The 72,089-nt window shown below is 41.7% G+C and overlaps 1 protein-coding gene across 1 annotated transcript; it reads right to left on the reverse strand.

Annotated features, from left to right (window-relative positions):
• Window positions 1-27,111: 27,111 nt before the first annotated feature.
• LOC115466826 (lysozyme C, milk isozyme-like) lies at window positions 27,112-56,078 on the reverse strand. The gene is made up of 5 exons (XM_030198372.1): window positions 55,989-56,078; window positions 52,965-53,112; window positions 42,349-42,492; window positions 36,523-36,601; window positions 27,112-27,335 (listed from the first exon to the last, which is right to left on the reverse strand). Exons 2-5 carry the CDS (start codon window positions 53,095-53,097, stop codon window positions 27,281-27,283), a joined length of 411 nt encoding a protein of 136 aa, XP_030054232.1. The 5' UTR covers window positions 53,098-53,112; window positions 55,989-56,078; the 3' UTR covers window positions 27,112-27,280.
• Between the last annotated feature and the right edge of the window lie 16,011 nt (window positions 56,079-72,089).

A 72,089-nucleotide genomic window follows, 5' to 3' on the forward strand; every position in this document is an offset into this window, starting at 1 on the left:
GTTCTATAAAACAGATGAAGATGTGATTACATGTGCCCCAATGAAAGGATAGTTTAATTCAACTTCCATTTAATTTCAATATATTCCATCATCTTTATAACACCATGCTTCCCAAGGCAGATTACAACAACATTTAAGATGAACCCATCAGGAAGCAGGATATCCTCACTGACATTTGGCCATCTGTATTGTATACAATGTATTTATTTAGTTTTTAGTGTAGAAAAATGAGCACAAAATATGGAGTTTAAAATTGCAATTTCTAGCAGCTATAATAATTTTTAAGCTGTTTTAGTGATATTCAATTGTTATTTTATTATATTTATATCTACATATGGGAAGCTTTCAAATAAATTTAAAAGCTGTCCAATAAGTAAAAAAAACAAAACAAAATCCTCCACCTTTTAAGGCACTGCCTATCCAATTGAAACAGCTTTGGACTTGTTACAGATGGTCCAACAATAAAAAAAAAATGACAATGTGGATGCAGCAGCTCATAGGGTTCCTTGCTTTGTTTTGAGTAAATGGGGATGACAGCTGTGCTGGGAAGGGGAAACTCAGATTATCCAAATTGGCTTCCTTGCTTACAATGGACTAGACAGGCTCACTTCCACTCCTGTTTATTAAATATCCTTGGGCTCTGCAGACAGAGTTGTTCCAGCCCATGCCACCTTGAACAGGGTGCCTTGTGTCAACCTCTGTACCAACACTAGTCTCTTCAGTGTGCCAAGATTGGTTGGGAAATACTCCAAAATAGACACATAAAATGACTGAGTATTCCTAGTAGTACCAAGCTAAATGTTTACTTTAGAGAAAACCTTGCTCTCACTCTGACACTGAACTCTTCAGTGAGTTTCATAAGAACATAAGCATTGCCATACTGGGACAGACCGAAGGTGCATCAAGCCCAATATCCTGTTTCCAGCAGAGGCCAATCTGGGTCACAAGTACCTGGCAAGATCCCAGAACAGTAAAACAGATTTTATGCTGCTTATCCTAGAAATAACAAAAAATACACAGAGTGTGTAGATGCGAGTATAATACTTGCGAGGGCTATAATGATTATCTAAGGTGAGGTGGAGTCTCATACATTCAACACGGTGTTATTTATTTCACTCATAAGGTGAATCGCTTACTCGTTTGTTTACTTAATCATTGACTCAGCCTCCACCGCCCTTAATCCAAATACAAAAATAGTATCAATCTTATGTCTTATGCAATACTCTCAATACGATAATGCACATAGCACTTATCTTATGCAGGTTGGTGCGCTCTTAAACCCCGACAGGTCCCTGTTTCGTATTAACTTTCTCAAGGGGGAGTGCCACCAAATCTGTCAAAAAAAGAAGAGAGTAAAGTCGCATATAATCTAATAAAACCCACTCATCCCCCCATTACTCTTAGCATTCACTAAATATAGCTCATGGCTTACCTGATTCCTGCCCCAAGCGTCTATGTGTGCTTATTCATGTTGTCAGACTAAAATGGCGGCAGCGTTCTTTTATTACCACCAACAGGAAACAGCTGTTTAAATCCCGCCTAGTCTGAACATGTCAAAGGTTAAAAAAATAAATAAATAAAAAATAAAAAATCAGAAATCAAAAATCAAAATCATCATCAAAAAAACCTAGAAATAAGCAGTAGATTTTCCTAAGTCCATCTTAATAGTGGCTTACAGACTTTTAGGAAATTATCCAAACCTTTTTAAAACCCTGCTAAGCTAGTTACTTTTACCATGTTCTCTGGCAACAAATTCCAGAGTTTAATTACACGCTCAGTGAAAAAAATATTTTCTCTGGTTTGTTTTAAATTTACTACTTTGTAGCTTCATTGCGTGCCCCCTAGTCCTAATATTTTTGGAAAGAGTAAACAAGCAATTCATGTCTACCCATTCCAGTCCACTCAGTATTTTATAGACCTACTACTACTACTATTAGCATTTATATAGAACTACCAAACGCACGCAGCACTGAACATTTGAATAGAGAGACAGTCCCTGCTCAAAGAGCTTACAATCTAGGTAAAACAGACAGACAAGACATTAAGGGCAAGGGAATTACAGGGTAAAGAGGAACAGGGAGGAGGACAAATGGGTAGTGGTTAGGAGCCAAAGGCAGCAGTGAAAAGGTGAGCATTCAGCATAGATTTAAAAACAGGTAGAGATGGAGCTAGACATATGGGCTCGGGAAGCCGGTTCCAGGCATAAGGTGCAGCAAGATAAAAGGAGCGAAGTCTGGAGTTAGCGGTGGAGGAGAAGGGGACGACAAGAAAGACTTGCTCAGGGAGTGGAGTTCACGGGGAGGAATGTAGGGAGAAATGAGAGAGGAGAGGTAGTGAGGGGTCATAGAGTGGATGCATTTAAAGGTCAGTAAGAGAAGTTTGAACTGTATATGGAAGCGTACAGGGAGCCAATGAAGTGACTTGAGAAGTGGGCTAGTGTGGGCATAACGATTCTGGAGGAAAATAAGTCAAGCTGCAGAATTTTGGACAGATTGGAGAGGAGAAAGATGATTGAGTGGAAGACCAGTGAGAAGTAAATTGCAATAGTCCAAGCATAGGCGGTCGGTGGCCCAACTGTTTGGGGAGGCTAAAGGGGGCGGGGTTAGGGGTAGGGCCAGGGGTGGAGCTTAAATCCATAATTGTCTGACAACACACAGTAAAAATAAATAAAAATAAAAGTCACAATTAATACCTTTTATTAAATTTAGATATTAGATATGTATCATATGTCAAAGAATAAAGTGGTTGCTCAAAGCATATTCTAAGCACAATCGCTCAACTGCAAAACGCTATGCACAACTTTGTGCAAAAACACACTCAGAATCTTACTGTACCATAAATATTGCACTGGACAGAACCTAATACACCAATATACTACCCATACGGAAAATGCAGACCGTCAACAATATGAAACAAGGGATCATAATATCACAATTCTCATGTAGAGCCACAAAACAGCTACTTTAAGCTCGTCTCCAAAGTGTAGCAGGGTGGAAATGAAAACGGTAATGGAATTCAAACATGCGTGGGATAAACATAAAGGAATCCTGTTCAGAAGGAATGGATCCTCAGGAGCTTAGCCGAGATTGGGTGGCAGAGCCAGTGGTGGGAGGCGGGGCTGGTGGTTGTGAGGCGGGGATAAACTTATATGGTCTGTGCCAGAGCCGGTGTTGGGAGGCGGGACTGGTGGTTGGGAGGCGGGAATAGTGCTGGGCAGACTTATACGGTCTGTGCCAGAGGCGGGGCTGGTGGTTGGGAGGCGGGAATAGTGCTGGGCAGACTTATACGGTCTGTGCCCTGAAGAGCACAGGTACAAATCAAAGTAGGGTATACACAAAAAGTAGCACATATGAGTTTATCTTGTTGGGCAGACTGGATGGACCGTGCAGGTCTTTTTCTGCCGTCATCTACTATGTTACTATATAAAACACCCTAATTCATGTGGGATAAAATGCCATAAATAAGTAAATAAATATAAACTTTTAATGTTGAGCACCTGATTCTCAAAGTGGACATATTTTAAACACTATAATGAAAATAAAATGATGTTTTCTACCTTTGTTGTCTGGTGATGTTTTCTGATCATGCTGGCCCAGTATCCGATTCTGCTGCTATCTGTCCTCAGTGCAGATCAGGAAGTCATCCTCGTTAAATATCTCCCTGGAACCCAAGACACCTCCAGCCAACCCCCCTTGCTCTCCCAGCAGTAAGGTAAACAAACCATAAACCAATTTCTACAACTGCTAGAGGGCTTTCACTGCAGCTCTTGCTGTGAGGATGGAGGTAAATCAACAATTTAAACCCCTCAGAGCACAGCAGGGGAGGCTTAGCCTCTCCAAGCCTCTTATACTGGGCACCTATGAGTCCAAGCGAGAAGTGACAAGTGTGTGAATAAGGGTTTTGGTGGCATGTTCAGAAAGGAAGGGGCGAATTTTGTTAATGTTGAAGATAAAGAAGCAACAGGTTTTGACTATTTGTTGAATATGAGCAGAGAAGGAGAGAGAAGAGTCGAAGATGACACCAAGGTTGCGAGCCGAGGAGACAGGGAGGATATAAGAGCCATTAACAGAGATAGAGAATGGGGGAAGAGGGGAGGAGGGTTTAGGGGGAAAAATGAGAAGTTCCATTTTAGCCATGTTTAATTTATTTTAGTTACATTTGTACCCCGTGCTTTCCCACTCATGGCAGGTTCAATGCAGCTTACATATACAGGTACTTATTTGTACCTGGGGCAATGGAGGGTTAAGTTACTTGCCCAGAGTCACAAGGAGCTGTGCCTGAAGTGGGAATTGAACTCAGTTCCTCAGGACCAGAGCCCACCACCCTAACCACTAGGCCACTCCTCCACTCCATGTAGAACAGAGATAGCCCCTCTTCAAATTTTTCAAAAATTAACCTGAAATCCTAAGAAGTTAGACTCTGCATGCAGCACAATAGCCTTCCCATCCAGCACAGCTTAGGATCTAGCTAGGGCAGACTTAATCAGCATAAACTAACATATTCTACAATCTGAGTTGGACAGACGAACAGGAGTTACTGAAGTAGGAATGAGAGATAGGAGATTGGTGATGGTTAGGAATTGAAAGCAGGCATCTAGCCCTCCTGTCCTGTGAGTTGCTGTGTTGGGGGTGGAAAAGGGTGGGTCAGATGCAGCACTAAACAGCAGTCTCTGACAAAACAAGGGTACAGGCTCTGCTGTGCTGTCTCTGAGCCCTGTCTGGGCTGGATTCCAGCTCCTGGTTTCACTCTCAATCCCAATGTGTTGAAGGGGTGGCTGCAGAGAATACTATGCTGCTGCTTAGCTCCTGAGCTCAGCCAGGCATAGTGAGTGCCTGTGCTGGAGCCTCCTCAGGCTTTCCTTCTTGCCCTGAAGCCGCTTGTCACCGGGGGGGGGGGGGGGCAGGGGGCAGAGGTTAGCTGAGCTCCCACAAGTTATTTCGGAGCCAGATTCAGTTGGAGCAGTGACATCCTCTGACAAACACAAGGAGGATATTTCTCTGCTTGGGAGGGGGAAGGGGATGGGATGCTTTGGAGCCAGATTGAGATGAGCTGCAGAGATTAGATACTGAAAAACAAAAGCCTCAGGCTTGCTTGCTTGCAAAGCGCCCTTGAAGGCAGGCGCCCCCCTGCAGTGCTTACCCTGCTTACCGGGTTTGACCGGCCCTGCGATAGTTGGAGGGACAGGTAGGGTCAAGTGAGGGTTTTTTTAAGGAGTGGAGTGACAATAGCATGTTTGAAGGTCGTAGGAACAGTTGCAGTGGAGAGTGAAAGATTAAGGATGTGACAGATGACAGGGATGATAGTAGGAGAGATAGTGTTAAGTAGGTGAGTGGGGATGGGATCAGAGGAACAGGTAGTACATTTAGAGGAGGAAAGAAGAAGGGCAGTTTCTTCAGTAGAAACTTCTGAGAAGGAGGAGAAAGAAGGAGAGTAGGGGGAGTGGACTAAGGGAGAAAGAGGTGGGGAGGGTTTGGATGAAAATTCAAGGTTAATCTCTATCATATCTCCTCTCAGTCGTCTTTTCTCCAAGCTGAAGAGCCCTAGCTGCTTTAGCCTTTCCTTGTAGGAAGTCATCAATCCTCTTTATCATTTTTGCTGCTCTTCTCTGTACCTTTTCTAATTTCACTATATCTTTTTTGAGATGCTGTGATCAGAATTGTACGCTGCAGTTGCAACATGGAGTGATACAAAGGCATTATAACATTCTCATTCTTGTTTTCCATTTCTTTCCTAATAATTCCTAACATTCTATTTGCTTTGTTAGACGCCATTGCGCAACATATCATAAATGATGACTCCTAGATCCTTTTCCTGGTCGGTGACTCCTAATGTGGATCCTTGCATCACGTAGCTATAGTTCGGGTTCCTCTCATATGCATCACTTTGCACTTGCTCACATTAAATGTCATCTGCCATATGGATGCCCACTCTCCTAGTCTTGTAAGGTCCTATTGTAATTTTTCACAATCCTCATGTGATTTAACGACTTTGAATAACATTGTGTCATCAGCAAATTTAATTACCTCACTAGTTTTTCTCATCCCTAGATCATTTATAAATACAGGGCCATGCCAACACGGTAAATGGGTAAGCACCACAGAGGGGGGCGCCGACCTCTGGAGGGCGCCTCCCAGGTCCGCTCACTTGCAAAATCTTTTACCTGAAGTTGTGATTCTCCTCTCTCCCCTTCCCTCTCCGCGTCAGGAAGTGAAAGCAGCCCAGCAGTGCTAACTGAGGTAGACACGCTCTGCTAAAGTTGCTTCAAAGAGTACAACCAGTGCTATATATGTCTTTGGTGTGGGAAGAACTCCTCATTCAGGGTGAGCTTGAACAACATTCAAATTAAGGAGAACAGGTTTGGAGGGAGGTGTGCAAGTGAGACTGGGGAGAAATAAAAAATAAGTAGTGTAATTGTTAAAATCGGTACGTGGTTCAAAGTTTTTGTTTTTTTTTCTGAGCATGTACACTGAGAGGACGGCATGACTGCAATGATGTGTGCATAATTATCAGGTAACCTGAGATATCTACAGCTAAAAGCCATTTCATTGGCTGATGGTTCAAACAGTAGGTTCAAAGAGGAAGTTTAGCTGTGAAGAGCTGGTAAGTGTTTTGTGTGTAATTACTAAATGTTTATTTCTTATATATCTCCACCATTCATGATGTATTGTAAGCCACATTGAGCCTGCAAAGAGGTGGGAAAATGTGGGATACAAATGCAATAAATAAATAAATAAATAAATAAATAAATAAATATAAAACATTCTGCTTGGATAGGAAGAGTTTGTGATATGTGAAAATACATTTTGCTTTAATTAAATTGCCAAACTTTAGAGTCAGTGCTTTTTATGTGTTTGTTTTTATATAAAACATTCTGCTTGGATAGGAAGAGTCTGTGATATGTGAAAATACATTTTGCTTTAATGAAATTGCTAAACTTTAGAGTCAGAGACTTATCAATGAGGGATACATACAGTGCTTTTCTTGTGCCGGTACGCGCCGGTACAGCGTACCGGCACCTTTTTCCTGAGGTCTGGCTCACTTGCCCGCTCCCTTCTGTTCCTGTCTTGCGCTCCAAAATCTTTTACCCGAAGTCGCGATTCTCCTCTCTCCCCTGCCCTCTCCTCCATGTCCAGCAATTCTCTCTCCCCTCCCCTGCCCTCCCCTCTCCTCTCCATGCTGGACATGGAGGGGAGGGAAGAGGAGGGCAGGGAAGAGAGAATTGCTGGACATGGATGAGAGGGGAGGGCAGGAGGCAGAGGAGACATACTGGACATGGAGGGGAGGGGAGGTCAGCGAAGAGAGATTCGCTGGACATAAAGGGCAGAGGAGAGAGGAGAATCGCTGGACATGGATGAGAGGGGAGGGCAGGGGAGAGAGGAGAATTGCTGGATATGGATGAGGGGGGAGGGCAGGGGAGAGAGGAGAATCGCTGGACATGGATGAGAGGGGAGGGCAGGGAAGAGAGATTCTCTGGACATGGATGGATAGAGGAGTTAGCGGGGGGAGAGGAGAAATGCTGGTCTTGGATGGAGGAGAGGGGAGAGAGAATTATTGCTTTATAGTAAAAGAGGCCCATTTCTGGAGCAAATGAAACGGGCACTAGCAAGGTTTTCCTCCCCAACACCCCCCCTTCTCCCTCCCTCCCTACCTACCTACCTACCTGCCGACCCCTTCGTCGTTCTGACGCCATTGCTCCGCACCTCCTGAACGCACCGTACGCCATTGCTCTGCCCTCGGTGTGTGACGCCATTGCTCCACCCTCGACGTCATCACGTTTGACGCGAGGGCGGGGCCCCGAGCCTTGGCGATTTTGGTGGCTTCACCACCACGAACCCTTCGAACCCGTCTTGAAGGAAGTGACGTCAGTGGCTTGGCTTCACTGACGTCAGTGTCTTCAGAACGTTGAGGGTGAGTTTTATTATATAGGATATGGATACAGGGGAGGGACGAGAGAGGAGAAATGCTGAACATGGATGGAGGGGATGAGAGAGGAGAAGTGCTGGACATGGATGGAGGTGAGGAAAGAAAAAAGAAGAAGATGCACATGGATGGAGATGAGGGAAAGGGAGGAGAGGAGAGGAGAAAAACTGCACATGGATGGAGAAAATAGGCAAAAGCTGGATCCACATTATACCTCCTCCAGTCAATTCCACAGAGAAGGACACAGCTTTTACTTATAGATGTAGGGCAAGAAATGAAGAAGAAAGGAGGAAAGTAAAGAAATAAATGGAAAGGAAGCCCTGGAAACGGAATTAAGAGAACAGATAGAGAGCAGCAGAATCAGAGACTCGGACCAATATGGATAGAAAAACAAAGTCATCAGACAACAAAGGTAGAAAAAAATCATTTTATTTTCATTTTAGTGTTTGGAATATGTCCACTTTGAGAATTTACATCTGCTATCTTATTTTGCAATGTACAGCAATTTGTTTTCTAAGAATATTGCTGACAATTCCTGTCAGTGTGGCAAGTGGTGAGCGATCATTTTCACGGTTAAAAATCATAAAAAATTATTTGCGACCAAGTATTTCGCAAGAAAGGCTTGTAAGCCTTGCCATCTTGTGCCATACGGGGGGGGGGGGGGGGGGGGGGGGCGCCAACTGATAGTCTGCAGGGGGGCACCAGAGACCCTAGGCATGGCCCTGTATAAATGTGTTAAAATGCTGCAGTCCTAGTATAGACCCCTGGCCAGTCCCAGCACAGACCCCTGGGGAACCCCACTATCTACTCTTCTCAGTTCAGAATACTGACCATTTAATCCTACTCTTTGTTTTTAATCTTTTAGCCAGTTTTTAATCCACAATAGGGCAATACTCTGATCTTGTCACAGAGAATATGAGGCATTTACTAACATACAAGGAGAAACTGGCAACAGAATTTGGAAAGCAGGAATATCATTCTATGCAAAATCTGGAAAACAGATTTAGAACAACAAATAGATCGAAATATGACACAGGAATGTATAACGAAAGGTGAACTTAAACTTGAAAATGATCTTTGCAGCACAGAATAGTGAACATTGGATAAGCAGGGCAATTCTATAAACCAGATTATCATATTTACATGCTTGTTATGCCTCTAAATGTTGAGAATTATGACATATATGCATGTACCTGCTCACATGCACAATATTCTGTCTAAATGCTATTCTGTAAATACCTGCATAACTTACATAGTGGGTATACACAGGGGAGTAGTTTGGATGGGACTGGAGAATACTGTAAATTATATGCATGCCTGCAACATTTGGGATGGCTGGCTGGTGTGAGCACAGATACTGGATTATACTACTATTCTATAATGAAATATAGGCGCCTTGGTTCTGTTCTAGAATAGGTTCCTACTGTGCGGCCATGGGGCACCTAAATAGAATTGATCAGAGAGAGGATGACCCAGTGCTTGAAAGTATTTTGCATTCTATTGGAAACAAATTGTGAATGAAAGTGTCACAATAAGGAACATACTTTAGACAAGTGTTTCCCAAGTCTGGTTCTGGAGTACCCCTTGCCATTCAGGCTTTTAGGATATCCACAATAAATATGCATGAATATAATGCTTATAATGGAGACAGTGTATGCAAATCAAGCTCGTGCATATTCATTGTGGATGTCCTGAAAAACTGACTGGCAAGGGGTACTCCAGGACTGAACTTGGGGAAACACTGCTTTAGACTACAAGTTTTCAAACTAGTCCTCAGGAAACACCCAGTCAGTCAGGACTTTCAGGATATCCCTGTTGAATTCAATGCACTCTACTATTTTTGGGTATCTTGATTTCAATGTAGTTACAACTATTCTATACTTAAATCATCAGTAACTATAATTTTACAATATAATCTGTATTGATATATGACATTCAAAATATTGCAATAAAATTTATATTGCATTCATTCTACATTCATCCCTATCACTTTAAAATCATTCACATTCTACTTGCACAATTGCACACAGAGAAACAGCGTACATATATTTACTATTAATCACAAAAACTTCCATATATGATCTGTTTAACAAATCCACCAGATGCCATGTCAATATTATACAGTTAATAATTATAAAACCTTTAAATAGAACTTTTTTATCCCTTAATATTACAGTATCATTTTTCCTTTCAATAATATCCAATTCAAGACAACCACTTGAGTTTTTAACACTATCCAACACTGTATATGAAATACCACATGTATCATTGTTCCGTTTGTTATACTGTGTACTTCTCTGAATCAATTAAAATCACTCCAGTTTCAAATCTGTTGCACAACTGTTGAAAATTGTATCTTGTATATAGAAATGTACCACCTCTCACAGATCAAAATGCTGCTTGTAAAATATTGGTATGCTCAAAAAAAATCACAAAGCAGTTGTACAGTGTCTGTACAGTGTCTGCAGCCTCCTGTTTTATTCTCGGGATGGCATGCGCAAAAAGTCATCATCGACTGAAAAACCCCTGAATTGATAATTTCTGTGTTTTTTATTTTGTTTTGTTTTATTTTATTTTATGTGGTTCCCTGAAGAAGACAATGAAACGGGACCGTTGGAATCAACGCGCAAGCTGGAGTCCATCACAAATAGACAAGATAAGTTATGCGGTCTAGTTGAATGTTTGACTCAGAAACTTTTGTAGCATAAAATCAACATAAAATAAAACCAAACAAAATAAAAAAAACACAGAAATTATCAATTCAGGGGTTTTTCAGTCAATGATGACTTTTTCTGCACGCCATCCCGAGAATAAAACAGGAGGCTGCAATATTTGAGACTTTTCCCCTGTTCAACGCAGACACTGTACAACTGCTTTGCATATAGAAATGGCCAGTTCTTCATTGCTCACAAGACTGTTTACTTCAATTCATTTTTATATGCAATGTTGTGAAAACCTGACACAGTTCTGTGTTTCGCCCTAAAGCGTCATCAGGAGCTTACTATAATAACATAACAATTCAGAGAAATAAATGAAAATGATGCCCTACTCTACTTTTATTTATTTATTACATTTGTATCCCACATTTTCCCACATATTTGTAGGCTCAATGTGGCTTACATCATACTGGAGGGCCTTTGCCGGCTCCAGTGAGAACAAATACAAAGTGATGTTGTGGTAGAATAAAGTTCATGTGGCACAGTCACATTTAGGGAAACGTACAGCGGAAGAGTTGAGTTATTGCAGCGGATTCTGATTCCCACTGCAGCTCCTTGTGACTCTGGGCAAGTTACTTAACCCTCCATTGCCCCAGGTACAAATAATGCTTTGAATATAGTTGCAAAAAACACAGAAAGGTATATCAAGTCCCATTCCCTTTCCTCATTCCGCACCTTGAGTATTGTGTTCAATTCTGGTCGCCGCATCTCAAGAAAGACATAGTTGAATTGGAAAAGGTGCAGCGAAGGGCGACTAAAATGATAGCGGGGATGGGACGACTTCCCTATGAAGAAAGACTAAGGAGGCTAGGGCTTTTCAGCTTGGAGAAGAGACGGCTGAGGGGAGACATGATAGAGGTATATAAAATAATGAGTGGAATGGAGCAGGTGGATGTGAAGCGTCTGTTCACGCTTTCCAAAAATACTAGGACTAGGGGGCATGCAATGAAACTACAGTGTAGTAAATTTAAAACAAATCGGAGAAAACGTTTCTTCACCCAACGCATAATTAAACTCTGGAATTTGTTGCCGGAGAACGTGGTGAAGGCAATTAGCTTGGCAGAGTTTAAAAAGGGGTTAGACGGTTTCCTAAAGGACAAGTCCATAAACCACTACTAAATGGACTTGGGAAAAATCCACAATTCCAGGAATAACATGTATAGAATGTTTGTACGTTTGGGAAGCTTGCCAGGTGCCCTTGGCCTGGATTGGCCACTGTCGTGGACAGGATGGTGGGCTCGATGGACCCTTGGTCTTTTCCCAGTGTGGCATTACTTATGTACTTATGTACACAACAACCAAGTTCTATGAGTATTATGAGCTCTCTTAAATGCTCTATGAATCAACTTAAAGGATAACCCCTTTGTGAAAACCTTTTTTTCATATCATATGCTATTATATAAAATCTGAAATACAACAAAGGCACCAAGAGCCCTCAGAAACGGGACACAGTTCTTTATTTATAAACGTCAATTTCCAATGTTGACCCAACACGGGCCATGTTTCGGTGCACAGCGCCTGCGTCAGGGGTCTGGTGTGTTCAAAGACCAAAGCTTCTTTCCTACAAAGTAGGGTGATAATCCATTCGGTTAGAGAGTATTAACTCAGTGCATCAGGATAATGAAGTCCCTTCATTCCTTGTTTAAGGAGCTTTGATGTTTCTCTTATATATACTATCTGCTACCACATTTGCTTATTTCCGATCTGACGAAGAAGGGCAACTTTCGAAAGCTAATCAAGAAATGTATTAAGTTATGTCCAATAAAAAAGGTATCATCTTATTTTCTTTTCCATGTTTTATTTTGTTTGATTTCTATTGATAACCCTTAAGGAGCAAAACAAGGAATGAAGGGACTTCATTATCCTGACGCACTGAGTTAATACTCTCTAACTGAATGGATTATTGCTCTACTTTGTAGGGAAGAAGCTTTGGTCTTTGAACACACCAGACCCCTGATGCAGGCGCTGTGCGCCAAAACACGGCCCGTGTTGGGTCAACATTGGAGATTTTGCTCCTTAAACAAGGAACGAAGGGACTTCATTATCCTGACGCACTGAGTTAATACTCTCTAACCAAATGGATTATCACCCTACTTTGAAGGGAAAAGCTATGATCTTTGAACACACCAGACCCCTGATGCAGGTGCTGTGCGCCTAAACACGGCCCGTGTCATGTCAACATTGGAAATTGGCGTTTATAAATAAATAAAGAACTGTGTCCTGTTTCTGAGGGCTCTTGGTGCCTTTGTTGTATTTTGGACATTATTTTGTATTTTGGACCTTCTCTGTACTGCTATCTGTTGTATAAAATCTGTACATTCTTTACATAATCTCCATATATATAAAAATTGTCTGGATGGACTGCTGTCCTTTAATCTCGCTGGATAATGTCTCATAATGAAAGATTTCTCTCACTGTATACTTCGATCTTCAACAAGCCTTATTTTCAAACGATCATTCTCTCTTCATGAAATACATATATTTTTATACAATGCCTCAGTGATGTTCATCGTCCACTACCCTTAAAGGCTTTATGTGGCGATGTATATACACATCCACTTCTTCATCGGCCTAGTTTTCCTTATACCGGCTATTTTTAAACTCTTGATTTTTAAAGAAACTTTAGTTTACTTATCTTAATTTTTTCGTCGGACTCGGGGGTATTACTGTCCGACATGCATGTTTTGCTTGCAAACGCAAGCTGTCTCAAGGACCTACCCCTGCAAAAAGAAAACAATCTATCAGTCTTTATTTCTTTCTAGGCGTCAGCCGTTAGCTAGCCCCCCAGAAAGAACAATATCTTCTTACCATCTCCCTAACCATTTACCCCGTAGTCTTACTAGCGCCAGCTCCACCAAATTTTTCTCAGTAAAGATGGCGGTGGCGTGTTCCAGCAATCTATTTCAACCACCCCTTCAATGATGTACCTAGCCCCGCCCCCCAAAGAACCATCTGATCCTCCTACCCTAGATCAGAGAACTCCATTCCAACTCAGCGTTTAACCCCTTAGGTGTAACAGTTTGAAGCCAGAATATAAACCATTTTTCTCTAAAGTTTAGAATTTTAGCTATTGAACCACCCTCCCTCCTCTTCTCAATAACCTCCACAATCCTCCACCTGAGATCTTCTATTTTATGATTTTCCTGCAGCCAATGCTCAACCAATGGAGCTTGCATATTTTGAGTTGTTATTCTTGATTTGTGTTCATTCAATCTAATTTTGATAGGCCTTAAACTCCTACCAATATATATAAGCTCACACGGGCATTTAATCGCATATACTACCCCACTACTGTCACAATCCGTGCTTCTACTATTTTTTATAATCTTATCTTTTGCAGGGGGAGTCCAAGTCTCACCTGTCACTGCCAGAGCACACCACTGACAGCAACCGTATGTCACCTGACCTCCTCTAGATTGAACATCTAAAGGGGAACTCCTAAACTTATTACTGCCTAAACGTTCACCTATGGATTTGCCCTTCGTATATGATATCAAAGGGAATTCTGAGAAACAGGGATACAACTGAAGAACATGCCAATGATTCCTTATAACCTGTACTATCTTCTGACTAATCTGATTAAAGGGCAAAACACATGTCAAACATTTCTCCACTTCCTTTCTCCCTTCCTGTAGTAATAGAGAACGTTGCGCAAATCGTGCTCTAGTATACACTTTCCTCACTGAGAACCCTCGGATACCCCCTAGCTAAAAATCTAGATCTCAAATCTTTAGCTTGTTGTTTAAATTCAGATAATGTGGTGCATAATCATCTAGCCCGCAAAAATTGGCTTACAGGCAGATTGTACTTTAAATGATGGGGGTGGAAGCTACCAAAATGTAGCAGGGTATTTTTAGTTACGGGTTTTCTGTATAAGGAGGTATACAATTTTCCTGCCTCCTTATAAATCCATAGATCCAAAAATTCTATGGCCATGTTACTTGTAGCCATTGTAAATGTGATATTGGTATCCAATGTGTTAAGCCATCTAACAAAATCTTCAAGAGCAGCTCTGGAACCAGTCCAAATAAAAAAGACATCGTCCAAAAATCGTTTCCATAACTTTACAGATGTAAAAAAATATGGAGGAATATATTTGGGACTCTATTTTCGCAACATATAAAGTGGCCACTGAAGGGGCTAAAGTTGCTCCCATTGCCACCCCTTGTGTCTGAAGGTAGAATGTATCATTGAACCAAAAATAGTTCTTACAGATCACCAACTCTGCCAAAGATAAAATAAACTGTGAGGAGATCCTTTGTGCTCCCACCCGGCATTCCATTATCTCTCTAATCACTTTCAAGGCCCCTTCTTGAGGAATCATCGTATAGAGTGACACAATATCCAGGGTGACTAACCACATATCATCAGTCACCATATCCACTAATTCAAGATGTCTTAAAAAGTGTGATGAATCCTTAATGTATGAAGTAATTTGTATCACTGATTGCTTCAAAAATGCATCAATAAAAATAGATAGCGGTTCTAATACTGATGATCTTCTGGAGACAATGGGTTGTCCCGGTGGAGCAAACAACCGCTTATGTATCTTCGGTATAAAGTATATTTTTGGAGTTTGGGGATCATCTTCAATCAGGAACCTGCCTTCCTTAGATGTTAACATATTTCTTTTTACTGCTTCAGATACTAGATCTTTTATTTTTCCCTGAAGTTCTTCCATCGGGTCAGTGGTCAATACTCTATATGCTGTCCGGTCACTCAGCTGTCTATTGGCCTCTTCCAAATACTGTTCTTTATCCCACACAACTGTGGCACCTCCTTTATCTGCTCTTACAATAATAATTTGATGCTCCTTTATCAGACTATCCAATGCTAGCCATTGGTTCCTCGATAAATTGCTCTTCATTCTCAAGGATCCATATTCCCTTTCAGCTCTATATAGATCCCGAGGGATCAATTCTCTAAAAGTCAGCACCACCGGTATTGACCACTGACCCGATGGAAGAACTTCAGGGAAAAATAAAAGATCTGGTATCTGAAGCGGTAAAAAGAAATATACTTTATACCGAAGATACATAAGCGGTTGTTTACTCCACCAGGACAACCCATTGTCTCCACAAGATCATCAGTATTAGAACCGCTATCTATTTTTATTGATGCATTTTTGAAGCAATCAGTGATACAAATTACTTCATACATTAAGGATTCATCACACTTTTTAAGACATCTTGAATTAGTGGATATGGTGACTGATGATATGTGGTTAGTCACCCTGGATATTGTGTCACTCTATACGATGATTCCTCAAGAAGGGGCCTTGAAAGTGATTAGAGAGATAATGGAATGCCGGGTGGGAGCACAAAGGATCTCCTCACAGTTTATTTTATCTTTGGCAGAGTTGGTGATCTGTAAGAACTATTTTTGGTTCAATGATACATTCTACCTTCAGACACAAGGGGTGGCTATAGGAGCAACTTTAGCCCCTTCAGTGGCCACTTTATATGTTGCGAAAATAGAGTCCCAAATATATTCCTCCATATCTTTTACATCTGTAAAGTTATGGAAACGATTTTTGGACGATGTCTTTTTTATTTGGACTGGTTCCAGAGCTGCTCTTGAAGATTCTGTTAGATGGCTTAACACATTGGATACCAATATCACATTTACAATGGCTACGAGTAACATGGCCATAGAATTTTTGGATCTATGGATTTATAAGGAGGCAGGAAAATTGTTTACCTCCTTATACAGAAAACCCGTAACTAAAAATACCCTGCTACATTTTGGTAGCTTCCACCCCCATCATTTAAAGTACAATCTGCCTGTAAGCCAATTTTTGCGGGCTAGACGAGTGTGCACCACATTATCTGAATTTAAACAACAAGCTAAGGATTTGAGATCTAGATTTTTAGCTAGGGGGTATCCGGGGTCCTCAGTGAGGAAAGCGTATACCAGAGTGTGATTTGCACAACGTTCTCTACTACTACAGGAAGGGAGAAAGGAAGTGGAGGAATGTTTGACATGTGTTTTGCCCTTTAATCAGATTAGTCAGAAGATGGTACAGATTATAAGGAATCATTGGCATGTTCTTCAGTTGTATACCTGTTTCTCAGAATTCCCTTTGATATCATATATCAAAGGGAGAGAGTGGTGGATGCTTGGAATGCCCTCCCGCAGGAGATAAAACGGTAACAGAATTCAAACATACGTGGGATAAACATAAAGGAATCCTGTTCAGAAGGAATGGATCCTCAGGAGCTTAAACGAGATTGGATAGCAGAGCCGGTAGTGGGAGGTGGGGCTGGAGGTTGGGAGGCGGGGATAGTGCGGGGCAGACTTATACAGTCTGTGCCAGAGCCAGTGGTGGGAGGCGGGACTGGAGGTTGTGAGGCAGGGATAGTGCTGGGCAGACTTATACGGTCTGTGCCAGAGCCGGTGGTGGGAGACAGGGATAGTGCTGGGCAGACTTATACGGTCTGTGCCAGAGCCGGTGGTGGGAGGCGGGGATAGTGCTGGGCAGACTTATACGGTCTGTGCCAGAGCCGGTGGTTGGGAGGCGGGGTTGGTGGTTGGGAGGCGGGGATAGTGCTGGGCAGACTTATACAGTCTGTGCCCTGAAGATCATAGGTACAAATCAAAGTAGGGTATACACAAAAAGTAGCTCACATGAGTTGTCTTGTTGGGCAGACTGGATGAATCGTGCAGGTCTTTTTCTGCCATCATCTACTATCTTACTATATTACTATATACGAAGGGCAAATCCATAGGTGAACGTTTAGGCAGTAATAAGTTTAGGAGTTCCCCTTTAGATGTTCAATCTAGAGGAGGTCAGTTGACATGCGGTCGCTGTCAGTGGTGTGCTCTGGCAGTGACAGGTGAGACTTGGACTCCCCCTGCAAAAGATAAGATTATAAAAAATAGTAGAAACATGGATTGTGTCAGTAGTGGGGTAGTATATGCGATTATATGCCCGTGTAAGCTTATATATATTGGTAGGAGTTTAAGGCCCATCAAAATTAGATTGAATGAACACAAATCAAGAATAACAACTCAAAATATGCAAGCTCCATTGGTTGAGCATTGGCTGCAGGAAAATCATAAAATAGAAGATCTCAGGTGGAGGATTGTGGAGGTTATTGAGAAGAGGAGGGAGGGTGGTTCAATAGCTAAAATTCTAAACTTTAGAGAAAAATGGTTTATATTCTGGCTTCAAACTGTTACACCTAAGGGGTTAAATGCTGAGTTGGAATGGAGTTCTCTGATCTAGGGTAGGAGGATCAGATGGTTCTTTGGGGGCAGGGCTAGGAACGTCATTGAAGGAGTGGTTGAAATAGATTGCTGGAACACGCCACTGCCATCTTTAATGAGAAAACTTTGGTGGAGCTGGCGCTAGTAAGACTATGGGGTAAGTGGTTAGGGAGATGGTAAGAAGATATTGTTCTTTCTGAGGGGCTAGCTAACGACTGACGCCTAGAAAGAAATAAAGACTGATAGATCGTTTTCTTTTTGCAGGGGTAGGTCCTTGAGACAGCTTGCATTTGCGAGCGAAACATGCATGTCGGACAGTAATACCCCCGAGTCCGATGAAAAAATTAAGATAAGTAAACTAAAGTTTCTTTAAAAATCAAGAGTTTAAAAATAGCCGGTATAAAGAAAACTAGGCCGATGAAGAAGTGGATTTGTATATAAATCGCCACATAAAGCCTTTAAGGGTAGTGGACGATGAACATCACTGAGGCATTGTATGAAAATATATGTATTTCATGAAGAGAGAATGATCGTTTGAAAATAAGGCTTGTTGAAGATCGAAGTATATAGTGAGAGAAGTACATTTAAATATATTAACTGGACAGTGATATATATTGTGAACGTTGATGTGGACCAGTTGAAAGTTTGGTAGAAGCGTCCATTTACTGAGTGTGGTCATAATGAAAGACAGCATTCCTATCAATAATTTTACAAAATGTTTTAGTGATAAAATGTCCCTGGTCTCTTATTATTTGAATATCCGAAAAATTAACCATTTGTCCCCTAATATGACAATCAAATTTGACATTATCATCACAGCCATTCAAGCAGTGAAACAAATCCTGAAACTGGGTAGGCGGCACTTTAGCACTCTGTTTTCATTCAAACCATGCACCCATATATTCATGCATGACAAGCTATCTGAGAAGAAAAATGGAATTTATTACGGCCAAAGCATTCTACAACAAACATATGCAAACAACATTTCACAACGACGAGCAATTACATACATGAATGCAGTTTACAATAACAAGCAATTCAATAGCAATTAAATGCCTGACTTGCCCTTCTGTCTAGAGCATTTCTTGGCAAGGGATCTTGTCTTTTGAGTCACACAGCTCCCTTTACTTCCAGCTTTACTCACTGTTCTGTCTCCTTACACTAGTTTATAGTAAGACCCTAAAATGTGTTTAATGCCTTTACTGTTGTTCTTACATCTAAGGATTTTTATTGCTGCAGTTCTCACTGCAAAGATATATGAGTAATGTATTGTGTGAAAAGTAGTCTCACATATACCACTGCTTATTTGTATAAAGTCCGTTACTAGTGGTCTATTCTCCTGCAAAGACCTCCCCACTTTCTCAGCCAAGCTTGGCTCTTTTTTCTACCTGCTATCATTCCTGATTATTCTTACTATCTTTGTCCTGATGGGTCAACTAGGGTATGACCTTTCTTTCCAGTTGAGGACTGTCCTCTGTGAACACCCCTGCTACCTGATCTCAGGTTCTGTCCCTATTGGCCTCTTTACCTCCCCTTCCCTGGACTTGTGTGGGGCATTTATTGACCTTCCTGTCTCCACAAGGTGCATTCTTCTTCTTGCTGTGGACAGCAGTTGTCTTTCTGTTCCCCTGAAGAAAACTCATCTTTTCAACTCATTCATTCTTTCTCATAAAAATTGCACAAATCCAGCACCTCTTTCTGAACTGCTTCCATCTATTTAATCACCCTCCCACCTCTGCAACAAGCTTTCTTTCTTCAGATTTCTACCTCCATCTACCCTTGCAACTCTCAGAAATACAAAGCCTTTTGCCTTGGGGCATGAACCTCTGAACATCTACTGACTGTGAGTAAACTATCTACATTTATTCAAATGAAGTAATTTTCAGAAAAAGAAAAGAGACTTCTGAGTGTGCTGATGTGCCAAGGTTACACTTCTTGGATATTAAAACATTAAGAATATTATACATTAGGAGGTCACTCACAAAGCCAATTCTCAGCTCTGCCTGGGGCATATATCATAGACATGCCTGGACACTAACCTCACAGCCTTGATTGGGGGATTGCCTTCAAAGCATCTTTTTCCTCTCAACTGTTGACTCTCTTTCTTGAAGCCTTCAGCCTCCATATTCCATCAAAGTCTGAGGTAGGCATCGTTGATCATCTGTTAGCCTGGCACTATCCCTCCACCCTACAAGAAGGGGACTGCTCCTGGTCTTAGACATCATCCATGCTACTGCTAGCATGAACAAAACCACGTCACATTTGAAATTTATTTGATGTAAGACATACTGCTGTGTACTCTGTCAGGCTTTGACCCACCACCATGGACTAGGACAGCGACATCTTGCTTGTCGAGGTCTCCCCACCAAAATGAAACCTAGCTGTGGCCACTCTTAATACATTTTTGCTCACTCAAAACCCATGTAGCCATAGGTTTATATATATATATATATATATATATATATATATATATATATATATATATATATATATATATATATATATATATAAAGTTTGTTGGTGGATGTCCCTGGTACCTGCTAGCAAATCTGTCTGGTACCTGCTAGCAAATCAGTCAATCCAGTGCGAATCACTTCTACTTATAGCACTGGTAAGCCAACTGAAACACATCTGATGCAGGTACACCGGAGCGGCCTTGACCCTGCACTAACAAATGAAAAGGACCCTGCTGCCCTTGTGGAAGGCCACTTAAGTGTAGTACTGTGCTTTCCTGAATGTGGTACTCTGATAAGCTCTGTAACCATTATGAAAGAAAACCTGCAGAGCCTGCCGGCAGGATGAAGGCTCCATGCACATCATGTAGGAACATTCAATAATGAAAAGCATGACAGTAGTCCTTGTCATTGTTTTAACCCTAGTGTAAGGCAGGAAGAGCATGTGCCAGGCATATGGATTCCATGTGCAATATGTGGTGTGAGGCTGTAATAGCTGCTAGGAAGCAATGCATGTAAATTACATGTCGATATGTAGGAGTCATCGGGATTGGTAAGAAAACTGCCAACCACCATTGCAGTAGTGTACCATGAAATTCCGGTGGCATATCATAAAAGTACTTGCCAAAGGCCATTAACATAGTGTATGTTCAGATGTAGCGATTACTATAAGAAACACTGGGAAAATGTAACATCAGGGCACTAGCTATACGATCCACCCCCCCAACAAGGGCAGTGCTAATACATTTTGCCCAATATCCTGGCTTAGTGGTGTTGATAGACTCAGCACCCCAGAGGTCATGGATCTGGCTTCCTCGGACAGGATAAGCTCAGTGTCCCATCACTGCCACCACATATGACACCCCGATCAAGGATTGAATGTGGGCCTGTGAAATAACACAGTTGGAGAAAGGGATATAAATGAAAACAACTGTTTATTTTATTGAATCCTGAGGCTTGTTACATCCCAGGATCTGTAGTTCAATAATCAGTCTTAAGCAAGCCTTAGGCCTGCAAGACCTGAACACTGTCTGTGGCTAGTAGGGCGGCCCTGCCCCAAACACAGCCTGTGAGTCTTTCTTGGTTCTTCTATGAGTACTATGGTCTGGCTCCAGCCAGACCTCAAAGCAAGGCTTGTCAGTCTCAAACAAGAAGCAAAAGTGGCTTACCTCAACCAGATCACAATTCTTAACCATAGGTGGTTGTGGTGTACACAGAGGCTTTGATTCCTTCTTCTCTCTGGGCCTGCTTAATCTCAGTCAGGCCCTGTCTTATATACTTCCTGGTTTAGGCTCCACGCCTCCTCCTGGCTCACTTCCTCCTGGGCGGGACTAGTGCTCTTAAGGTGGTTCAGGCTGTCTAAGGGACTGTTCTTAAGGGTGAGGGGAAGAGTTCTATAAACCCTCACACATGTTCCATCTAATATGATAGCAAGTTTCAGACCAGGTCTGCTTCGGGATATGTACTTCTTCTACTAACACCCAATATTTGTGGGGACACTGACAATGGTCTCCCCAACTTATTCAATCATAATAATTCCCTGTTATCTGGATTCAGTCTTAGTTTGAGGTCAGGCACTCAGCTACTTCCTCCAAGCAATGATTCAATTTGAGGACAGAGGAGGGTAGATTGCTCTCTATTATTGTGCATAATTGCAAATCATCTGCAAACATGTGGCACGTGAATACATTTATATGCTGCCTAAAATTTATAGAATTAAAAAATATAAATAAATAAATACACGTAAACCAATTCCATTAGAGGACCCACATAAAGGTTGAATAGGAGGAAGAAGATAGAATCCTGAGGAACCCCTTACTTTATGTCTCATGTGCTGAACAAAGCCTCTTCCTATCCAGCAGACTAGTTTTTTATTTGTCACAAATTAATAGAACCAATCAAATAATGTTCTTATGGTACAATCTTCCTCAGCTACTGGGAAAAAATCCCATGGTTGATATGTCAAAGGCCATGCTTAAGGTAGTTTCCTTTTTTCCCTCTGTTGGTGGAAAAGATTCAAAGACATTAAATTATCCTTTAATTTAGTTCTACACTCACTTGGAGGAGCATTTTCGATATGATGTCTAAGTCCAACTTTGGACGTTTTACTCAAAACGTCCAGAATTCAAGTGGCAAATATAGCGATTTTTGAAACAGCAAAACATATGTCTTCTTGTTTTTAAAATGGCCATTTGCTAGACATTGTGGTACTCGGTGCGTCTTTCTTTTTGGACCATTTTTGAAAACAAAATGCCCAACTGAAAAATGCACAAAATCAAGCAATTGGGATGTATGGGGGACCAGCAGTCTTAATAGTCTTGCCACACAGACATCGAAGCAGAGCAGTGGAACACCATATGGGGACACTGCAGTAGACATCACCCAAAAGGTCCGAGGTACAAATCTCACCGGTGCCCCTTTATCTTGTATGGTGAGCCCTCCAAAACCCACTGAACCTAAATGTACACCATTACAGTAGCCCTTATGCCTGCAGGTCTCACCTATATGAGTTACCAGTTAGAGTCGGATATGGGCCTGGGTCTCCTCTACAGTGCACTACACTGACCACTAGGCTACTCCAGGGACCTGCTTGCTGCTCTAATAGGACTGGCCATAATAACTGAAGATGTAATAGAGACTAGTATGTACTGTTTCTTTCACACCTTTGGGGGTGGGGGGGGGGGGGTCAGTGACTACTGTGGGAGTAAGGGGGGGGGTTCATGTCTTAATCCTTCCGATGGTCATCTGGTCAGTTAGGGCACCTTTGATGAAAATAACTGAAATCTGGTGGTCTTTAAAAAGTCTTTGCACAAGATGTTGGTGCACAATTTGAGCAAGTCCACGAAAAACCACTATAGAAATGCAATAAGGATTTTTCAGTGATGAATAATCCTCTGTAGTCCATACATGGTGTAATGCAATGCATGGACTACAGAGGACGGTTCATCATCATGTAATCTTTATTGCATTTCTATAGTGGTTTTTCGTGTTCTTGTTCAAATTGTGCACCAACGTCTTGTGCAAAGACTTTTTAAAGACCACCAGATTTCAGTTATTGAAGCTGTTGAATTTCAATTTCTGGATAAACAAGTATAAGACTGCTGAGGCAACCATGTAGTGCCAAAACATGGTGCCGTGTTGAGTCATTTATGTAACAGCAACTTAAGAAGTGTCTTCTTATGCAACTTTTATCAACTGTATTATAGTACTGCTTTACTGAAGTGCACTTGTTTGTCAAGCCTTCTTTCACTTCCTGCTTTTTTGGTGTCTCATATCTTACAAAGCACATATTTGACAGGTGGGTGTACACATGGGTGGCACCTGGGTGGAGCATGTGTGAGAATTTCAGTAATCCATCTGACTTACAGAGTACTGTAAGTTACGAGTGTATCACTGGAACCTAGGGGCCCACATTTACATCAGCTCCATAGCTGTCCTAAATGTTCACACCTTTGAGCATATGTACGTTATCCCCCAGATTTTATGTAGTGTGACTTAAATTACATGCCAAATCCAGATGTATTTTGGATTTGAGCATACAATTTAATTAGTTAACAAGATAATCAGTGCCAATAATTGCCAATTAGCAAGCAATTATTGACAGTAATTGACATTAATTAGAATTACACACACAAATGTCTAAGTGTATTCTTTAACATGATGTGCATAAATTCTAAGTCGCATATTTGAAAAGCAGGTATGGCTATGGTCATGGAATTGGCGGATCATGGGCTTTTCTAAAATATATGCACATTATTATAGAATACACCTGATCTGCGCCTGATTTAAGCGTCAACATTTAAACCAAGTTTTACTTGGTGTAACTGCCCATGACAACATTTAGTTATGCGGATGGGCACTCAGTGTAAATTTAAATGTACTTTCTAGAATGCGCCTAGGCTCATTTTGTTTTGGTATGGATTTTTTTAGGCATGATATACAGAATCTAGTTCTATACTAACATAGAGGGGCCTTTTTAAAAGAAACATCTAAGTTGGAATTTGGACATCTTTGTAAAAACATCCATATTCGGAGGCGGGGAAAAGGTCATTTTCGAAAAATGATGGACGTCCATCTTTGTTTTCAAAAATACCATGGACATCCTTGGATTTGGACGTCCTTAGATTTGGACGTCCTTGGATTTAGACGTCTTTGATTTTTGGTCATTTTCGAATGCAAAGACGTCCAAGTCTAAAACGTCCAAGTTCAAACCATTTCGACGTGGGAGGAGCCAGCACTTGTAGTACACTGGTCCCCCTGACATGCCAGGACAGCAACGGGCACCCTAGGGGCACTGCAGTGGACTCCATAAAATGCTCCCAGATACACATCTCCCTTACCTTGTGTGCTGAGCCCCCCCAAAACCCACAAACCCCAACTGTACATCACTACCTTAGCCCTTATGGGTGAAGGAGGCACCTATATGTGGGTACAGAGGGTTCTGGTGGGTTTTGGAGGGCTCGCTGTTTCCTCCACAAATGTAACATGGGGGAGGGTATGGACCTGGGTCCACCTGTCTGAAGTGCACTGCACCCACTAAAACTGCTCCAGGGACCTGCATGTGCTGTCATAGACCTGACATCTGAGGTTGGCATAGAGGCTAGGAAGTAATATTTTTAATCATGTTTTTTGAGGGTGGGAGGGGGTTAGTGACCACTGTGGGAGTAAGGGGAGGTCATCCCCGATTCCCTCCAGTGGTCATTCGTGATAAAAACAGGTCTGGGTGAAAACGTCCAAGTTTTAATGCTAGATGTCATTGCTTTTTTCCATTATGGCTCAAAGACGTCCAAGTCTTAGGAACACCCAAGTGCTGCCTCGACCACGCCTCTGGTATGCCCCCTTGAGATTTTGACGTCCTTACGACAGACTTCCAATAAAGACGTCCAAAATTGGGTTTCGATTATACCGATTTGGACGTCTCTGAGAGATGAACGTCCAAGTGCTGATTTATGTCGCTTGTTGGACGTCCATCTCTTTTGAATATGAGCCTCATACTAACATAATAGATGACGACAGATAAATACCTGTATGGTTCATCCAGTCTGCCCAACAAGATAAACTCATTCCGTATGGTATGTGATATTTCATATGTATATCTAATCTTCATTTGTCCTTACCATTTTCAGGGTATAGACTGTAGAAATCTGCCCAGCACTGCCTTTGTTCTAAAATTTCTGAAGTTAACATCGAAGCCCCTGAAAAGCTGCACTCCAGTGCATCTAAAGTTATTCAGCCATTATCAGGGCACGGACCATAGAAGTCTGCCCAGAACTGGCTTTGCTTCCCAATTACCAGTGTTGCCGCCCAATCTCTGCTAGGCTTCTGTGGATCTATTCCTTCTAAACAGGATTTTTTTGTGTTTATCCCACACATTTTTGAATTCCGTTACCGTTTTCATCTCTACCACCTTCTGTGGTAGGGTATTTCAGGTATCTACCACCCTCTCAGTGAAAAAATATTTCCTGACATTATTCCTGAGTCTTCCCCCTTTCAACCTCAATTCATGTCCTCTAGTTCTACCGCCTTCCCACCTCAGGAAAAGGTTTGTTTGCGGATTAATATATTTCAAATATTTGAATGTCTGTATTATATCACCTCTGTTTCTCCTTTCCTCCAGGGTATACATGTTCAGGTTGGCAAGTTTCTCCTCGTAGTTCTTGCAATGCAAATCCCATACCATTTTCATCACTTTTCTCTGAACCTCTTCAAATCTTTTTACATCCTTAGCAAGATATGGCCTCCAAAACTGAACACAATACTCCAAATGAGGCCTCACCAATGACTTGTAGAGGGACATCAACACTTTTTTTCTTTTGCTGGTTATTGTGGCTCCCTTTTAATAAGGTGTGCTCATGTTTTTAGCATGCACTAAAATTGTAGGTGTGCTAAATGTTAGAGATGCCAATGCATTCCTATGGTTGTCTCTAACATTTAGCACGCCTACAGTTTTAGCATGCACTAAAAATGTGAGCAGGCCTTAGTAAAAGGGGGCCTATATACCCAGTTATGCTAGTATAGTATTAACCAAAGCAGGTGCCTACATTTCTTTTTAGAATAGACACCTAAATATTGTCACACTTTTATAGAATTCCTCCCCCTCCCCCCATGTTTGGAAAAGTATGTAGAGTGTGGTCAATTTTCAAATAGATCTTTTAACCCAGATTAATGGTTTTTGAAAATTGTCCTTATATTGGCTTACAATATGTTACTTTAACTTCCAGGAAGTGAATAAAGCTTTTTTCTCTGGACATGTGCATCCTTTAACCATGTGTCTTTGGGACACTGAATACTATCGAGTGCTGAGGACTCAAAAGGTGCAGGAACTGTCTGATCTACTATTGGTATACTGTTTGTCTCTCCAATAACCTTGTGTTTGGGTTTTTTTTAACTCCCTTATTATAATCTGATGCAATCATGGCTTGAGCCTGTGACACCATCAGGGTACAAAGGTGGCATTCCTCAGGCACCACCAGAGGTCATTTTGAAATGATTCTCACATAGATTTTATTACAGAGAGGAGGGATTCAGCTAATAACAACAACAAAAACTGAAGTTAGGTCTCAGGATCTCAATCCAAAAATCTTTTGAAGAAGTGTAGTGTGAAGCCTGAGGTTACAGAAATGTTTGCAGAAGCGACATACCTCCCTTGGAAAGGGTAAATGCACCACCACTGTTGGATAGATCTTATCTTTTGCTTAGCAGAAGCTGAGAAGAATCCGGTTATCCAAACAAAAAGGTCTTAAGTTAGGAACAGTAAATACAATTCAATCTATAAAATTATTGGTTTCACCAAGAAAGATGAAGACACTGAATTGATTATTTGTAAGTGATTTAATGGTAGACAGTTAATGCAGACTGCTGAATGTACTACAATGATTGAATTTAAGGAAATGTATTTTGACAAATTTATTTTAATACAGGATATTTGAGGATAAGCTGAACAAGGCACTCAAAGGAAGTTTTCCAGAGTCAAAGCAGGAATCAACAGTTGAATCTACGCAGATCCCTCCCCTTACAGTTCTGTACCCAGGGAGTCCTTGAATAAAAACAGAAACAATAGATTGAAGAAATACATGCTTGACTTATGACAGAAAGTCAAATATTAGGCACGGCCCTTTTCTCCAGGCACATCTGGGCTCTTTTTCTGAACAGATTTCAATGAAATGTGGTATGAAAGTTTGACCCTTAACAAGAGGCTCTCCCAAAAAACTTCAGCCTCATCTTAGGCCATTAAAAAAAATTACCACATGAGAAGTTACCTCCATCCATTTTGCAGGCAGTAAGGGCTCACATGGTAAACCTGCTCTAACCATTTAGTAAGCACTAATGTAGCTGCACTAACTGATTAGCACAGGAATTCCCCCTCACCCCATCATAAAAGAAAAAAGAAACATTTTTTAGCACATAGATTAATGCACCATAGATTAGTATACCATTCTGAGGTGTGTTAGGCGCATGTTAGCTCCAAATGCAGCTTAGTAAATGGATTACTAATTAAGAGCTCTGGTTCCCTGAAATGGCTTGTGAAGTGCACATTTTTCCCACTAGTGAACTGGTAAATGTTTCTAATATTTTTGTGGTAATGAATCCTCTGCTCTAAAGTTCAGTGTGCATGTTAAATCTGTTCATCACACATTCTAAATAGCATGCTATGTGCTATGGCCATAGCTGAAATACTAAGGGCTAGGTTTACTAAGTGGAGCTATGGGTGTATTAACGTTTTTAACGCGCGTAAATGGTTTATGCGCATTAAACGCTAATGTGCCCATAGAAATGTATAGGCGCATTAGCATTTAACGTGCCTTAAATTTACAGGCACATTAAAAACGCTAACACACCTTAGTAAACATACCCCTAAATGAGCCTCTGTTTATGTTTTCAGCTAAGAAGAAAAATCAGTATGGATATGCATGTAATGAATAATGTCTGATGTTATTAGGCTTTAGAGTTGCATGGAAGTAAGCATTGTAGGCTGTCCTTGACAAGATTTCCTGAATGCTCACTGAAGCTTCAAATATAATTCTTGTTTAGGGTGGGTGTTAAATGTTAGCATATGTATTGGTCTGGTAAGCTAATGTTTTACGACTAGGTGGAAGGATTTGTCCCTATTGTTTATGCAAGCATTTAGCTGGGGTATTGAATAATTTCTCAGCTTCTTTTTCCTTTATGAACTGTTCTGTTTTTGGCTACTTAATTGTCTGCAAAGACATGTTGTGTGTCTAGCTTGTTTCTTTTAAATTTTATGTATTTACTTGTCTGATCCACTAAGAACTTTAGAATAACGGAATAGAAGTTTTTAAAAATAAATACCCCCCCCCCCCCCTTCTCTAGCATTGCCCCTCGGTGTACCTATCCCTTCTCCCTACATACCTAGCATCTCTTCTCTGTCTCCCTGTCTCTCCCCTCTCTCCTCAATTCTTCCCACCCACACTCCCCCTCCTCACAGTTCACTTTGACTCCTTCCTTGGTCTTCAGTGTTTCTCATTTTATGGTCCAGCCATCTTTTTCTCCTTTTTCTTCCCCTCCCCCCAATCTCTCTCTCTCTCTCTCTCTCTCTCTCTCTCTCTCTCTCTCTCTCCAAACAGTTGGTTCAACATCTTTTCCTGTCACTTCTCCTCCTCCTAGTCCAGCAGAACAGCACTTAATTCTTTCTACCTGGGTAAAGCACCTTGTTCTCCTTCACTCTTGCCTACAGGTCCAGCATTTTCCCCCTTCTCTCCCAGCTGGTCCAGCACTTCTCCTTCACTTCTGTCCCCACGGATCACTGGTGTTGCTAGCCTGACTTGTTCATTGCCAGTAGAGGCACTGCAGCGAATGAAAGGAGCTGTCTTGGGGCCTAGGTCTTCCCTATGACATGTCCCACCTCCTCTGATGCAACTTCCTGTTCTGCATGGGAAGGATGCATCACAGGGAAGAATGAGGTCCTGAGGTAGCATCTTTCAATTGCTGCAGTGCCTTTACTGGCAGCAAACAAGGCAGGCTAGCAGCACCATTGCACCAGTGAGGGAGAGAGGAAGAACTGCCAGCAGTTGGAGTGGCCTTGAAGCTCATGGCAGCCTGGGACAATGCTTACAGTGAGTCAGGGGTCCTCTTGTGGAGGTCACACTTGCCGCTGGGGAGGATTAACTTCCCCAAGCCTCTTATATAGGCACCTATGAACCCTCTTTCTTGTTAGCCACATAGAACCAGATATATGGGATTGGGTGGCCTATAAGGGCTGTGATTGTGATAACAGTGTGCCTATATATAGGCACCCAGAGGCTGCCTACTTCCCTTCATTGAAGGGGAAAGGGGATGGGATTTGTTATACTACCTTTCTGTGGTTACAGTCAAAGCAGTTTACATATTATATACAGACACTTATTTTATACCTTGGGGCAACAGTTAAGTGACTTGTCCCCAGTCACAAGAGCTGCATTGGGAATCAAACCAAATCCCCCTGGTTCTCAGGCCAGTGCACTAACCATTAGGCTACTCCTGCACTATCTTAATGAGACACATATTAACAGGGTAAATACACATGTATGCACTTAGGTGTGATCACTAGTATAAATGTTTGCATCTAAGCTCCAGTGATAAGTGTGTAACTTACAATCTTCTGTCAGTTATGTGTGTAATTTATACCCCATTCACGCTCTGTCTATGTTTATGCCCACCTGCGAACTATACACTATTGAAGATATGTGTGTAATTATAGAATATGTCTAATACAGCATATTAGAATATACTGTATGCTAATATTTTAAACATTTATGTGCATAACTGATGCCTAAATGTTAGTGTCCACGTATACATACCCCCTAATTGATTAGTATAAAATTTTGGGGCTGGTCTCCAGATAACTTTGAATGCTGTCTATTATGGCAGTGTTTATATTATACTGACGCTTATCGTATTTCTGTTATATGATTGTTCTACAGTGATGTTAAATGTGTATATTTTTGATACTGTTTTATGTTAGTCCTATTTTTAGATTTCAATTTGCAGGTTCCAAATTTACTTCATTTGTTGTATTTATGTTTATGTTCGGTTATTTTACTATTGTTATGCTGTTAACAAAATTGTAAGCCTTACGTTAAACTGTACTTGCTGAACCCAACCTTGGGTGAGTCTCTTCATAAAGTACTCCTGGGGGAATTTTGCACAACTACACAGTGCAGAATTCTCCAGCCCTGCAGAACGCTCAGAATTCTGACCTTATTTTGATGAATTCTGCAAAGCTGCCAGCATCAAATTTCTCCCCAATCTGTCTCCCCCTTCCCCTCAGAGATTGGGGCAGGAGGAGGAAGAAGTGAACCGCTGCACATGGGGTCACTTCCTTTTCCTCTACCGGCATAGACCAGACTAGAGTCTTGTGGTTCTCATAGGCAGTTGAATCTAAGCCAGCAGGGGAGGAGGATATGACCCGATGTGCAGTGGTTCACTTCCTTCTCCTCCTGCTCGCAATCTCTGTGAGGGAGAGGGAGAGCAGGCCTCAGCTCCTCCAAGTGTACAATGGTGAGAAGGAAGGCAGACAAAGGTGATTAAGCCATTGGAGGAGGGGGGCAGAGAAAGGTGAATGTGCCATGGGTATGGTGTCTGTGTGTGTGTGTGTGGGGGGGGGGGGGGGGAGATAGACAAAGGTAAATATGCCATATGGAGAGATAGGCAGAAAATGATGAATGTGCCATTGGAGGAGGGGGACCATAGAATGCTGAGTGTGCCATTGGGAAGGTTAGTGAGGTGGAGCATGCAAAGGTGAATACGCTATGGAGAAGGTGGGTGGAGGAGGAACAGACAAAGGTGAATGTGCCATAGGGAGGGGGAAAAGCAGGGCAAGTGTGCCTTGGGGAGGGGGCAGCACAAGGCGAGTATGCCATGGGAGGGAGCAGAATAAGGTGAGAGTGCACGATGGGGAAGGTTGGAAGGGGTGGTAGAAAAAGGTGAGAGTGTGTCATGTGGAGAGTTGGAGGGGAGGCAGAGCAAGGTGAGTGTGCCATGGAGAAGGAGGGAGTGGAAGCAGAGCAACAGAAGAAGGTGAGAGTGTGCCCTGGGGTTTGGGGGAGAAGATAGCAAAAGCTAATAATGTGTCATTAGGTGATTGGGGCAGAGAAAGCTGAGTGTAACATGGAGATGGGGGGCAGAGAAAGATGAGAGTGTGGCACCAGTGTGAGAGGAGATCAAACTTGAAGTTGCAATGATAGAGAGAATCAAATTAGAGGGGGGGGGGGGGGGTTGCACTATATGTTAAAGAGGGATTTGAGTCAAATAATATAAACATGCCACATGACACAGATAGCAGCATGGAATCATTATGGATAGAAATTTTATTTGTAGGGATGTACTACCGTCGGCCAGGGCAGAACGAACAGACGGATGAAGAAATGTTTACAGAGATTAGAAAAGCTGGCAAATTGGGAAACGCTATCAAAATGGGTGATTTCAATTACCTTGATATTGACTGGAGAAATGTTACATCAGGGAGTGCCAGAGAGATAAAATTTCTAGATGTAATCAACAACTGCTTCTTGGAGCAGCTGGTCTAGGAACCATCAAGAGGGGGAGCCATTTTAGATCTGGTCCTTGGTGGCATGCAGGGCATAGTGCTTAGAGGTGGCGGTGTTGGGCAGGGCCGGTCTTAGCAAGTGCGGGGCCCTATGCAGACCAATTTGGTGGGGCCCCATCCTAGCCCCGCCCCACTGTAGCCCCACCCCCACCCTAGCTCCGCCCCATTGATACGATTATTCCATTTTTAGAACATTTTATAATGAAATTTCAAATAACGACAAATGAAGCTAAACTTGTACAAAAAAATTGATTGAAATAATAAGCACAATGCTATCATGAAACCTCCCCTCCCCAGAAATTATTCAGTTCAAGTCCACTACAATTAGTAGTTCCAATTCTCATAACAAAGGAGAATAAAGGAAAAATATTAAGAAAAGATTCAGTACTTTCAAATTCCCCTATTACTCTGTAACCCATATATGCAATAAAAGAAAAATGAAATGAAAAGATATACAATAAAATTAAGTGATGTGTAAGATATAATGTACAATATAAAAACATATAGACCACCAAGGTATTAAAATTGTTTTAAAATATATACCACAACTCTCTGACTCAAGAAGACTGCGACTCTGTCTGTCATCCATAATTGTCTGACAACACACAGAAAAAAAATAAGTAAAAATAAAATAGACACAATTAATACCTTATACACCAATATACCAGCCATACGGAAAATGCAGACCGTCAACAATATGAAGCTAGCAAGGGATCATAATACCACAATTCTCATGTAGAGCCACAAATCACCCTTTTAGAGGTAGTGTGTCATGATTTAGGCTCTACACCCTTTCTGATGTTTGGTGCCACCTTAGTAAGGCCAACAACCTAGTGAAAAAAAAAACAAACAAAAAGGGCTGCAAACTATACGCTAGCAGAATACTGTACCTTCCTTGATCACACCTGAAAAACACATGAAGGCAAAATACTGAACTGGAAAGTTACCTCAAGAAGTCAGACTCAGCATGCAGCAATACTACAAAAATTGAAACTTACTTGAAAAATATCACAGATGCACATTTCCAAAAACTATTCAAATTACAGCCCACCAGATAGAACAAATGTGGGGACTAAACTTCCATCCAATATCCTATTAGCATCCCAAACATATATATTCACTGCAGGGTTTACAAATTTTTATAGTCATCCACGATTTACTCCAAATTATTTTCGGGGTTCATCAGATCTAACTGCCTCTCACATCCATCTGAACAGTTATGTTCTTTGCGTCACAAGCGCAATGGTGTGGTGCAAATCCTCATTGAATCCCCTTCTTATCATTCATATCACACTGTTTAATTTCCAAGTCGTATAATTTATGTAATCCAGCAAAATTGTTTTTAATAATAAAATATGCCCAACATATCTCAGTGCATAAAATTATCTTTAAATGACGGCAGCTTGTAAACGCTAGGGAACCCCCACCATTTCCAAAAACTGACATATTCCAATTAATAAATCCTAAATAAAATAGTTTTTTTCTACCTTTGTTGTCTGGTAACTTCGTTTTTCTGATCATGCTGGCTCAGTATCCGATTGTGCTGCTATCTGTCCTCTTAACTCCGTTTCCAGGGCTTCCTTTCCATTTATTTCTTTACTTTCCGCCTTTCTTCTTCATTTCTTGCCCTACATCCGTAAGTAAAAGCTGGGTCCTCTGCAGACTTGACTGTCCAGTGGATCCAGCTTCTGCCTATTTTCTATATCCATGTGCACTTTTTCTCCTCTCTTCCTTTTCCCTCACCTCATCGCCTTCCTCACTCTTCCCTTGCCTCCATCCATGTCCAGCATTTCTTCTCTCTCCTCCATGCACCCATGTCCAGCAACCCTCCTATCCCCCCTGCCATCCATATATGTCCAGCAACCCCCCTGTCCCCTCTGCCATCCACCTATGTCCAGAAACCCCCCTCCCCTGCCATCCACCCATGTCCAGCGACCCTCCTGTCCTCCCTGCCCGCCCCTGCCATCCACCTATGTCCAGAAATCCCCCTCCCCTGCCCTCCACCCATGTCCAGTGACCCCCCTGTCCTCCCCTGCCATCCACCCATGTCCAGAAACCCTCCTCCCCTCCATCCACCCATGTCCAGCGACCCTGCTGTCCCCCCTGCCATCCATCTATGTCCAGCAACCCCCCCGTCCCCTCTGCCATCCACCTATGTCCAGAAACTCCCCTCCCCTGCCATCCACCCATGTCCAGCGACCCTCCTGTCCCCCCTGCCCTCCCCTGCCAACTGCCATCCACCTATGTCCAAACCCCCTCCCCTGCCATCCATCTATGTCCAGCGACCCTCCTGTCCCCCCTGCCATCCACATATGTCCAGAAACCCCCTCCCCTGCCATCCACCCATGTCCAGCGACCCTCCTGCCCTCCCCTGCCAACTGCCATCCACCTATGTCCAAACCCCCCTCCCCTGCCATCCACCCATGTCCAGTGACCCTCCTGTCCTCCCTGCCCGCCCCTGCCATCCACCTATGTCCAGAAACCCCCTCCCCTCCATGCACCCATGTCCAGCGACCCTCCTGTCCCCCTGCCATCCACACATGTCCAGAAACCCCCCTCCCCTGCCATCCACCCATGTCCAGCGACCCTCCTGCCCTCCCCTGCCAACTGCCATCCACCTATGTCCAAACCCCCCTCCCCTGCCATCCACCCATGTCCAGAAACCCCCCTCCCCTGCCATCCACCCATGTCCAGCGACCCTCCTGTCCCCCCTGCCAACTGCCATCCACCTATGTCCAACCCCCCCTCCCCTGCCATCTACCCATGTCCAGCGACCCTCCTGCCCTCCCCTGCCAACTGCCATCCACACATGTCCAGAAACCCCCCTCCCCTGCCATCCACCCATGTCCAGCGACCCTCCTGCCCTCCCCTGCCAACTGCCATCCACCCATGTCCAGAAACCCCCCTCCCCTGCCATCCACCCATGTCCAGCGACCCTCCTGTCCCCCCTGCCAACTGCCATCCACCTATGTCCAACCCCCCCTCCCCTGCCATCTACCCATGTCCAGTAACCCCCCGTCCCCGTCCCCCATGCCCTCCACCCTTGTACAGCACGAGACTCGTTTCCCTGATCCCCCTCCAGGCACCGGAGCCCCCCTCCCGTCCGAGCCCCCCCTCCCTGCCAAACGACCCTCTTCTACCACCCGACCCGGCCGGCACCTCACCTGACCCAACATTTCAAAAAAAATCTTCAAGCGGCGATGCCTGCGTCTGACTAGAAGAAGAAAAACCGCTTCGCGGTTCGTCCATTGGCCGGCCTTCCCTCATGTCCCGCCCTCTGATGTAACTTCCGCAAGGGTGGGACATGAGGGAATGCCGGCCAATGGACGAACCGCGAAGCGGTTTTTCTTCTTCTAGTCAGACGCAGGCATCGCCGCTTGAAGATTTTTTTTGAAATGTTGGGTCAGGTGAGGTGCCGGCCGGGTCGGGTGACAGAAGAGGGTCGTTTCGCGGGTCGGGGAGGGGGGGGCTCGGACGGGAGGGGGGCTCAGGTGCCTGGAGGGAGGGGAACGCGGAGAGTCCCGTCGTTTGACATGGGTGGAGGGTGGGCGAGCAGCGGCAGTCCGGCGGCGAGGCAGAGCTGAGGCGCGCTGCGCGGGGCCCCCTTAGGTGCGGGGCCCTATGCGGCCGCCTCGGTCGCCTCTGCCTAAGACCGGCCCTGGTGTTGGGTCCTCTAGAAAACAGTGATCATAACATGATCAAGTCTGAGCTACTATCTTGGATGAACCCGCAAAGAAAATCTACTGTAGCTGCATTTAATTTTTGAAAGGGCGACTATAATAAAATGAGGAAAATGGTTAAAAAGAAACTAAAAAGATTGGCTGCAAAAGTTAGGACACTAAATTAGGTGTGAGCATTATTTAAAAATACCATCTTGGAAGCCCAGTCCAGATGCATTCCACATATTTGCAAAGGTGGAAAGAAGAGAAACATCAGCCAGCATGGTTACAAGTTTAAGTAAAAGAGGCCAATACAGCCAAAAGATTGTCCTTCAAAGAATAGAAAAAGGACCCACATGAAGAAAATAAGAAGCAACATAAGCACTGGCAAGCCAGATGCAAAGCATTAATAAAGAAGGCTAAAAGAGAATATGAAGAGAAACTTGCCACAGAGGTTGCTATGGGGAGGGTGGGGGAGAGATACAATGATAGCTGGGAAGAGGAGGAAAAAGAATGAGAGGTAGAAGTGTATGCCTCAGAGGGAGGGAAAAGGAAAGTTTGGACATTCCATGCAGGAGAAGACTTTGTGGTCAGAATTAGGAGTCCTGCAGAGAGTTAGAGGGATAGAGAGAACTGCAGTTGGAGTGAGAGGTGGACCTGGGAAAGCTGGAGCTTGAGGAGGAAAATGGAATGGAATGTCAGGACTTAGGATTGGGAAATTCTGTGCAAAAACACTATATATAAATTGCAGAACTGTACAGAATTTTAAAAAGTTTTATGCAGAATTCCCCTGCACGGGTTATAGAATACTAGTATTTGCTCACCTAACTGCCTACAGTCAGGCACAAGCATTTCCACCTGTCATTTGGCTGGCATAAGTGCTTGCATCTAAAGTTTGGCGCATAATTGTTGACTGTCATTATAGAATCTGGTGCTTAAATTTTGGTGATCTGTAATTACCCCCTTGATGTGGTTAATTCCAAAGCTAATGAATAAACAGTTTGGAACATGTCCTTTACCAAGCATCAAGGCCATTAGGATCCTGGACAATTCTTTTCACACATCGTATGTCATCATAAATATTACTGTCCAGTAGGGCTGAAAAATATAAAGAGAACATAGCTTTAATTATTGTTCTGACCACTTACTATTTTCATTACAATAACATATTACATGACTGCATCAAAAAGAGCACCTAGTCCATCCAGTCTCTTCAGTTACTCCTGTCTACATAGCCAAGGGCATACCCCACTGCCAGACAAACCCCCTGCAGGATATCACTCCATATTCAATACAATCTTCCACCATTGTACTTCAATTTCCTGGGTAGCTGAGGATTCAAAATCCCTCTTTCACTTTCAGCACCTCTCCACTTATTATTATTTGTACAGTCTTATATCCCGCAAAACACCACAAACATTGTTGTGGGTAGAGTAAACAAACTGAACAAGCTGCAGGAATTATAAAAAATTAAACAGAAAATATAATATCCATTAAAGGTCATATTTCTAAATTAATAACATTTTTTAAAAAGAAATATCTTAAGAAATTTCCTAATCTGAAGATAGTCATAAATTCTTAACAGAAAAGCAAATCTAACTACAAAATCTTAAAATAATCCAAGCAACCACAAACACTAGCACAGCTGTTACCCACTATTTTGGCCTTCTAGGTCTGAAGATTTTTGTGCTACTGCCTAGGTGGTCATTACAATGTTTATCCAGCCTTCCAGAGACAGCCAGCTAAACAAGAACCCGTTTTTACAATGGGAGTTCTAGTCATTACTTTAGTAGCAACCTGGCAGAAAGATCTAGCTGCTAAGTAGTTATATCATTGCAGCCTGCCAGACAGACTCAGCAGTATGAGTGCCTAGGTATCTACAGCTTCCCAGATTAAACCAGTTGCTATGGTGACTGTTAGATCATGGATGTTCACCAATCTAGAAGATTGTCTCACACCAACCTGGACCCTTTCTGAACTTTTTCCCATTACAGTTGGAAAGGAAGGCAGATGTCATTGCTGGCTTTCACTTGCAAGCTTTTTTTCTATTTTTTTTTTTTTTAAGAAAATTATCACTATTGCCTTTATTTCTTCTGCTATATCGCCATTATTTTTGCAATAAGGATCCTCTCTACTTACCTCATCTATCACCAGTTCTGTGAAAAATTAAGTACTCATGTTGTTCATGATTTCACTTCATCAGAACCTCGTAACATGATCCTCTGTTCTATAATATCCTTTCCACTGAGACAGGTGAGCCTCATGTGCATTATTAATATCTTTATCATATGTCCCTAATCTTTCTCTTGTAGAGTATATATATTTAGATCCCTATGTCTTATCTCATAAGACTTGAGAAGCAGAACCTATGGTTCTAAGTCTTGAAGATCTGCCTTGTATATCATTCAGTTTTCTCTGTTTGTTTGTTTTGTGATCCGCTTAGGAATTTTGATAAGTAGAATAAAAGTGCTTTAATAAATAAACACACACATTATGCATTTCTTAAAAGTAAACTCAAAGCTATTTCTGGACCACCTTCATTTTCTTTATGTCCTATCAAATGCACGATCAATATTGCAGAAAAGGTTTCACTAAGAACCTGTGTAATGGCATAGTCATTTCAGAACAGATTCTCAAAGCTTTTATCTGGATAACTGCTGGCAAGAGGGATATACTACTACTACTACTACTTAACATTTCTAGAGCGCTACTAGGGTTACGCAGCGCTGTACAGATTAACAAAAAAGGACAGTCCCTGCTCCAAGGAGCTTACAATCTAATGGGCGAAATACCAAGTTGGGGCAGTCTAGATTTCCTGAATAGATTAGGTGCCGAAGGCGACATTGAAGAGGTGGGATTTGAGCAAGGCTTTGAAGATGGACAGGGAGGGGGCCTGGCGTATGGGCTCAGGGAGTTTATTCCAGGCATGGGGTGAGGCGAGGCAGAAAGGCAGAAAGGGAAGCTTGCCAGGTGCCCTTGGCCTGGATTGGCCGCTGTCGTGGACAGGATGCTGGGCTCGATGGACGCTTGGTCTTTTCCCAGTATGGCATTACTTATGTACTTATGTACTTAGCCTTGAGTTGGCGGTGGTGGAGAAGGGTACTGAAAGGAGGGATTTGTCTTGAGAATGGAGGTTACGGGTAGGAATGTAAGGGGAGATGAGGGTAGAGAGGTAGGGAGGGGCTGTAGATCGAGTGCATTTGTAGGTTATGCTACCAAATATATCCTCTGACCGTTTCAGCACTATCCAGATATAACAGCTGCATGATTGTCTGTTTCCTCTTTTCCCTCTACCGTCTGACTCCAATCTTCTCTTTTATAAGATATATAGCAAAATATCCATCTCTCTCTGTTCCTGATTCTTAGACTTCTTTTACTAACCCCTAGTCACCTATTCTACCAATGAGTCCCCCCCAGTCCCTGCTCATCCAATCCCATATGTTTCCTCCCTCTTCAGTAATCTTCTTCTCACAACCATGTGCCTTCTACCTCTGCCTTTTTCTCATCCCTCAACCCTCCCTTTTCATCTCCTTCTCAGGCCAGTTGCCTGTCTGCCCTTCTCCTTTCAGCAAAGGCCAGTTGCCTTTCCATTCTTCTTCTCTTCTACCAGTACATAGCACAGCATACGCTCTCCTTTGCCTCTGCCTTAATGCAGCAGTGAAAGACTGTTGTGTAGTTACTTGAGGTTTCTTTCCTCTGTGTCTGCACCCTGAGCATGCTTAGCACTCATGGGCAGGTATGTCCTAATGCTGATTTGATTTGTATTGAGATCAGTGTATAAAAATTCCTGCCTTTGAGTTCTAAGCATGTTCAGGGTGTGGGCACAGGGGAGGACTAAGCAATGATGGGGCCGATAGCTTCAAGTCTTTCACAGTTTAAAGGCAACTCTATAACCTACATGTTCACATTTACACACATTTATATTTTCAGACAGATCTGACCTCTCTCCTTGAAAAATTAGGAATTAGGCAGAATAGGTAGAGGACTTTTAGGGGCATAACTATCAAGGTGGGCTACTGTTAAGTTTTTTTATCACAGGTCCCATTTTATGCAATGAGACCTAGTTCCTAATAACTGGAGTTAACAGTAAAACAACAGATCTTAACGTAGCCCACATTGATAACTCCCCCCCCCCCCTTACATGGCAAATAGCCCTTTTGAAAAAAATATACTGTATATATTTTACAACTAGCCTAGGTCAACACAGAGGCCTAACTTGGAAGTATTTTAACAGAAACAGAAGAATATTGAAAAAGAAGGGCTTACTGTGCCCTGGGTCTTTGCCACAAGACAGGGATCAGGTTCTCTGATGGGACAAGGTGGGGTAGGATGGGAGGAGGGGAAGGACTGTCCACTTCAAGGCAAACTTTCGAGTTTAATGAAACAGTCTGCATAGCAAAGTGGTGTTTTAAAATAAATGTCTGTACTCAATACAATTCTGTAATGCAAACTATTAATGGCAACAGGTTGCAAAGCAAATGTGTAACATATAAACAAAGAAAGCAGAATAGGGACTAGATCCTCTCTTTTACACACTTGAGGGATACCCCCTTATCTTCTTTTGGCCTTCAGATTCCCTCTCCAAGGACCCGTTCCTTTTATCTTACTGCACCATATGCCCGGAATAGACTTCCTGAGCCGGTACATCAAGCTCCATCTCTGGCTGCCTTCAAATCTAGGCTAAAAGCCCACCTTTTTGATGCTGCTTTTAACCCCTTACTCACTTGTTCAGTACCCATGTTTTATGGTTTCCACTGCAGTAATTCCCTTATCTCTTATTTGTCTTGTTTGACTGTCCTAATTAGATTGTAAGCTCTGTCGAGCAGGGACTGTCTCTTCATGTTCAAGTGTACAGCGCTGCGTACGTCTAGTAGCACCAAAGAAATGATTTATTTACTTATCTGTTACATTTCTATCCCACATTTTCCTACTTTTTTGCAGGCTCAATGTGGCTTACATAGTACCGTAAACGGCGTTAGCTGATTCCAGTATGAACAAGGTGATATTGAGGTACATGTATGATAAAGACCATTGGGGGGAACTTAGAGAGGGAGAGGAAGGATTAAGATATGTTCAGCTACAGTCTTTGGTTACGTTATGTCGCTGGTATCCCTTGCCAGTCAGGATTTCAGGACATACCTGAATATATATAAACCGCTTTGAATGTAGTTGCAAAAAAAAAAAAAACCCTCAGAAAGGCAGTATATCAAGTCCCATTTCCATTTCCCTTCATTGGTCAGGGAGTGCCTCCTTCATTGCTTTTGGAAGGAAGTATATAAGGACCTGTTCTGAGCAATCAGGCATTTTCTTATACCCTTCACATTAATTCAGAAAATAAAGAGAGGTTCTTGTGTGTGTGTGTGTGGGGGGGGGGGGGGGGGGGGGGGTCGATGCTTGGACACAGGCTGGGAGGCAACCTTGAAGATGACCAGCTATGTCATAAATCTACAGGAAATGCTGTTATCCCCCAGCTGGTTTGTGTTAAACACACAGCTAATGCTAAAGCACAGTTTGCTGGAGAAGAAGTAGGTGTGGTAGCAATGTTATTGATTAAAGGTAATCAATAGAAATAGAATAAAAGAAAACAGAGAAAAAAAATAAGATGATACCTTTTTTATTGGACTAAGTTAATACATTTTTTGATCAGATTTCTAAGGTAGCCCTTTCTGATCTGACTAGTATGAGACACTGACTATCCCTGATTAGGGAACTGAGTGTTAGGAATTTATATTTTGCAAATATCTTACAGAAATCTAAAACAGACAGTGTTCAAGGAGCCCAGCTTGGGTCTTAAAATAACAATAGAGAGAAAGAGAGAGAGGAATTGTTCATGTTACAGGACTTGAACTACTGATTCTTTGAACTGTGACTGATTTACCCTTTTAAAACTTTCTCTGTATTGTTTATTATTGCTTTTGGTAATAGAGATGATTTATTTTGAAGATCACAGCTAAACATTTTGATTCTATAGTGCCTTTGGAATCCACTTTACTTTTTGGTAATCAGACCTTGATATTTTTACCTCCCTTGTCCCTCCAGTCAGTGGCATAGCAGGGGGGGCTGCCACCCGGGGCGGGGCGGTTCGCCATTGCACCCCCCCGGGTGCAGCACGATGACACCCCCCTCCCCCCCCGACCAGCTCCCGCACCCTACCTTTAAAAAGAATATCGGGAGGCGAGGCTCAGCGCCTCGTGCCTACCCTGCACGTAAATGAAATGTGGACCGTCGGGCCTTCTCTAGCTCTGTCTGTCCCGCCCTTGCGGAAATAGGAAGTTGCGTCAGTGGAGGGCGGGACAGATAGAGCGAGGGAAGACCCAACGGTCCACATTTCTTTTACGTGCAGGCGCCTCCAGATATTCTTTTTAAAGGTAGGGTGCGGGAGCTGGTCGGGGGGGAGGGGTGTCGATTCGCTGAGGGGGGGGGAGCTGGCAGGGAGCACCCCCCCCTGCGCTGACACCCGGGGCGGACCACCCCTCCCGCCCCCCCCCCCTTGCTACACCACTGCCTCCAGTTCCTTTATTTTACTGTACTGGTTGTGTTCTTGCTATTCCGCCCCCCCCCCCCCCCCCCCCCCCCACTACCACCACCACCTTGTTTTAAGTACCAGCATCCTTAGTTTCTATGATATTTATTCAGTAATGATAACATACTATGCACAGAATTTGTTCCAGCACTTGCCTTCTCTCTTGGACTGGAATATCTGATCCCTGCTTTATTTTACAGAGAGGTTTTTTTTCTGATCGTATTTTCAAGTAGAACTATCATACCTCTGCTATCAAAAGAACAGAATGAATAAAATCATTGTTTACTTTTACATGCAAAAATAAATATTACATTTTACATACATGAGCACCGTATTTTGCAGGCTTTATTGTCTCTCCAACTGTTGTTGCACCACCAGTAACTGTTGATTTGAAATAGTCCATATTCAGTGGGACTGTTGTGTAATGATGTGTCATAATAACTTGCATAGTAGGCCAAGCAGGCATCTGTGAAAACCAATGGAAAGGTTTTCAGAAGACAATGAGAACAGACTGTATTGATTCAACAATGAACTGGATTCTTTGCAGGTTGTGATAACATTATGAAGGCAATATCTGATTTCTCTAAACATGCTGCATATATATGAGTGTCAAAGAACACAAATTTTTATTTAGATGCTTAGCTCACAAAGAATCAGAAGGCAATAATTGTGCTGGGAGCCACACACATAAATTCTCTAAAGAAAATGCATATAAACATCAGAAAAGTTATGCTGTCAGACCAAGGTCCACTGAAACCCCAGCATCCTGTCTCTGACAGTGGTCAGTCCGAGTCAAGCACCCAACAGATCCTAAAAAAATGGAGTTAATTTCTAGGTATTAGCAAACCTCCTTCAATCCTTTGGCAACAGATTCCACAGCTTAATTATGTGCTGTGTGAAAAAATAAATAAACTTCTGAAAATATGTTATTATAATCTGCTGGACAGTAGTTTCATAGAGTGTTGTCATGTTTTAGTATTGTTTGAAAGACTGAACAATCATTCCTTATTTAACCATTTCACCCTACTCATGACTTTATAAACTTCTATTGTATCGTCTCTCAGTTGTCGTCTCAGAGTTGAAGAGTACTAGTTTGGCTATATCCTTTTTGAGAAGGTGTGAGCAGAACTAGACTAGATTCAGTAAATGGCGCCTAAAGATAATCGGATGTGCGTCTATTGCAAACTTACCACAATGCCATTTCTTTTTGGGGGCTTTTTACCTGCTACGGTAAAAAGGGCCCTGGCAGGTAGGAAAAACGGCCCCACCACTAGCACAGGGCCCTTTTTACTGCAGTTTGGTAAAAGGGCCCATTAGAGCAGATTCCTATGCCTAACCTTAATTACTTTATTTAAATGAATATATTTTCTTCAATATTTTTCATTTTTTTTACTTTTGTATTAATCTTATTTTACTCTTCTTTTAAACATCTATTTCTTCACATGATTCCAATCTTTTACTTCTTCATTCTATCTTATATTCATTTGTTACAACTTGCAACATATCTCTTTTGCTACTTAACTGGCAGCTGGTCATAGAACGTGTAGTTCCCCCATGAACGTGTAGTTCCCCCAAATGGCTGAGGTTCTCAATACGTACGAGTGGACATGCCAGAATTCTTGCCATGTATGTGAATATTTGGAACCGAAATACTGGTTCTCTTCTCTAGAGAATTACCCCATATCTACTTAGTGTACTTCAGTAAACAAGCAGCTTTGTTTTTATGGCATTACCGTGACTCCCTGAGCACTCCTTTTACCCCAAAGGCATGTAATAGGTGTGTGCAGGATGAAATCCTCATTTGTTTAGTTTCCTGTGTCATTTATGGGATTTTTTTTCCACCCTCTCTCCCTCCTGGTTTCAGCTTCCTTGACTACTAGGAAGTGGAATTGTAGGTCACTGGACTGGGTATGACGGTGAGGTTCTGGTATTCTACAGTTTTCATCTAACAATGACTCATAATATTTCCTTCTTCAGTGAGTGACCCCTGAGGCAGATGGGTGTTTACTGTCGAAGTATGGCCCTGTGTTGGGTCTGTAGGGTCTGATGTATGCGTGGCAAGTGTCTTTCTGGTCCACCCCAACTCCTAGATTTGGATGGAAAATTCCATTGACATTTCTCATGTCATTCTGAACAATGTACACCGTTAACATGCAACCAACTACCTCATGTGCTTTTTACTTTGGATGTGCCTGGAAAATGTTTTACTTTTAATTCTTGTCTTTACAGCCAGCTTCTTTAGAAGCCTCTTGGTCTGCCTTATTACTTTTTAAATCTAACTTGCAAGTGAAACTCCCTAAAGGAAGGTTTTAATAAGACATGGTTTTTGTGGGGTTTTTTATTGTTACATTTGTACCCTACACTTTCCCACTCATGGCAGGCTCAATACAGCTTACATGGGGCAATGGAGGGTTAAGTGACTTGCCCAGAGTCACAAGGAGCTGCCTGTGCCTGAAGTGGGAATTGAACTCAGTTCCCCAGGCCCAAAGTCCACCACTCTAACCACTAGGCCGCTCCTCCACTGTTGAAGAAAGCAGGCTGGATTTTAGGTTGGCTAGGACCAGTCAGAAAAAGATACATTGCATTCTAATCCCTCAAGCCCCAATGTTCAAAACTCTGGTGTTGTTCTGAATAGCATCATAAAATACCATCGGAACAGCGCAGAAGAACAAGGCCCTAATACTCAACGCTAATGAGATGCAAATATAGGTGCATTCATAGTGTTGAGCATTAGGGAGCTCAGCGGGAGGATTGTACTGTAGTAAGCTTGGCTGCTGTGTGCATGTGCCTGGTACAACCCAAATGTGAAGCACACATTGGCATCTGTTTTCTGTGACCTAAATATACAATTTACAATTTGTTAGCATGGACGCTTATATTTAGAAGCAGGAAACAGACGCCAATGTGTGGTCTGCTGTTTCTCATGACCAGCACTTAAGGGCATGCAAGAGCTTCCTACTACCTCATATGAAATCCTCTCTTTCTGACAAGACAAGATCAAAAAATGAAGGCTTTGGATTTAAAAGTAGGAAAAATGGAACAATTAGAAATAAAAAGAGATTCAGACATGAAAAAAATGCAATCCTAACAAGAAGCTATGATAAAAGTTTTGACCTCATTAAGAAGAAAAACAGAATTCCTAGAAAATGCTGTCAGATGTAATAATGATAATGTTAAAAAAATATTTAATGGAGATTTGGGGAGTAAAAGAGGAACTTATTCCACCTTTTGCACAGGTGTACTATCTTCCTACTAATGAGCGTGGTGAACAGAGAAAACCAGAACAAGAACAGTTGTTGAATGTTACAGAATTACTTGAAACATCAGATTCGGAAATGGTTATTCCAACAACTTTAATCGTGACGGTGGCTTTGTCACCAGGTAAGTTATGGTTAATGTCTATGTATTTTAAAAACAAAGATAAGTTGTTTCTTGGTCAGAAAGTACAGATATTTCCTGATGTCTCTAGAGAGACGCAAAAGCGTCATAAACAATTCCTTCTAATGAAGCCAGGGGCAACTCAACTGGGTGCTACCTTTTATTTGAGATATCCGTGTAAGTGTTTGGTGAGATATCAATCAAACAAATATGTTTTCTTTGACCCGGCTCAGTTAACAGTATTCTTAGCATCAAAGCGAAATGAGGGTTCTTAAATATCAATTTCCCTGTTATTTAGATAATAACACTGTGTAATGTTATCCTGTTGATGTTCTTTCAGCTCTAATATGGAAAAAAAAATTTTCTGTTATGAAATATATTCCATTTTTTTTTAACATCTTGCCCTAACTATGTGGACTTGAGCAAGAAATTTCAAAAAATTTCTTTTTCTTTCCTTTTATTGTACTATTTGGTACTTTTTTTCATTCTTTTCAAAACAAGCTTTGCTTGATTATAATTGTAAAAATTGTTATAAATAAATAATTAAAAAAAGAAATCCTCTCTTTCTGCTATGACCTGGTGTTATTTTTTTTTTGCAACAGTAAGGCAGTTTTGTTTTGGGCGCTGTTTTCTGAGCATTGGGGAGGAATGCAAAATGACCTCATTTAAATGAACTTGACTACATTTGCATGCTATCTGTGCTGATTTTTTATTTTAGTTACATTTGTACCCCGCGCTTTCCCACTCATGGCAGGCTCAATGCGGCTTACATATACAGGTACTTATTTGTACCTGGGGCAATGGAGGGTTAAGTGACTTGCCCAGAGTCACAAGGAGCTGTGCCTGAAGTGGGAATCGAAGATGCTCGACATGCTCGTTGTTTCCCGTGCTAGACCCCTCTGAACACTCTGCACAGGTACGGTGCCAATGGCCTCTAGTGCCCACATTTACTTTTGAGCATAGGGGCCTCATAGGGAGAAGGGTGCAGCCATATGCAAATTGTTGAGCTTACTGTGAAAAAAGGGGTCACTGTCTACCTTTGTACTTGTAAATGTTTGTAGAGGCTAAAGGGAAACAAATCACTTTGTTTAAAGAAAGTCACTAACCCCCAGATTCTATATGCCCAAATTTGCACATGGATTGAATGTATGCACACAGATTAATTTGCTAATAAGTCATTAACTAGCAAAAAAATTGATGTCAACAATCAAATATTGTAGGTAATTGGCAGTAATTAAATTTTGCGTGTCCATCTTGCTGTGCACTGTTCTATAACCCTGCATGCCTAAATCCCCTAACATGCAACTCAAAATGGTCATGGCCAGGGGCAGGGTGGGAAATTCCAAAAAACTACATGCAAAGTTATAGAATATCACCATTCCCATGCCCAAATGCCAACAGTTGGGTGCCGGCATTTACACCAGATTTCAGCTGGTGTAAATACCAGTGCCCAAATTTGGGCACAAAAATTTTATTTTATTTATTTGTAGCATTTGCATCCCACATTTTCCCACCAATTTGCAGACTCAATGTGGCTTACATTTGCCGAAATGGCGGTTGCCATTTCCGGGTAAACAGAATTACAAAAGGTATTGCGTTAAGGTGCATACATACATGGTAACATACATGGAACATACATACATGGTAGCATACAAGGTACATAACATATATGTAATAAATCATGGTATATATGTTTACCATGTGCATACATACATGGTAAGGAAGAATACATTATGGTATTGCATGAATGTTCCTGAGTAATACATTGGATTGTAGCATACTAAGTGCTCTTCTATAAAGATTGTTCAGCTCAGAACACCCTACATAGAATAGAACTCTGCAATGATTTTTTCCGGCTCCCAAATTTGTATGCCATTTACTGAATCCATCACATAGGGCTAGATTCTATATATTTTGCCTCGATTTCTGAATGAAAATCAAAGAGCATTCTATAAAGTGCACTTTAAGGAAGGCATACGTTATAAAATATGCCAAGTGCTGTTCTGCACGACTAAATTTAGTTGCTGTCAATTACGCCAATTAATTCCTGGTGTAAATCCCAATGCCTAAATTAAGCTTGGAGCAGGTGTATTCTATAATAACGTGCATAGATTTTAGAAATACCCCTAACCCGCCCATTCCACTCCCATAACCACACACACTTTTCAACTATGTGATTTAGAATTTACACGGAGCACTTTACAGGATACACTTAGAAAGTAATGAGCATAAATTCTAATCAATGAAAATTAGTTCTGATAATTGCTTGTTAACATCCAATTATCAGCTCTGATTAGCTTGTTAACAAACTAAGTTATGCGCATTGTTATCGAATACACTTTGAATTCCGTGCGGAAATGGAGGCGGGATGTAAAGAATCCTGAGGATATTCTGCAATGGGAACAGAGGCAGTTTTTGGTGATAAGGCAAATGCCTCACCCTGATACCTAAAGAGGATAAGTGAAGTGGCCCTAGGGAAGCTGTGATTTTCAGTGATGGGTTGGTGTATAGAAAAAAAGGATGGGATTATTATTAGAACAGAATCTTGTTGAAAAGAAAAACAGGAGTCAAGACAGAAGGGACTTTTCTGCTTCTCTCTGTCAGAGAGTGAGAGAGGGCAAGATTTCCTTTCTGCAGTATAAGGTTGCAATTATAGGGTTTGGCCAAAAGAAGGCTGAAATGCAAAAGAAGTTAATATAGGGGTCCTTTTACTAAGTCACGTGTAGGCGCCTATGAGCGCCCAACAAGCGTCAAGTTGGAATTACCACCTGGCTACTGTATATCCCGGGCGGTAATTTATTTTTTAATGCGCATCCACTACATGTGCCAGAAAATAATTTTTAATTTTCTGGTGTGCGGCATTAACCAGGCGGTAAAAGGCATTCAAGGCATGTAGGTAACGGAAAGGGCTCAGGCAGTAAATAGCCATACACTAATTTTAATATTAATGCATGGCCATTTACAGCCCCATTTTTTAAAAGTCCTTTTTCCCACCGCAGTAAAAAGTGGCCTAGCGTGTGCCAATTTCATATGCCCAAACTAGTGCAGGCCACTTTTTACCATGGCTTAGTAAAAGGGACCCTTAGTGCCTGTTAAATCCATCAGCACACCTTAGTAAAAGAGCCCCTAAAATTCATAGCTGAAGAAAAAAATAAACTCCTAAATATTTCATTGTTAAAATTGATGCAAAGGAAATATAAATATAAAAAGTTATTAAACAGAATTCACTTTCATTTTAACAACTGTTCATAAAACATAGCTATTTTTTTTAAAGTTTTCATCATAATGAGAAATCTGGGATTGATGAGTTGCGTGCATGGCACTAATGATGTTGGATAAGTCTTATTTGTTTGATGTTTTTATTATGTACTGTTGTGAACTGCCTAGGTTTAAGCAGGCTATAAATTGTTACCCTAAAAAAATGAATGCAGTTTTTCCATATGGGCTTGTATAGTAGGCAAACTCATAATAAACTTATTGTCAAGAAACTTTTATCCATTCTTGAGTCTATACAGCTTATCATACAAAACAAATATATTTCCAAATTCTGGTGTCACCTCAGTAACAAGAACACCAGATTCCTCTACTGCCAGATATTGTGAGGTAACACAAAACTCTGCAAAATACTCAGAAACTATGTAGCAAACAGAACATTTCTATTTGGGACTGATGGCAGCAGGGTAGTCAAGAAACAGAGGGCTACTTTTACTAAGCCATGTAAGTGCCTACGTGCACCCAACGTGCGCCAAAATGGAGTTACCGCCCAACAACTGCGTGGCTCTTGTGGTAATTTCATTTTTGGTGTGCATCTGATAAGCGCATCTGAAAAATATTTTTTATTTTTGGATGCACGTAACGGACGAGCACCAAGTGATATTTGACACATGTAGGTCATTGCCGCCCAGATTCTTTAACGCTAGGTCTATGGCTGGCGGTAAGGTCTCAGACCCAAAATAGACACGCGGCAATTTTGATTTTGCCGCATGTCCATTTTCGGCAAAAAAAGAGGCCTTTTTTACATGTACGCTGAAAAATGGATTGGCGCGCGCCCAAAACCCACGTCTACACTACTGCAAGCCATTTTTCAGCGCACATTTGTAAATGGACCCCAGAAATAGGGACCAGTTATGATTATTTCAAGGGACACACCTCCCACCTATTGAGGACACACCATTGTATACAGACACACTGGTTGAGGACCACTAATATGGAGTGATTCCTCTCTTCTGAGAAACCTGTCCTGTCTTTCTTCTATGTTTGTGCAGCGCTGCGTACGCTTTGTAGCGCTATAAAAATGCTAAATAGTAGTAGTAGTAGATATCAGATAACAGAGGACTGTAATCCTTATAGAGACAAGTTCATAGTGGTACTTATTTAGATTTTCATGGGGATAAGAGGGGAAATCTCACCCAGCAACATCTTTCTGCCCTGGGTAGAGGCGCCAAGCACCACATATACTCAAATGACCAAAAAAGCTGGCCCAGATGGGGATTCCTGCCAAGTCAGGCCTTGAACCTTAGGATGCTCACTAGGAGGGTATTGTACAAGTGCTCGTTGTCATCCCAATTTAAATCTGAGGGTGAGCTTTTTATTTTCTGAAAGATTCCCTTCTTCCACCTCACCATTAAACAATGCTGGCTGTTGTTTGGCTTTCGTTGACCTTTTTTAAAGAGTGGAATATATTCTATTTGGGCTTCCAAAATGTTTTTTTTTTTTTTTTTAAATAATGTCCACATCACATGCAAACTTTTGACCCTGTTCCTTTTAGTTGTTTTTCTAACTAAGGGGTCATTTTACTAAGGCACACTAACAGATTTAAGTATATGCTAAATTATAAGATGCCCATTATGGTCCTATTTATTTATTTATTTATTTATTTATTTATTTTATGGCATTTGTATCCCACATTATCCCACCTCTTTGCAGGCTCAATGTGGCTTACATTTCGTCATGGATACTGGAAATAGCATTGAATATACATTTGGTTTACAGAGGGTTTTGTGTTACATGGTAGTAAGATAGATGAGGGCGTTAGAGCAGAAAGACATTATAAAACATTATAAGACAGTCTGGAAGTTTTAAGACTATACAGTTACACATGTTGAATTATACAGTTACACATGTTGATCTTTGTGATATATCTTGTCGAAGAGATAGGTTTTCAATAGTTTGCGGAAATTGATCAATTCATAGACCGTTTTCAGGTTACATGGCAGCGCGTTCCAGAGTTGCGTGCTCTTATAGGAAAAGGTAGATGCATGCATTGATTTGCATTTCAGACCCTTGCATTTGGGAGGATGTAAATTAAGGAATGTGCGAAAGGATCTTTTTGCGTTCCTGGGTGGTAGGTCTATCAGGTCTGACATATAGGCTGGGGCGTCACCATGGATGATCTATGGGCACCTTATCACTTAGCACATGCTAATCGTTAGCACATGCTAAATCTATTAGAATTCTTTAGTAAAAGGACCCTAATAGACTCCAGTTTTAAAATTTAGTGCTAGAACAATAGGAGGTTTTTTGTGTGTGTATATTTTGCCTAGAGTCTCCACCATCTTTCCTTTCATATCAGGTCTTGTGTATCAGTAAGGAATAGTTCTAGAACACATTCTCCTCTGACCAATTCCTGGACCAACTGCTCCATAAAGCAGTCACTTATGGCATCTAGAAACTTTACTTTCCAAGCATGTCCTGCTGAGATATTGAAATCTTCCATTATTATTGTGTTACAGAATTTGATATCCTCCCTTATTTCTGTTAGCGTTTTATTTTCTTCTATACTTGTTTCAATCACACATAGAATTTCTATCCATAAAGATTCCACATGGCATTTTGTTTTCTACGTATCTTCATTCTTGTTTGACTGTATGTAATGTATAAAATATAGCAACACCCTTCCATCAATCTGAACTACCTTGCCATTCTGATATAATTTTTATCCTGGTGTCACACTATGCCATTGTTTTTCTTCCTTCCACCAGATCTCTGAGATGCTTATTATGATATTCCAGTTCTCCCATCTTAAATTTTATATTTCTGGCGTTCGCATAGGGTCACATTCTATAAATGGCACCTTAAAAATTGTTGCCGCAAAACCATGTGACTTTATAAACTACACTTAAAGTTATATGTAGTTTATAGAATATGCACACATGCCATTCTTGAGATTGAAATGTATAGGCGCACCCATTTAGGCCACCTAAAACCAAGACTAAATACATGCGCCTAAGTTAGGCACAGATTGGGTGTATTCCATAATGGTGTGCATAGATTTTTGAAATGTCCACAACCCATGGTCACATCCCTTTTTGACTGCACGCATGAGAATTTACATGCACCGTGTTGTAGAATATGCCTAGAAAGTTGTGCACGTAAATTCTAATTAAAGCCAATTAGTGCTGCTAATTGGTTGTTAAGTACCAATTATCAGTTCTCATTGGCTTTTTAATCAATTAAGTTGTACACACAATTTGACCATAAAGCCAAATTAGCATGCCCAACTTATGGTGCCATATATAGAATTTGGGGGATACTGAATATGTAAGGAATACATTTTATTGTATTTAATCCAGCATGGTAGTTGACAGAGATAATTTAGAATCATTTATCTTTTTTTTTTTAATTTAAATACTTCTGGGCTACCATAATCCCCCCCCCCCCCCCCCCCATTGGAATATTCTAATTTCTGCATTTTGACAGAATCTTCTAAAGATGCTATACTTTGAACTGTGTGCTCCTGAGTGACTATTGACCACCCCCCCCCACACACACACACACATAGGTTCTAGCTTAAAAGTTGCTATATCTCCTTTTTAAAGGTTAGTACTTTAGCCATCCTCAATTAAAGTGTAGCCTATCCTTCTGGAATAGGTTCCATTTCCGCACAATGTTGCCAAGTTCCTAACAAATCGAAATCCTTTTTCCCTCTCCACTTTCTCATCCATACATTGAGACTCCTGCTTTGCCTTCTGAGAACAGTACCATAGAGGTTTTGATTTCAATTTTCTACCTAAACGTTTAAATTTCCAGAACCTTCCTCCTGCTCTTTCCTATGCTATTTGTCCCCACATGTACTAAGACAGCTTCTTCCCAGCACTGTCTGCAGTCCTTCCTAGGTGATGTGAGGTCCTACTACTACTACTTAACATTTCTAGAGCGCTACTAGGGTTACGCAGCACTGTACAATTTAACAAAGAGAGACAGTCCCTGCTCAAAGAGCTTCCGCCTTCACTCCAGGCAGGCATGTTACTAAGCAACCCTCATACACACCAGCCACCCAGCCATCTACATTTCTAAGAGGAGAGAATCAAAACACTTTCAGGCATGAAATAAAGCAGGATGTACAGGAGAATCCTATAAGAGACAGAAAGAAAGGGAGAGAGACAGGGAGCTTGCAAGAGAGAGCTATAGAAGAAGTGGCAGAGATGACACAAAATAAAGGGGGGAAAAGAAGAGTAAAAATGTGGCATGGAAATGGAAAAAGTAAACAGTGTGTGTGATATAAAAAGAGACAGATGGACAGAAAGGGATGAGAGGAAGAAGAAGAAAAATAGCACTCACAGTTTGCAGCAGAATAACCCTTGTATCCGTCCAATCCAGCCCATCTTGCAGCCTCAACCACTTCACATTTTCCTATGGCTTCACATTTCAAGATGCAGATGCCAAGAAGGGCAAGAAGAGTGAGAGTCTTCATTTTCTCAGAAGAGAGCTGAAAATTGAATGAAGTAGGGGAACTCTTCAAAATGGCAATTGTAGGATTAGAATTAAAGATAATGAAGTTAGTAAAGCAAATTGACAAGAATTGATGACAAAAGGAACTCTTGTCCTGCAAAGCTTATGTGTTGATAAACTGTAGAGATGCACATTCTTTTAAAAATGATGAGGAAATTGGCTTGGAAAAATGAAAATGAAATGAATGAAACCATTTTCATTATTTTTTCTTTAAACTACTACTATTTAGCATTTATATAGCGCTACAAAGTGTACGCAGTGCTGCACAAACATAGAAGAAAGACAGTCCCTGCTCTCTGAATGACTCAAAAGGCCAATTTGTTTTTAGCATCATTGTAGTCTATATGGTCAGGAAGAAAGCACTTCCCTTTTTTTTTTGACACAATGAGGCTTGGTAGTGCATGACCTTTGGGATTAGAGGCTGAAGACTTGCAGTAGAAGCCACATGTTGCATAGCTAACATTGGAGCCAGGAAATTGCTACCCTCTGGGCAGAAGAAGGAGAGCTATGCACCTAGAGGAGTTCAGCAAACCAGCAATAGGTATCTAAAAAGGGATACACTGCATGATGATCCAGTGGGCTCCTCTGGGTGTATGCTTCACTTATTCACTGGCTTCTACTTTGACAGCGCAGTTCTTGTGGCTTTAGATGTAATTTTCTAGCTGCTGCTCTTGAGGCTCATAAGTTTGATCCCTGGTGAATTTGCCAACCAGCCTGAGCCAGCTTCAGAAGTATTAAGGAAGAAGTAGCAGACACCTGACCTACCATACAGACATTTTCCATGTACAATGGGCATTCATGCTTGTTACCATTTTTGTTTCAATAACGTTTGATGGTCAAAGCAGATTTTACTCCTCAACAGCCCTTCCACCCTATCCTTTACTCACCTGCGCCATAGCTTGCCTCTCTTACACAGTCTTTCCAATAGATCCAGAACAGCATTTTAGAAAGGACGTCCAACTCAGAATATAGATGCCCAAGTCAGTACATCACAAATGAATGTCCATTTTAGAACCTGTTCTAAAATACATGTGTGATGGATGTCCATGTGCTAGAAATATCTAGCATGAACATCCATTTTACAAACTGAAATGTCCAAATCATGAACAAGGAAAATGAATGTCAGTGTGGCAGAATAGGGTCATCCTTCTAAAATGACCATACAGACATCAATATAGAGCAGAAGGATAGCGTAGTGGTTAGGGCAGTCGGCTGTGACTTGGTGGACTTGTTTTAAAATTACATTTCAAGTGTTTCTAATTTTTACTTTTGAAATTGTGTGAGCCCTCCAGGAACAGAAAAATACCCACTCTTCCTGAATATGTAAGATACCAGCAAGCCTGAAGTGCTGTACATTCAGGTAGAGTAGTTATTTTTCTTCCTTGGAGGGCTCATGATTAAAAAAAAAAAAAATATATATATATATATATATATATATATATATATATAATTTTATTTTATTTAATTTGGCAATGTGGAAATGGGTCCTTTGGTTTCCAGTCCACTGCACTAACCATCAGGCTACTCCCCAGATCTAGCTGTCATACAGCCTAGTATCTCTTGCCTATTTCACATTTGGGGAGAAGAAAGGGGACAGTAATCACTAGGGTAATAAGGAACTTTGATTTCTCCAGTGGACAGATGCTCATCCAGAGCACCTTTCTGTAACCTGGATGTGCAATGTACCAGTTCTAAATGACAATGTCCATCTTTTTATACATGGAAGTCCCATCCCCTTCTGTGATCAGATTTGGATGTCCATATTTTGGCCCCTCCCTAGTGCTGCCCAAAACATGCTCAGACCACACCCCCTTACTATATGAATATACTGTAGTGTTAGACATCCATATCCTGGATTTGTATAATTGGGATTTGGATGTCCGTGCAATATGGACATCTATATGCCAATTTTCAGATGTCTAAAAGAAGAATAGAGCTTCTAAAATAACCACCATAATTAAGCAATTTAAATTAGGATAGGAAAATGCTGTGCAAACTGCATTGCTATATATAGAGCAGGTAATATTGCCCTTATGGACTAGATTCTATTTATGGCGCCTGAAAAATCAGTGCCAAAATTATTCGCACCTAGGTGTATGCTGTAAACCGTGCTCAGATTTAGGCGCGGATTATAGAATATGCCTAGCCAGTTTATAGAATACACTTAGCGGTCATGCCTGCGTCTATTCTAGGCGCATCCATTTACGCCAAGTAAAACTCGGTGTAAATACTGGCACCTAAGTTAGGCATGGAGCAGATGTAGTCTATAATCGTGAGCACAAATTTTCTGAATGCCCATGATCTGCCCATTCCATGCCCCCTTGTGGCAGCACACATTAGAATTTACATTTACCACTATTATAGAATTTTGATTGCGCTATATAGAATCCAGAGGTCTATGTATAGCTTTTGGCAATGATTGCTGTCTACATATATTCAGTTATGGTGCCTGTTAGGATTATGATAATTAATCCTGTGTTTGTACTGAGTTTCTGGGTTTTGTAACCTCCCTCTTTTTTTGAGATTTTTTTTTTTTGTAAACCACTGTGAATCCAATTTTTGAATAAAGGTCAGTATATAAGAACCAGGTAGAGTAGAATAGAGGCACTGAACAAATGTAGAATTTTTAATGCCATGGCCAGCTTTTAAAAAAACTTCCTTCTGTAGCTGAATACTGACCAGTATATGTGTTAAATTAAACAAAATAACTCACTAGTACATTACCTAACACAATCATACATAAGAGAACCAGACAACAAATAACAAAACAAACAAAAAAAGGGGGGAAAGAGGCCAAGGAAATAGGTAAAGAAAAAAAACCCAAGCAATTAATATATATATGAAGAAACTAACCTTATTGCTCACTGTTCTTTGTGACTGAAGTTGCTCCACAGAGGTAGATAATTCCCCTGAGCTCTTCCACCCTTTTTATCTCTGGCCACCTCACTCACCAACAAATCAACACAAACTGGGCAGAGCTAGAAAAAGATTAACAAATTTGGGGCATTAGCCAGAATGTTTAAATACCGGAATACTGAGATTTGTTTGGCATAATCTTTCTGTTTGCTTTATGCTCTTTTCTATTTTATCTATTTACTAGTAAAAAAGCCCCGTTTTTGATGCAAATGAAACGGGGGCTAGCAATGTTTTCTTCTGTGTGCATGTGGGAGTGTGTGTGTCCCTGCCCTCTGGCCTCTCTCCCCTCCTCCCTCTGAGTCCTTCACTGTTACAGAGCCAGCGATTTGATTTCGTGCTCTGCTGTTTTCCTTCACTGACTGTGTTACAGAGAGGGCGGGGCAGACACTCATAGGGAAACCGGATATCTCGCCCCCTTCACACTTCCGGCTGGAGGCTTCATAGAACGTTGGTGTTGCCTTTTATATAGAGAGATTTGGGGGAGGGGGAGGGTTTCTGTACCAGCTCTGCACAAAATACAATGCCAGACAACCAGGCCAACACTGACCCTGGGTTTCTCTTATACTGCACAGGTGTATGGAAACAAAACCTAGCTTGCCCTGGAGCTTAACTAGATATTAATACATTTCCCCCTTAAATCTATAAAAGTAGCCAAAAATTGCATGCACAAATGTTGGCACATGCCCAATTTGTGTGCACTGTTTAATTGAATAACAAGCTCATTAGTGTCAATAATTGGCTTTTTAACATGCAGTTATTGCCACTAATTAGATTTGGGGGGGGGGGGGGGGGAATCTATAACTGGGTTCATCCATTTAGATTTTTTTTTTTTACATTTGTACCCTGCACTTTCCCACTCATGGCAGGCTCAATGCAGCTTACATATACAGGTACTTATTTGTCACAAGGAGCTGCCTGTGCCTGCAGTGGGAATTGAACCCAGTTCCCCAAGACCAGAGTCTACCACCCTAACCACTAGGCCACTCCTAGATGTCCTATGAGTGGGTAATAGAAGCCTATTTATATAGCAGAACCTAAGTCTGAGGTCCCATTACAAATTAGTGTAACCTCATATCAGCTTGTCTAATATTTAGGAGTTCATTTACCAAGTGCGGCAAAAGGGGGCTTGCAATGGCATCAGCGTATGTTTTTGATGCGCACTGAGGCCCCCTTTTACCGCAGCGGGTAAAAGGCTGTTTTTTGTTAAAGAAATGAAGGTGCAACAAGTGAAGCACTTGCCGCACATTCATTTCAGGGGGAAGCACATACTGTCTCCTCAGTTGCGTGCAGCACTGCCCGATTAACGCCGAGTAAACACTGGCGCTAAAGAGATAAAAATATTTTTGTAGCACCGGAAATGGCGCTCGCTGGGAATGGGGAACTACTGCCGGGCTACTGGGGTAGCCTGGCGGTACTTCCGGTTGAGTGAGTGGTAAATTCACATTGGGCTTACTGCTGCTTAGTAAAAGACCCTCTTAAACACTTGCACTTACACCAAGTGTGGGCAACTAAATGCGGAAGGAGCATGTAACTTACAGTATTCTTTAAGTTACATCTGTAAGTAGGAGCCTGGCCTTTGTCCCACCCATGTGTACACCATACACTCTGTGTAAGGCAGTTATGTGTTTACAAAATTGCCCTTAGTCAGCACACTGGCATATACATATGTAAATGCACATCTACGCATATATATGGTAGTAATGTAAAGCTTTATGTGGGCAATGGGCATGTTAAGGCACATTTTAAAGAATTGTCCCTTTTTTTTCTCAACGCAGAACAAAAGTGTAGCCAGGTTGTGATGCCAGGGGAAGTGGAGAGGCACATATGCGCACTGCGTAGGCATCTACACGCACTGCGTAGGTGCGACAAACCACCTGAATAATAGGTGCCATTGCCGCACGAAGTCCATTTGGGGGAGCAGTCGCTTCCCTGCCCCCCCTCCTAGCTATGCCTTTGACACAGAGCACAGCAAAGGAAATTTTAACCTGAAACTGACACCTAAGGCCTGGACCCTTGATTTCTAAGCCAATAAATATTTATGCATTTTTATGTGCATCTTGAGAAACATCAGGAAATATCCATGCCTTAGATCAGATCACAAAGAAAGCTCATTCATATTTCTAAAGAACCATCATAACAGAATATTCCGATCAAGTTCCAGGACAAAACCCACTACTTGAGTGGTTCTTCCAGTTATCATCACTTCCAGGGAGTTTTCAAGGAAGCCGTTTAGATCCAGAGTCTCAGAGTTTCTATATGATGTTCAATCCCCCAAACCTCCATCAGGCCTGCCAACTCATGTGTTGTGCCTATACAATAGGAAGTAATCCTTCATCTGGATTATTAAAAAACTTCTTGAAGATACATCCCAACCATATCCAGTAGTGTGTAAGAAGATGGAATTTAAAAATCCTTTCTGGTCTGATTCTCCATATATTCCCTGAGCAGTTCATTGATTTCTTTCTTTCTTTCATTTTTTTTTTTTTAGATTCCCAAATGATTAGGATCTAGTCCCACATGTTAGCACCTACAGTTGTATAACAGTTACGCATGCCGCATGCCACTGCCGAGAAAAATTGGCAGTTATGCTCGTAAGTTCACTGTCAGGCTTATTTTCGAAAGAGAAGGGCGCCCATCTTCCGACACAAATCGGGAGATGGGCGTCCTTCTCTCAGTGTCGCCCAAATCGGCTTAATCGAAAGCCGATTTTGGGAGTCCTCCACTGCTTCCCGTCACGGGGAGGACCAAAGTTCACAGGGGCGTGTTGGCACTGTAGCGAAGGCGGGACTGGGGCATGATTAAAAGATGGACGTCCTTGGCCAATAATGAAAACAAGAAGGGCGGCCCTGACGAGCACTTGGCCGACTTGGTCCATTTTTTCTTGCCACCAAGTCATGAAAAGGTACCCAAAATGACCAGATGACCACTGGAGAGAATCGGGGATGACCTCCCCTTACTCCCCCAGTGGTCACCAACCCCCTCCCACCCAAAAAAAAAACAAACATTTTTTTGCCAGCCTCTATGCCAGCCTCAAATGTCATACCCAGCTCCATGACAGCAGTATGCAGGTCCCTGGAGCAGTTTTAGTGGGTGCAGTGCACTTCAGGCAGGCAGACCCAGGCCCATCCCCCCCTACCTGTTACACTTGTGGTGGTAAATGTGAGCCCTCCAAAACCCACTCAAAACCCACTGTACCCACATGTAGGTGCCCCCCTTCACCCCGTAGGGCTAGGGTAGTGGTGTACAGTTGTGGGGAGTGGATTTTGGGAGGGGTTGGGGGGCTCAGCACCCAAGGTAAGGGAGCTATGCACCTGGGAGCAATTTGAGAAGTCCACTGCAGTGCCCTCTAAGGTGCCCGGTTGGTATCCTGGCATGTCAGAGGGACCAGTGCACTACAAATTCTGGCTCCTCCCTTGACCAAAGGGCTTGGATTTGGTCATTTTTGAGATGGGCGTCCTTGGTTTCCATTATGGCTGAAAACCGGGGATGACCATCTCTAAGGTCAACCATCTCAACATTTAGGTTGACCATCTCTAAGGTCGACCTAAATGTTGAGATTTGGGCGTCCCCGACTGTATTATCGAAATGAAAGATGGACGCCCATCTTGTTTCGATAATATGGGTTTCCCCGCCCCTTCGTGGGGCTCTCCTGCGAGGACACCCTCATGAAAACTTGGGTGCCCTGTTCAATTATGCCCCTGTGAGTCATTCTATAAAGGCTGGTTTGGTGCATCAAGGGCCTCATTCTATAAACTTTATTCTCCTATATTTATGCTCCTAAATAGATTATGTTCATAATTTAGGAGCAAAAACTTTATAGAATAAGGTCCAAAGTGCTAGGGGCATGCCAATGGGTGTAGCATGCACAAAGGTGCCAAGTGACATGCTTACTTTAAGTTATGCATGCTCTTGTTGCACTAAGAAGCCAAAAGTTATACCATGTCTATGGCAGGCATAACTGATGCCATGTTATATTTTTGGGGCACCAATGGTGGTTTGCACTAGAATTCCACAACAGAATCATAGCACCAAGGTCCCGCTACAGAACTAGAGTTCATCATGTGCCAATGGGATGTCGAAATCGGCACACAACCTTATAGAATTTCCACCTTAGGGGGCAATTCTATAAAGGGTGCTAAAAGGCGCAAAGCTAGTATTCAATAATAGGAAAGTTGTGCACCTAATGTATTATAGAATAAGCCCCAATAATCAAAACTAGTACCATGTAAATTTATGTGCGCTATTAGTTTTGATCATGGGGGGACTTCTGCGGGAGGATTGTGCCTGGTCATGTGCCCAAGGCAGAATCCTCCCACAGACACGGGACTGGAAGTCTGGTGGATCTCAAGACCCTCTCCACTCACAAACCCCTCACAGACCCTACCCCTGACACATGGCTGGAGGTCCAATGGACCTCCAGACCCCTCCCCAGCAATAAAGTTCAAATTCCTGGTGGTCCAGTGTGACTCTAGTAGCCCCTCTCCTCCCACCCTGGTAACCTAGTGTCCCCCGAAGCCCCCTGACCCACCCAAACCTGTAAGTTGGAGGAGAAATTAGATTTAGATTAGATGTATTATTTTCTTATAGTCTTCCCTTATCCAGAGTGGGTTACACTAAAAAAAATAATAAAAAAACATTCAGCAAAAACAAAAAACATAATCAAACAGATTACAAATACAAGCTGGTTAGAAACAGGGTTTCTGAGTCCCTAAATGATGTTCAACCCCTTCCTCCTGCGAGCGCTGCCTTCAAATTCGCAGTGCACTGCTTTGCCCAGGGTATCCTGGGATGTGCTGGGCAGGGCTTCCCTACCATATAAGGGAGAAAATCCCTTATATGATAAGGAAGCACCCTCCCAGGATGCACCACAGGCCAGGATGCCGCCATTTTGAAGACGGCACTCGCAGGAGGAAGGAGTGCTACTTCCTCCTCCAGCTTACAGGTACAGGGGGTTGGGGGGGCTTAGGGAGGCACTAGGCCACCAGGGCAGGTGAAGGGGGGATACTAGGGTCTCACTGGACCCACCATGGATTTGTTCTTTATTGCGACAGTTGAGAAATTTCTGAGTACTTTACTTTTCAGTAGGATGGAGCTCTAGTGCATTGAGCTCTCAAAACAGTTGAGCTCTTAAATAATGAAACCCCAGAATTCATTGAGCCTACAGCTCAGTTGTGTCAAAGACTTTGTGAATGTGTCAATGTTGAAGGAGGATATTTTCTGCCTAAAATTTAGCACTATTTAACTGGTCAGAATGGATGATGACCAGTTAAATAGCGCTTAACTGGCTATCCGCCAATATTCAGCAGGGGATAATTGGCTATCCTCTGCTGAATATTCGTGATTAGCGACTGGTGGGTAACCAGTTTTATCCACCGATTTTTTAAACCAGGTTTGGTGGTCATAGTTGGCTGCATCAAACCCTGGTATATCTTTGGCTAGTTTAAAGATAATCAGCTATGTCTGAATATCAACATAGCCAGTTATCTTCAAACCGGCCGGGAAAAAAAAAACGGATATTCAATGCTGGTCACTAGAAATATTGAATATCTAGGTTCAGCACAGACCGCAGCCTGAATATTGGGCCCTTTGAATCTATTTAAGGGGTGACATTTTTTCCGGACACTGTGTAGAGCAGGAAATGCAGAGAGTTACTTCAGAACAATATGTAAAACAAAATCTGACACAGGAATGGTTAAGCAGAAGTGATCTTTAACTAAACATGAAAGATTGATATGTATAACACAGGACAATGGACATTGATAAGATGGTTCACAATGTGCATAGAAAAAAAAAAGGTAATACTGAAGTGTAGATTTTGTAACACTGGGGTGACGTGATGCCAGGAAAGTACAGTAAAGCAGCATGTTTCATCCTCTGAAAGCTATGTAAACACTGTGACATTACTCTGCTGGAAAATCACTGGGATCATGACCCTGACAGAATTGTGAGAATGAAGAAGTTAAGTTTACCTTGGACATTTCTATTCTTACAGATAAAAAGTGTGATGCAGAAAAACTAAACAAACTAAAAGAGAAAAGCAAAAGGACAGCTTTGTTACGGGAAGTGTCGGTGCCATGGAACCATTCTGCAACACATGTATTTTATTTATTTATTTATTGCATTTGTATTCCACATTATTCCACCTCTTTGCAGGCTCACTGTTGCTTACAATACATCATGGATAATGGAAATGAGAAGAGAATAGATTTTAGGTGTTACAGAAAGAGTTTGGTTTGCAAGGTAATGGAATGCATGATAGTAATATAACAAAGGCATTATTAACATTTCTGGATATATGTGGGAGTTTCACATGTTTTGATCTTTGTGGTATATCTTGTCGAAGAGATGGGTCTTTAGTAGTTTATGGAAGTTGGTCAGTTCATAAGTCGCTTTTAGGTTGCGTGGCAGTGCGTTCCAGAATTGTGTGCTCATATAGGAAAAGGTTGATGCGTGCATTACTTTGTATTTTGTATTTGTACAGAAAGAGAGGGTCCTCAGGTTCTTAGAGAGCAATCAGAACCAAGAATTTGTGGCAGAAAGATACAGAAATAGTGCAAACTCTATTAGTTGCCACCAGCCTCCCTGTACAAGAGCTTCCATATGTTATCTGTAAAACTTACACCCCATGAACTCCAGAAGGAGGCTTCCTTTGGTATAAAGCAAGTATTAAAAAGAGCATTAGTAATAAATTTGAAAAGAGGTGGAGGGTACCTTTCTAACAGGATACCTAGGCAATCAAGGCTTATAGGTGCATATGTTGTGCCTAATTTATAATGGTAAGAAGTCTCCAAATTATCCAGGTCTATACAGAGGGGCTATAGAAAACCCCCGTGGCTCCTAGTACAATACAAATTATCTTAAAGGACCATCAAACCAAATTCCTGAAGGCCTCCCTTTTCAATAAGTTCTTACATTAATGCAACTGTCTTGATTGCAACAATGAATCTCTTCCCATTGTCTCTGTATTTTTCTGGGTTTTTTTTTGCATTTCTTACATTCTCATTTGCATGGAATATTACTAATCTAAGCAATATTGAACTGAATATTGGAATTCAGATAATGTGGGATATAAGTATCAATAAAAAAATAAAATAAAATAGTCCTTTGCTGGTCAATAATCAAAGTGATTTAACCGGCCAGAAACAGCCAATGACCCAGTTAAATTGGTTGTTTGGGCCTATTTGCTAATTTTCAGTGGCACTTAACTGGTTACCACCGCTGAAAATGAGCAGTTAGTGCTTAAGTGAAAGCTAGCTATTTTGGGGACGTTCCCAAAATAGCTAGCTTTCACTTGGCCAGTTAAGTGTCGACATTCAGTACTTAACCGTCCAGGGTAACAGCATATAAGGGAACTTATAAAACATTACCCTATCTTTAAGCGGTAATCCATGGCTGGTTAAGTTTTGATCATTGACCTAACTGGCTACGTGTTAGATGGCACCGAATAAACCGGCTATTCGGTGCCAAAGCTCGGACATGGCCCAGCACTGAATATAAGGGAATAATGCTGACGGCAGTCAGCAAAACGCTCACCATTGCCAGATGAATATTTAACATACGTTGAGGGGCATTTTCGAAAGAAACATCTAAGTTGGAATTTGGATGTCTTTGCAAAGCATCCAAATTTGGAGGTGGGGAAAAGGTCATTTTCAAAAAAAAAGATGGACGTCCATCTTTGTTTTCGAAAATACTATGGACGTCCTTGGATTTGGACGTCCTTGATTTTCAGCCATTTTTGAACACAAAGACATACAAATGGAAGACATCCAAAACAGAGGCGGAGTGGTCTAATGGTTAGTGCAATGGGCTTTGATCCTGGCAACATAGGTTCAATTCCCATTGCTGCTCCTTGTGACTTTGGGCAAGTCATATGCACTAGGGACATTTTTGAATATGACATCTAAGTCTGAATGTGGACGTTTTTTGTAAAATGTCCAAAATCAGAACAGGAGAAGTCATTTTCTACAAAAAAAAGTCTATCTTTTCCTTTTGAAAGTGCTGTTTGGAAAAATGTTTTGTGATTTGGGGGAGGAAGGGGAGGTGATCCCTGAGTCCCTCCAGTGGTCATCTGGTCATTTTGGGCACCTCTTGTGTGGAGTAGAGAAGTAGCCTAGTGATTAGTGCAGCAGACTTTGATCCTGGGGAACTCTACCTGCAGCTATTCATTGTAAAAAGAGGTCTAGCTCAAGACATCTAAGTTTTAGTCTTGGACATCTTTGTTTTGTTCCATTATTGCTGAAAGACGTCTATGTCTTAAGAACTCCCAAGTCCCGCCTTGAACATGCCCCTGGCATGCCCTCTTGAGAGTTGGACATCCTTCTGACGGACTTCAGAGAAAGACATCCAAAAAAAGGTTTTGATAATACTAATTTGGACGTTTCTGTGAGATAAACGTCCAAATGCTGACTTATGTCATTTTTGGATGTCTATCTCTTTTGAAAATGAGCCTGATAATAACATCATATATGACGGCAGATAAAGACCTGTATGGTCCATCTAGTCTGCCCAACAAGATAAACTCATTACATATGGTATGAGATACTTTATATATATACCTGATTTTGATTTGTCCTTGCCTTTTCCAGGGCACAGACCTTAGAAGTCTGCCTAGTACTGGCTTTCCTATCTAATCTCCTCTAAGTTTCTATGGATCCATTCTTTCCAAACAGGATTCCTTTGTGTTCATCCCATGAATTTTTGAATTCTGTTACCCTTTGCATCTCCACCACCTCCTACAGTGTTTGCAAACCATAATATGTAGTACTAAGGTAATAGAGTTGGGAAAACAATACCTCTTTTGAAGATAAGAAAATGATAATTAAAATCACTCATCTGTAAAGAACTTTACATTACAATTTGCTGTATAGAACTCATAATGTGCTTCTCCTGACTCAACTGTCTCAGGGGCTTTCCATTCCCAAACTGCAGCAAGATAGCAAACTCTCCATTAGCGGAATATGAGAGAATATGCTTCTTAAACAGATAGATGAATCTACAGAAATGGAAACTTAAAACCCAGTCATTTTTTTTGACTCAGTTCAGAAGAAGGGACTTATTGGTCTTAAAAACGTGAGTTCTGGTTTGGGCAATTTTTTTTTTGTATGTCCTTGTTTTTGCTTTGTGCTTTATGGTGGATAATGTTCTCATTCCCTCCAGGGCCGTGCTGATGCGGTAAGCGAGGTAGGGTGCCACTGCCCTGCGTCTGCTCACTTGCAAAATCTTTCACCTGAACTTGTAATTCTCCTATCTCCACTGCCCTCCCCTTTTCATGCAAAGAAGCAGTATTAATTGAGGCAGGCACGCTCTTCAAGTTACATGAGAATACAACCAGATTGCTATTTATGCTTTGGTTTGGGGCTAGCTCCTCAGTCAGGGTGAGTTTCAGAGCTTGAACCAGCATTCAAATTAAAGAGAACCTGAAATTTTAAAAGTGCTAAAAATAAGTTTTAAAAATATTTGCCTTAAATCTAATTGCAGAATTCAGGTGCTGGGAGTCTGTACTTGGTTGTCATATGCTCAGATTTGTTTAAATCATATGCAAATTAGTCCGGTGTTTTTCACTAAACATTCCCATGAGTGTCTGTATGTTAATCTGCATTCAAATAGAGCTCTCTGATTGGATGATCAGCTTCTGTTAAGAAATCTGCCCCGGAAGTGAACAGAGTGAGAGCTGTCCTTTGCCAAGAGAGACATCCAGCTATGACTTCCTGTGTTTGTTGACTGAAGTTATAAAAGAGTGCCTGATTGTGGTAAATGAGAAAATATAAGTGAAAAGAGATTGGTGGCGATTGAAGTTTCTCTAGTGAGAAAAGGATCTGAATATTTCAGGATTACTTGAAGTTTATGAAGAATAGAAAAGGGTGAATTTCAGTTTAAGAGTGTTTAAATCCTATAAGCTATATAAAGGCTAGGTAGATTTAAGTGACTGTAAGCAAGGAAACCTTAATATTTGATCTGAAATAAATATTTGATCTGAGATAGTTGATCAGAGATAAATGTTTGATCTGAATTATATCCTTTGGTGCAAAGGAGATTAGAATGCAATAGAGTATTTCTTTCTGTTTACCAGTACAGTCAAATAATTCCATTCCACTTAAATAATTTTTTGTTATATATATGAGGGAGTAGTATCTGGATTTATTGTAAATCAAATTGATTCCATTCACAGGAATTCATATTCACCTTTATGCATTCATCCGATATTATCTTTTAAGGATGAAGTTTTACTTTATGTTCACTCTGTCTCTTGTGAGCTGAGCACAGTTAGTTTCCTCGGCTGGCACGACTACATATTAGAGGTATTTTGATACTGTGTGAAGTTTTACCACAGACGGGTGACATATATAAAACATTCTCCTTGGATAGGATGTGATATGTGAAAATACATTTTGCTTTAATGAAATTGCTAAACTTTAGAGTCAGAGACTTATCAATGAGGGATACATACAGTGCTATTTTTTCCTGAGGTCCAGCTTACTTGCCTGCTCCCTTCTGTTCCTGCTCTGCTGGATGGGGGGGGGGGGGGGGGGCGCCAACCGATAGTCTGCAGGGGGGCACCAGAGACCCTAGGCATGACCCTGATTCCCTCACCCCTAAACAGCTTCAGGATTCATTTTCTATTATGGAGAAGGCTTGCTAAATGTTTTGGCAGTTCCCATAGTTAATCCTTAACCGGCTTGCTATATTCACTCCATTACCTCTATGTTATTAAGTTTCTTTCCTTTTCCTATATTGATTTACCTTATTCTTGGTCCTTCTATTGTGGACTAGTATTTAATTGTTATTTCCTCTTTATTTATATATTTCCTGATTGTTTTCATTATATTTTTGTCATTCAATTTGAGTGTGTAATGTATTAAATTCTATAAATAAAACATAGAAAAATTCTAAAAAATGCAGCAACATACGGTAACAGGCAAACTACCGCAATAGCCCTTAAAGCATTTGTGTGATAGCCTGTTATTGCAGGCTAACCACACATTAAGGGGCCCTTTTACTAAGCGGCAGTGTGTACCTGGTGGTAATTGGGCACTGCATGTGCTGCCTGGTTACTGCTAGGTTAGAGTGGGAGCCCTTAATGCCACCTCAATTGGTGGCGATAAAGTCTCCCCCCCGAAATGGTCACACGGCAAGTGCTTCACTTCACGCACAGTCATTTCCTTTAAAAAAAAAAAAAGACATACTCTTTTACCTGCTGTGGTGACCAGTTACAAAATGATTCTCCTTTTTACTTTTTGTGCAGTAACATATCTGTACACATATAAATATATTTTAAAAAGCCAAAATGAACTAACATATGAAATAGCATATGCTTATGTTTAATAATTTGGCTTATAAGATATCTGCATGACATTTTAAACACTGAAATTTACCATAAGAAGAATCATCAGAGGGATTTCCAGCAGGACCAACCATTTATTGCAAAACCTCACTTCAGTTCCAGAAACAGGTCATTGCAAAATTGGCACGTTTTCCAGCCATTGATGAGAAACTGACACAATCTGCATATTCTTCAAATAAAATGTAGACTAGTTTTTACAAGTGTTTGGTGATACTGAAATATTTTTTCCACTTTTGTATTCCATGTTTCTTTTTTTTTTGTAATTTAATCTTGACTTTTGTTTGTAACTTTCCTTAGGTGCTGACCTGAACCAAACTCCTGCAAAAGTAAAGTAAATTCTGACCTTTTAAATTCCAAACTTCTCAACTTTCTGGCTAGAGGTGAGATACCTGATATTCTCTTTAATTTAATGCTTATTTCTTAATTAATTAATTTGCCCTGTGAAACCTCTTATTTTCTTTCTTTCTCTTCCTGCCAAGCTCTGATAGAGAGGGAGGCTGTTTAAACTGCATTGCATTGAGGCTCTAAAGTGCATTTTACATTCTTGAAACTGATATAATTATTGGGAATATTTAGATTTATATTACAACAAGGAAAGTTTTATATTCTAGGGCAATTTTGAAAGTTAAATCAATTGAAAATTCTTTGACCAGACGGTACCATTTCTGGTCCCATCCAGAGAATTGCCTTGATAACAGCATTTAGCTGACACATTGAGACTTATAATCCCACCCACCCCAGGGTTTTCCACTCATTTATAGACAAACCAAACCTCATTAACTTTACTCAATCATACACAGGCAGTCTTGCAGACTGTTAACCCCAACATAGTACACCTGTTCATACCCATTTCAACCAATGAGGATGACTTTTATTCTCTGCAATAATTGTGGTGCTTTAGTTTCAAGGCCAATCATCTGGAGACTTAAAGCTTGTCCTATCTGTCCTCAGCTATCTAGTTTAAAACAAGAGCTCAGTAAAGTAATGCAAGAATTGGATGCAATTAATGCAGCTTCTAGGATTGCACACAATAATAACTTCTCACCACTGCCTCAAAGAATAAAACCACATAAGAACAGATGGTTCACAGTAGGCTCAGGCAGACTTCGTCAGGTGACACAGAAGCATCCACCCGCACAAGTGTTCCCACTAAAGAATTCTTTTGCTCCATTACAGCACTGTGATGCTCCTAAAAATAAAACTGAGGCAGAGGAAAAAGCAATAAAGTTGGAACAAAAAGATATGAAGGTACCCAAAGTGAAAAGACACCCCCAAATCACTAATGTTGAAACACATACCAGGAAATATAGATGGAAAGCGATGGCCACAAATGCTATTAGTCTAAGCAATAAAATACATGACCTTCAAGCCCTGATGTTGGAGGCAGACTTAGACGTTGTTGCAATCACGGAGACGCGGCTCAATGGTTCCCATTCTGCAAACATACCAGGCTATAATCTATTTAGGAAGGATAGAGAGGGTCAAAAAGGTGGAGGAGTAGCTCTGTATGTAAAGAATGATATCATGGCGACTGAAATGACAGGGACCTGGGGAAAAGAAAAAGCGATATGGATCACCTTAAAAAGAGAGGATAGAACCTCTGTCCATGTGGGTGTTGTCTACAGACCCCCGACACAATTAGAGGAACTAGATAAAGATCTGATCGCAGATATTCAAAAATTAGGAAAGAAAAAAGAGGTTCTGTTGATGGGAGATTTCAATCTGCCAGATGTAGATTGGAAGGTTCTGTCTGCGAAATCAGAAAGAAGTAGAGAGATCGTGGATGCTTTCCAAAGTGCTCTGCTCAGACAAACTGTGACAGAACCCATGAGGGAGGGAGCGACGCTGGATCTGGTGCTGACAAATGGGGATAGTGTGTCAAATGTCCGAGTGGGTGCACACCTGGGAAGCAGTGACCATCAAACGGTTTGGTTTGATATGACGGCTGAAGTGGAGGGCAGCCACTCTAAACTCAAAGTCCTGGATTTCAAGCGTGCTGACTTTAGTAAAATGGGGGAATACCTGAGGAAGGAGCTGATGGGCTGGGAGGACGTACAAGAAGTGGAAGGACAGTGGTCCAGGCTGAAAGAAGTAATAAATAGGGCCACAGACCTTTATGTAAGGAGAGTAAATAAAAGCAAGAGAAAAAGAAAACCGATATGGTTCTCCAAGAAAGTGGCTGAGAAAATAAAGGCTAAAGAGTTAGCGTTCCAGAAATATAGAAAATCTCAAGAAGAGGAACACGGGGAGGAATACCGGGTGAAACTGAAAGAAGCCAAGAGAGAGATACGTCTGGTGAAGGCGCAAGCGGAAGAACAAATGGCTAGAAATGTAAGGAGGGGAGACAAAAAATTTTTCAGGTATATTAGTGAAAGGAGAATGACTAAAAAGGGAATTGTGAGACTAAAAGATACAGCGAAACGCTATGTAGATAATGATGAAGAAAAAGCCAATTTGCTAAATAGATACTTTTGTTCTGTTTTCACTGAAGAAAATCCTGGAGAAGGACCGAGAGGGACTGGCAAAAGTACACCTGAGAATGGAGTGGATAGAGCACCGTTCACAGAAGAGAGTGTGTATCAACAACTTGGAAAGCTAAAGGTGGACAAAGCCATGGGACCGGACGGGATCCACCCCAGAATATTGAGGGAGCTCAGAGAGATGAGCTGGCAAGTCCTCTTAAAGATTTGTTTAATAAATCCTTGGAGACGGGAGAGGTTCCGAGGGATTGGAGAACGGCGGATGTGGTCCCTCTTCACAAAAGTGGTGATAGGGAAGAAGCTGGAAACTACAGGCCGGTAAGCCTCACTTCGGTTATTGGAAAAGTAATGGAAGCCATGCTGAAGGAAAGGATAGTGAATTTCCTGGAAGCCAATAAGTTGCAAGATCCGAGACAACATGGTTTTACCAGAGGGAAATCGTGTCAAACGAATCTCATTGAATTCTTTGATTGAGTAACTGGAGAATTGAATCATCGACATGCTATAGACGTAATCTACTTAGATGTTAGCAAAGCTTTTGACACGGTTCCCCACAGGAGGCTCTTAAATAAACTCGATGGGCTGAAGATAGGTCCCGAAGTGGTGAACTGGATTAGGAACTGGTTGACGGACAGACGACAGAGGGTGGTGGTAAATGGAGTTCGCTCGGAGGAGGGAAAGGTGAGTAGTGGAGTGCCTCAGGGATCGGTGCTGGGGCCGATTCTGTTCAATATATTTGTGAGTGACATTGCAGAAGGGTTAGAAGGTAAAGTTTGCCTATTTGCGGATGATACTAAGATTTGCAACAGAGTGGACACCTGGGAGGGAGTGGAAAGCATGAAAAGGGATCTGAGGAAGCTAGAAGAATGGTCTAAGGTTTGGCATTTAAAATTCAATGCGAAGAAATGCAAAGTGATGCACTTAGGGAGTAGAAACCCAAGAGAGACTTATGTGTTAGGCGGTGAGAGTCTGATAGGTACTGAGGGGGAGAGGGATCTTGGTGTGATAGTATCCGAGGATCTGAAGGCGACGAAACAGTGTGACAAGGCGGTGGCTGTAGCGAGAAGGTTGCTAGGCTGTATAGAGAGAGGTGTGATCAGCAGAAGAAAGGAAGTGTTGATGCCCCTGTACAAGTCATTGGTGAGGCTCCTCCTGGAGTATTGTGTTCAGTTTTGGAGGCCGTACCTTGCGAAGGATGTTAAAAAAAATGGAAGCGGTACAAAGAAAAGCTACGAGAATGGTACGGGATTTGCGTTCCAAGACGTATGAGGAGAGACTTGCTGACCTGAACATGTATACCCTGGAGAAAAGGAGGAACAGGGGTGATATGATACAGACGTTCAAATATTTGAAAGGTATTAATCCGCAAACAAATCATTTCCGGAGATGGGAAGGCGGTAGAACGAGAGGACATGAAATGAGGTTGAAGGGGGGCAGCCTCAGGAAAGATGTCAGGAAGTATTTTTTCACAGAGAGGGTGGTGGATGCTTGGAATGCCCTCCCGAGGGAGGTGGTGGAGATGAAAACGGTAACGGAATTCAAACATGCGTGGGATATGCATAAAGGAATCCTGTGCAGAAAGAATGGATCCTCAGAAGCTTAGCTGAAATTTTTGTGGCGGAGCAGGTGGGGGGAAGAGGGGTTGGTGGTTGGGAGGCAAGGATAGTGGAGGGCAGACTTATACGGTCTGTGCCAGAGCCGGTAATGGGAGGCGAGACTGGTGGTTGGGAGGTGGGAAGTACTGCTGCGCAGACTTGTACGGTCTGTGCCCTAAATAAGGCAGGTACAAATCAAGGTAAGGTTTACACATATGTTTGTCTTGTTGGGCAGACTGAATGGACCGTGCAGGTCTTTTTCTGCCGTCATCTACTATGTTACTATGACTATCCTTGAAGCAGGCATTTTTGCTGAAATGTTATGCAGATGTCAGATTCATATTTTATAATTTTTTTCTCAGTACCTCTCATAGCAAATGTTTACATTACTTCATGTAGGCTTGTTTAATACAATGTATTTTAATTGCCTTTTTACAATTTTTCATGTTTATCAATTACTACCAATCTTTTTTTCTGTCAGTTTCTACAGGTTTTTTTCTTTGATATTCCTGTGGTATGTGGTTGATTTTATTTTGCTTTAATATAATTTTTTAGTGATAGTACCTGTCTTTCTGTGAACAAAGACTTCAAACTCAGGGATGGATTTTGGTATAGGCAACAT

Source organism: Microcaecilia unicolor, chromosome 3 (assembly GCF_901765095.1).
Source record: "Microcaecilia unicolor chromosome 3, aMicUni1.1, whole genome shotgun sequence".
Classification (NCBI taxonomy): domain Eukaryota; kingdom Metazoa; phylum Chordata; class Amphibia; order Gymnophiona; family Siphonopidae; genus Microcaecilia; species Microcaecilia unicolor.

Excerpts from the sequence above, each read along its gene's own strand:
- LOC115466826 (XM_030198372.1), bottom strand. The coding sequence starts at position 53,097 with ATGAAGACTCTCACTCTTCTTGCCCTTCTTGGCATCTGCATCTTGAAA. Across the intron at positions 36,602-42,348 it reads CTGCAAAATACGGTGCTCAT|CCCTACTGGACAGTAATATT; the intron begins GTATGTAAAATG and ends TATATTTTTCAG. Across the intron at positions 27,336-36,522 it reads CCTAATGGCCTTGATGCTTG|GACTCCCTGGGTACAGAACT; the intron begins GTAAAGGACATG and ends TTTTTATTCAAG.